Genomic DNA, 65243 nt, shown 5'->3' with positions numbered 1-65243 from the left:
CTTAACCAAAAGGTGAAATTTATTAGATTGTATTACTGAAAAAACTGGAAGTTTTAGATTAATGTGTTTATTGATTTAGGAGCTCAGACAATGTCTCCAGTATTCAAATTTTCTTCAGTTCTCATTTCTGCATTCCCCTTTCTTGGCTTCCTTTGTAGTTATAGAGTGGCTTCAAGCACGTGGCTGCACTCATCCTTTCAGCAAAAAGAGGTTCCTCCTCTTTCCCAACAATGAGCAAAAGTCTCATGGTGAAACATTGACTCTGAACATGTCATGTACCTTTCCTTAAATCAAACTCAGAAGTTATGATAGGCCTGGGTTTCATGTCTACTCTTAAGTTGGGCATGGTGTCAGCTCTACCCAAAGCGCTCAGTCTAAGAATGGAAGCGAGGATACCAGTGCCAAAGAAGCAGGATAAATGCTCAAGAAAAAACAGTTTTGGAAGATGAATCCTCCTGATTATGTTGAAATACATCATGCAATGCCTAAACTGAAATTGTTTGGATTCTGAAACAGACTGAGAGGAAATTATCTGACATTCTAGAGGGTGTCAGCCATTTGAATAGAAGCAATGTGGTTGAATGAAATAAGCACTGAAGTTAGGAGACTTGGGTTCTAGCTCAGCACTGAGGCTTACTAATTCTGTGACCTTCAGCAAATCACTTAACTTCTCTGGTCCCCAGTTGCCTCATGTGTAAGACAAAGAGGTTAATAATATGTGTACATATATTGGCTCAATTTTGCATTTGTCCTAACATGCTTAGGTTTGACAAGTGCCAAGGGTTAGTGCCTGAGGAGTCACAGCAAACATTTCTGTGGCCAAACTTGTTAGAAATGAAAGCACATTAGGGGGCATCTAATAATCTCTGACACGTGTGCCAGGTTGGCTCATGGAGGCACTCTTCTCTGACATAGGGAAAATGTCACCCCACACATACACCCTGCCCGTCAGGATCTGTTTTGGGGAGCTGTGGCATACTGGCATCATCTCCACAAATTTGGACCAGCACCTCAGGTCCCCACCAGCAAAGAGCACTTCTTTTCCTTTTTCCTCCTGAATTAGATTCACCATGAGTGAGAACTTGAGTTATACAGCAAGACTCCAGTGAAATCTTAGGTTCATTTTGTTTTGTTTGTTTTGTTCCTAGGAAGACTTGACAGAGCAACCTCTCCCTTCCTGTTGGCATGTAGTCAGACACTCGACATACAAATTCTAGCACCTCCTAAGGTTACCATGTACCCTTTTGAGTGCCCTCAGGCATTCCATTGCAAAGACAGACGTGAATTGGCAGTGAGTCCAGTTAGAATTCCTAGTGCCGAACTGTACAAAGTTTCTTTGCTGTAGAGGGTTAGAAATCTTGATTCCTATTTGATTATTAGATGGGGCTTTTAGGTAATGCACGTATGGGACAAAAGTCCGAGGATAGGAAGCAAGAGCCTACAGCTAGGGGGCAAGAGACCACCAAATCAATTCTAATCACTGTTTAGGTAAGGGATTGTATACACTTATTGTTAATATAATGGGTTCATTGGACAATTTTGTGAGAAGGAAACTCACACAGGTCTAAAGCCTTTAATGTGAACAAAAGAACTGAAGAAAACAAGGATTGTTCTGAGGGCAATAACCCTTAAGACACCAAAACGTAAATGATGGGAAAATATGTGAGTTGAGATTTCCAAGGACGTTCTGCTAAATTAGTCAGTACTTGGGGGTTGTTCCACATTTTGCTTTAAGCTGTTTTTTTGAGTTTCTCATGAAGTCAGGCACTTTAATGATTATCTTATTGTTTCTTTTCCATGTCACATAGCTTAAATTTATGACTCTTTTGATGGTATATTGTTTAAACTATTTTGAACCATGCATGCTTGGATGAAGATTGTTACATAGTCAATTCTTTATGTTCTTACTATGATTGATTAACTGTCTTTTTTTTTTTTTCCTGTAATTTCCTTGTCTTTACAATAAAAACTGAAGCAAAAACCAACTTGGGGCTGTACCCAGTTTCTCCTTCTAACAAAGGAGTTGCTGAGGTGCAGTCCCTTCGGGCTTCTCATAGCATTCATGTTGCTTTGAGTAATCTTTTTGTGTCTCTGTTACACAGTGAGAAGTGTAACACTGTGCATCTCTGTTACTTCTCCGTCTCTAAGATCTACCACACTTATAACATTTCACTGAAATAATCTAACACAACTCAAAATCTTTCTTACTTTCCCATCCCTGGCTCTATACTTCCAGTGGATTTCTGTGGTTTCTGGCAGCATGTGACATAGACAAGTCATCATAACCCCAACTTGATTGCCAGGCCTATAACAGCCATTTACCATCTAGGGAATCTTCTCCCAGCAGCTAATGTGTGATCTGGGGCTGTCATATTCTTCCTCTTCCCTCCCAGAAAAGACTATACTTTCTGAAAAAAATTGCATCTTTTAGGGCTGGTTTAAACACACCCAGATTTCAGGAGAGATTTTTAAAGATTTTCTCCCATATAACATGCCTCGATTTCCATCTGAAATATCCATTCTAGAACATACATTTCTCTCCAACCCACTGCACCCTCACCAAGCTCTAATGATGGTCTTCACTTGGCTTACAGTTTGTTTCAATGAAATAGTTCAAGAACCATCACATCTTCTACCAGATTGATATTGGCCCCTATACCCTAAGTCCATCAGTTTCGTGTCATTGTAAGGGTATACTTTTGGCTCATTTATAAGGTAGTCACTTGGTCCACATTGTTACCAGATACTACATGTTAGCTTGAGTATTTTGATCATTATTGCACCAAAAACCACCCAGATGGGGCAATCTAACCATACTCACATTAAGACCACACTCAGTACCATCTTCAAAAGAGATGGAAGTCCATGACAACAAATGGATGTTTCACTGAGATCTCCTGGAAATGGTGAAGAGGATGCACATCACACAACTTATTGTAACAAGATAATAAAATGACACAATTTCTGTTTCATTTCAGCTACAGTGCCAAGACAAGTATACCACATCCACATTCCAAAACAGGATTTTTAAAGCACATGGGCAAGGACATGTTTTGGGACCCTTGGCTGGCCTATAGCTAAGAGGCTGAGAGGATAAGAGAGAGAGTTAGAGATGAGAGGATTTATTTGGAGAGAGGTTTGCTGTGGGTCACACCACACTCCCATGAGAAAGAGAAGGGAGAAAGAGGTAGGGATAGGCTGGCCCGTGGCTCACTTGGTAGAATGCGGTGCTGATAACACCAAGGCCACGGGTTCGGATCCTATATAGGGATGGCCGGTTTGCTCACTGGCTGAGCGTGGTGCTGACAAGACCAAGCCAAGGGTTGAGATCCCCTTACCGGTCATCTTTAAAAAAAAAAAAAAAAAGAAAGAAAGAGGTAGGGATGATTTCCCCTGATCTCCGGGTTAGTGAGAAATCACTTTAAGAGCTTAGAGATCTACATACGGACACCACAATTTAGGGGACACAGTAGGTTGATCAGACTCATGCTTGAGATATGTAAAGGGCAATAAATTAACTGAAGCAGCCGATGGCAGCAGAGTAGTACTAGGTTTGGGAATGCCTTGTTTTCTTTCACTGAGAGCAGATTCAAGTTCTCCATGAAACAGATGGAAATGGAGAGAGAGAAAAGAAGAAGAAGAGGAAGAAGAAGAAGAAGAAGAAGAAGAAGAAGAAGAAGAAGAAGAAGAAGAAGAAGAAGAAGAGGAGGAGGAGGAGGAGGAGGAGGAGGAGGAGGAGGAGGAGGAGGAGGAGGAGGAGGAGGAGGAGGAGGAGGAGGAGGAGGAGGAGGAGGAGGAGGAGGAGGAGGAGGAGGAGGAAGTGGAAGAAGGTGGTGACATTATTTTAGATCCCACACAAGACAGCTGCTTGAAGGAGCAAGAAGACTTCACTAGAAACATTCTGAAAATAATCAGGGGTCAAGGAGGAAATGTTAAGTGACCAGGCAAGGATGTGCATTTGCCTACATCAAATGTGATATTGGTAGGAGGGGGAAGTCTCCAAAAAATTCTAGGAAGTGCCCATAAGACAGCCTTAAACACACCACAGTCAAAATAAATCAAGTTAGGTGAAAACCAGTCAAATAAGACCCTTGTTACTCCCTTATCTCTTCTCTCTCCCCCATTGCAACCCAGGAGGAGTCAAAGATAGCTTAGTGAATAGTAGATATAGAGTAGAAGTGGCAAATCAAGAACTACAACTCACAAGCCGAAGCTGGAGGGAGAGAAAAAATTTTAACTTTGAGCCAAATTTGAAATTTTAAAAAAATTTTGCACCAAACTCTGGATTGAAAATGTTTTTGTGATTGAATATGACTGGAATGAATTTGATGGTATATGAATTATATCTCAATAAAAAAGTCATCAGAAAACATTTTATTACTTGAGAGAAGCCAGAAAAGTCATGGAGCCTGCTCAAAATTTTATCTAGAGGCAAGAAAACAATGGTCCATTTAGATAGTACATTTGAACCAGCAGTTGGAGAAAATAATAAAGTTGTTTTATTTTACTACATTAGTCCCACTTACTTTGTAAACAGTTACATTCCTTATTAAACATCTGAATCCTCCCTCAAAGTTCCTCTCCCATGCCAGCTGCCTTATCCCCTTTTCATCTTCCCTGTCATACTGGCTCTAAAAAAAACAGTATCTACTGTCCTGAGCAATTCAGCTCTTCAAGAACACCAGAACTCTGATCACCTTATCTATTTTGTTGCCTCAGTAAATGAGTGTATCATGGGCCTATTGGGGGACATTAGGGTTGGGTGTGCAGATCTTATATGGTTAACCCACCTCATTATTACTCACTTCCTAAATCTTTAGATTAATTTCTCTATATTAAGTCAAAAAATGTTGGCATTTCCACTTCATTTGCTACAGTCCAATCCACAGCTAACATTTTTCTCAATGGGAAAAGAATGAATGTTTCCCCCTAAGAACACGAATAAGATAAGGATGTCTGCTTAAAACACTTCTATTCATCATCGTACTGGAAGTTCTATGCAGAGCAATTAGGCAATAGAAAGAAATAAAAGTCATCCAAATTGGAAAGGAACAAGTAAAAAAATTTTTATTTTCATGTGACATGATCCTAAATATAGAAAATCCTAAAGAATCCACAAAAAACTGTTAGAGCTAATAATCAAATAAAGTAAAAATGCAGAGTAGATCAACACATACAAATCCATTGTACTTCATATATACTTGCAATAAGCAATCTAAAAATGAAATTAAGAAAACAATTTTATTTACAATAACATTGAAAGAATACAGTACTTAGGAATAAATTGAACCAAGGACGTCAAAGACATGTACACTAAAAAATGGAAAACATTGCTAAAGAAATTTTAAAAGAACAAATAAATAGAAAGACATCCCATGTTCATGGATTGGAAGACTTAATATTGTTAAAATGGCAATACTACACAAAGTAATCTACAGATTTAGTGTAATCTCCATCAAAATTTCAGTGACCTTTTCTGCAGAAATGGAAAAGCTGATCATAAATTTCCTATGCAATTTCAAAGGACAAAGTTGAAAAAGAAAAATAAAGTGGGAAAACTCACACTTCTTAATTTCAAAACTTATTACAAAGCTATCATAATCAAACCAGTGTTGTACTGGCGTAAGGATAGACATATAGACCAATGGAATAGAATTGAAAGTCCAGCAATAAACCTTCACATTGACAGTCAATTGATTTTCTACCAGGGTGCCAAGACCATTCAAAGGGGAAAGAATATTCTTTTCAATAAATGGTGCCAAGACTATTGGGTATCCACACACAAAAGAATGAAATTGGACCCCTACATCACATAAAAATTAACTCAAGGTGGATCAAAGACTTAAATGTAAGAGCTAGATAAAACTGTTAGAAGAAAACATACAGGTAGACTCCATGAGCTTGGATTTGGCATTGGATTTTTAGGTATGACACCAAAAGCATCAAAAGCACAAGCAACAAAAGAGAAAAATAGATACATTTGACTTAATCAAAATTAAAAATTTTGTGCATCAAAGGACACTATCAAGAGAGTGAAAAAACAACCCATGGAATGGGAGACAAAAATTTGCAAATCATATCTTTGATAAGGGTATAGACCTAGAATACATAAAGAACTCTTACAACTCAACAACAAAATGTCAAACAACCCAATTGAAAAATGTGCAAGTGATTTGAATGGACATTTCTCCAAAAAAAGATATACAAATGACCAACTGCACCTGAAAAGATGGTCAATATCATTAGTCATTAGGAAAATGCAAATCAAATCACAATGAGATACCACTACACACCTATTAGAATGGTTATAACGACTAACCATATCAAGTGTCAGTGAAGATGTGGAGTCACTGGAACTTTTATACATTGCTGGTGGCAGTGTAAAATTATATACCCACATTGGAAAACAGGCAGTTTCTTAAAATGTTAATCATACACTTGCCATATGATCCAGCCATTCCACTCTTCACTATTTACCAAAAAGGAAAGGAAATACATGTTCATACAAAGCTTTGCACACAAATGTTCACAGCAGCTTTATTTGTTAAAGTTGAAAAGTGGGAAAAATCTCACCTGTCCATCAGTGGTGAATAGATTACCATATTGTGGTACGGTATGTTTATTTTTATTACTGAGTAATAGTCCATACAATGGAATGAATATTCAAACATTCAACAGCATGGATGAATCTCAAAATAATTATGCTGAGTGAAAGAAGTCAGACATAAGAAAGAATATACATGCTGGAGATAAAGTGATGAATAAGAAGGACATAGTCACTGCACCCAAGAAACTCATAATCCAGTGGGAAATCAAGACAGATAATCAGGTTCATAGAATTAAGAAGGATAAGTGCTGTGATGAGTGTAAGCCCAGAGAGAGGCACCAAATTCAATTTTAATGGGTCAAAGAAAGATTCTTTTGACAAAGAGTTGAAAGGTAAGTAAGAGTTGATCGGCCCATTCAAGAGTTGAAGGTAAAAGTTGAAACATGGGGGTTGAAGATAAAAAAGAGAACCCCAGGGGCTGAGCCCGTGGCGCACTCGGTAGCGTGCTGCGCTAGCAGCGCGGCGACGCTCCCACCGCCGCGGGTTCAGATCCTATATAAGGATGAGCGGTGCACTCCCCGGCTGAGCGCCGGTCACGAAAAAAAAAAAAAAAAAAGAGAAAAAAGTACAGAACGATTTAAAAAAAAAAACAAAAAAAAAGAGAACCCCACATTCCCAGGTAAAAGAAACAGCACACATGAAGGCCTACAGACAAAGAGAAACAAAGCCTGCAACCCTGGAGGAACCAGAAAATCTGTCTGGCTACAACAAAAAATGAGGGAAAGGCCAAGGGCCTGCTAGGTCATGTTGAAATTTATCCTATGAGCAATGAGAAGCTATTAGAGTTCGAAGGAAAGGTTGACATGATCATATTTACATATTACAAAAAGCAATATAGTCACATTATAAACAATGGATTTGAGCAAAATTAAGACTTAAGTCAGGGAGATTGTTTTACAGACCACTGAAGTAATAATATTGAGAGAAGATGGTAGTCTTGACCAGTGTAATTACAGCTTTCTGGCTTGGGCAACTGGGTGAGAGTGGAACCATCCACTGAGACAGAGAACAACAAAAGCATGGTCATATTTTTAGAAAAGACACTGAAGTCAGTTTTGGAAATATGGAGTTGGAGTTACCTGTAGAATATCTGTGTGGTGATATCCTGTGCAGTTGGAATGTGTGGCTCTGCCTATGGCCATACCACCCTGAACGCGCCCGATCTCATCTGGAATGTGTGGCTCTGTCCTAGCTCCATTACCCATCAATTGTGTGCTTTTGAGAAAATTTCTTAATATCCCTAAGCTTCAGTTTCCTCATCATTTAAATGGGTGGATAGTGAGTCCTTACATTAAAAAGTTACAAGGATTATAATTTGGCTGGTTAGCTCACTTGGTTAGAGTGTGGTGCTGATAACACCAAGGTTGAGGGTTCAGATTCCCTTACCAGCCAGCCACCAAAACAAAACCAAAAAACTGTAAGAAATAAATTTAATTAATTTTTTTAAAAGTTATGAGGATTAAATGAGATAACATATGTAAATGTGGTTAATAGAGGACTTAATATATAATAAATGCTCAATGAGAGCTTATTATTGCATTCAGGGTTCATTTTTTAATTTGGAAACTTGGAAGAGAAATATGAGCTGAAAAAAGGAAAAGATTACGACCAAAAAGAATCTAAAGAACATAAGAACAAAGAAGTCACTGGTGTCCTTGGAAAGAGTAATTTCAGAAGCCTAATGGCAGCACAAATCAGACTACAATACATAGATTGAAGAATGAATGGGATTCAAGGAAGAGGAGACAGTGCAGACCACCATGGCATAGATGGCTAATTCTTGACCCAATATTCATTCTTACCATCTGTCTTAATCCATTCAGGCTACTATAACAAAATAATGTAGACTGAGTATAAACAATAGAAACATTTCTCACAGTTCTGGAGGCTGGGAAGTCCAAGATCAAGACACCAGTAGATTCAGTGTCTGGTGAGGGCATAGAATGCTGTGGTCTGAACATCTGTCCCCCAAACATTCATATGTTGAATCTTAATCCCCAATGTTATAGTATTAAGAGATTGGGCCCTTAGGACATGATTAGGTCAAAAGGGCTTTGCCCTTATGAATGGGATTAGTGCCCTTTTAAAAGATGCATGAGGCAGCCCTTTGCCTCTCTGCTATGTGAGGATGCAGCAAGAAGGCCCATCTATGAGGAACAGGGCCTTTGCCAGACACTGAATCTGCTGGCATCTTGATTTTGGACTTTCTAGCCTCCAAAACTATGAGAAATGAATTTTCCAGTGTTTATAAATTTCCTAGTTTAAGGTAATTTGTTATATCATCCTGAATGGACTAAGACACCATCTCTCTCACTAACCAAGCCCCAATTTTGTTGAGGGAAGCAATGTACCCAACCAAAATCTACCTTCCCAGGGCCGAGCCCGTGGCACACTTGGGAGAGTGTGGTGCTGGTAACACCAAGGCCACAGGTTTGGATCCTATACAGGAATGGCCAGTGCACTCACTGGCTGAGTGCTGGTCACGAAAAAGACAAAAAAAAAAAAAAAAAATCTACCTTTCCAGGCCAGCCTGTGGCTCACTTGGGAGAGTGTGGTGCTGGTAACACCAAGCCAAGGGTTAAGATACCCTTACTGGTCATCTTTTAAAAAAAACAAACAAACTACCTTTCCCAAAGTCCCATAGGGGTGGTGTGGCCATGTGATGCAGTTCTATAAGTGAGATATAAACAGGTCACCCATTGAGTGGGTGTCTGAGACAGCTCCTTAAAGGGGAGAGCATCTCTGCCAGCACCTGCCCTTTTTGCCCCTTTCCTTTCCCCTTCCTATGTGCCTGAAATACAGTTGAAATGACTTAGGGAGTCATAAAAGCAACCACAACAGCCACACACTAAGCTGCAGAAAGAAATAGCCTGGGACATTGATAACATCCTTTAAGTTGCTGCCACAACCCTGGACTTCTTGCCTTCAGACTTTTTGTCAAATGAAAGAAAAACTCCTATCCTGATTAAATCCCATCTGTAAACTGTATTCAAGATATTTGGCTATGATGTGAAGGACAGACCAGTAACTACAGGAAGACATGAGATTATCGATAGCTTTGTAAAATAGAAAAGACTTGAACTTGTGTAATTTCTTATAATAAAGAGCTGGCAGGGGCAGGGGGAGTGAGAGAGAGAGAGATGAAGGCACCAGAGAATAGAAATGATTGATTAGCATTTAGTGGCTTCAGACAACACTTATTTATTATCTCTCCATTTCTGTGGGTCAGGACTCCAGACACAGCTGAGCTGGGTCCTCTGCTCAGAGTCTCACAAGGCTATAATCAAGGGGTTGGCCACGGTTACAGGCTAATCTGAGGTTCAGTGTCCTCTTCCAAACGCATATGATTGCAAAATTCATTTTCTTGCAGTTGTAGAACTTGGCACCTTACTTTTCAAGGGCAGCAGACAAAAGAATCTCTAACTTCTTTTGTCTCTGACCTCTGGATTCTCTTTTAAGGGGCTCGCCTAATTAGATCAGGCCTGCCTAGGATAATCTCCCTTTGATTAATCCTGAGTCAACTGATTAGGGGCCTTAATTACACCTGCAAAATTCCTTCACTTTTGCCATATAATGTAACATAATCACAGACGTGATATCCCATCATATTCACACATCCTGCCCACACCAAGGGAAGGAGATTATACAAGGTTGTGTACGTTAGGGGGATGAAACTTGAGGGGGGGCATTTTATAATTCTGCTTATCACAGGCTATGATTTTTGAAGATGTAGAACAAGACATTGCCTTCACCTCTGTTTTGGGTCTCATTCCCTCCTACCTCCTCAAGGACCATATCCTATCAGTCACACAAGTGTGCATACAGGTAAGTTTGGAAGTATACAACCAGGAGCATCTTCCATTTCTTTTTCAAGTTAAGTAAGTTGCCTTGCTTAAGAACTGATTTTAGCACATCCTTGCAATGTTTCACATGACTACTCCACACTTGTCTACTATGGGTACATTTAATTGTAAACAAGCTATTTGAGAATTAACAGGACAGGGTGTTTGCACAGATGTCAAGGTGGCCAAAAATATTTCTCTTTCCAACTACATGTGATCACAAAGCTGCATCTCTGCATGAAGATGATATAGAGAGAATTATATTGAAGTTCTAAGATAATTTTTATCTCAGTCATTATAGTTAGAACCCATGTGATAGTTTCTCTCCCTTCCTCCCTTTCTCCCTCCCTCCCTCCCTTTCTCTCTCTCTCTCTCTGTCATTCCTTCTTTCTGTTTGTCTGTCTTTCTGTCTTACATAAAGTACAGTCATCCCTTGGTAACCGTGGGGGATTGGTTACAGGACCCCGTGGATATCGAAATCCATGGATGCTCAAGTCCCTGATATAAAATGGTATAGTATTTGCATATAGCCTATTCACATCCTCCTGTAAACCTTAAATCATCTCTAGATTACTTATAATGCCTAACCCAACATAAGTGCTATGTAAAAAGTTGCTATACTGCATTGTTTAGGGAATAATGACAAGAAAAAAAAGTCCATACATGTTCAGTACAGATGCAATTTTTTCTTCTGAATATTTTCAATCCACAGTTAGCTATCCACAGATGTGGAACCCATGAATACAGAGGTTTGATGGTATGTCTCTGGCTTTCCTCTAGAGAAGGAGGAAAAGGAAGCATTAACTTTATGTTCCTCCAGTTGGGTTATAGTCTGTAAATTAATCCCCTCCACAGGAAGATATTCCCAAATGATTGCAGTTACCTTGAAGGAAGCAGGGCTAATTTACCTCCCTATTATGGATACGACTTGGGTGCCATACCCTGAACCTAATAAACACAAATTGATACTGATGGAAGCTTTAAGCAGATTTTACTCAAGACTCCAGAGATGAGTCTGAACAGCACAGACTGGGGGGTGGAGGGGACCTGGGGACCACAAACTCATCTGCCCCTTTGACCACTTCTTAAGCCTTCAAGGAGTTCAACTTGTTTCTTCCATAGGTCTCCACAAGGGGTCCCACATGTACATTTCTCATTTCCAACATGACTTCTTTTTGCCTTCCATATTTCAACTCCTCTCATCTTGAAGTCTCCAGCCTCTCAATTCCTTGGATAGAGTGCTCCTCTAAAAGAAATCAGTCAGTTGGAAATCAGATTGTTAGTGCTAAAGTTAGGGCTATTATTAATGCAATAAGTATTAGAACCGAGATTGGGGTCACAGTGGTTTATCAATATATAATGTCATGATATCTGTAATCTTTTATCACAATCCATATAGAACTATGATGTATTTTTTAATTGAATGTAACCTAAATTTTTTTTCGTTAAGTGTATGTCTTATGACTTTCAGTCTGGCATTCTCTGTAAGTATAAATCATTTTGTCCTCTGTCTGATTTCTGTTGCTCATTTGCCATAGATTTGAGGAGGAGAAGGATATACGATATATCCTATTACAGACAGAATTTTGCCATATCCAAAAATTAAAGAAAAAACAGAAACATTGCTAAGAGGTTTAATTCCTCCTAAAAACCCTCAGAGTTCACATAAAAGTTATGCTCTGATTTCATGTTTAGCTTACTGCATATACATGGATGGATGCAGAAACAATTACAGATATGTATGCACGAGGGGTCTTCAAAAAGTTCATAGAAAAATTTGTATTACCATTTTTCCATGAACTTTTTGAAGCACCCTCATATTTGTGGGTTAGTATGCATATACATATTATCTAGTTCTATTGACTGAGAGAGCCTAAATGCAATGACTCCCCAGTAGCTATGAGCACACCCAGTGCCCAGATCTTTGTTTCTAAATACGATTCCTCAATAAAAAGAATTGGGCCTCCTTGGAGAAATGGCTGATTTCTGGGCCTGGGACAAGAAAAATGTAAGATGAGCCTGGAGCGTCTTGTAGAGCCAGAAAGTAAAGAAGTGCTCAAAAAACAAAAGAATGGGGCATGTTAAAGACAGCCAATATGAAAAAGCTTTCAATGACCAAGACTGGAAGAATTTGAGAAACAAAATAAATGATGCAGTTTTGAATTATAATCCAACTATAAAATAAGTACACATGAGTCCATACTGATATAAATAAAAGATTGAGTAAATAAATAAATAGGGAAAAGAGACAAATATTCCTTACAGAAGAACTCCAGATATTTAGGCACTCCCACTTCCAGGAGGTGGAGCTTAATTTCTGCTACCTCTCTCTTGAGAGTGGGCTAGACCTATGACTCTTCCAAATGGTAACTTTACAGTAGAGAAACCCAGCAAACACTTTAGCCAAATGATGAAGGTTGACGTCCCCCGTTATGTCATGTGGCTTTTATGTACCTCAAATACAATATAAGAGCACTTCACTTATGTGGTATTCTTTCCAAAAACCCATAACCTCTCTAATCATGAGAAACACATCAGACAGACCCAGGCTGACAGGCATACTACAGGGTACCTGATTAGTTCTCTTCATGAATGTCAAGGTCATAAAAACAAGGAAAGACTGAGAAACTATCACAGACCAGAGGAGACTAGGGAGAGAAGACAACTAAATGCATTGTGAGACTCTGGATTAGATTCTAGAACCAAAAGAGGACGTTAATGGAAAAATTAGCAAAATCCAAATAAGTTGAGTTTAGTTCATAGTAATGCACCAATTTCTTAGTTTTGATAAATGTACCACAGTAATGTAAGATGTTAATAATGGAGATAACTAGTTGAGGGGTATATGGGAACTCTCTACTACCTTTGCAACTTTTTTGTAAATCTAAAATTATTCCAAAATTTAAAAAATATATTTATGTTTTAAAAATAGTTATACTCTAGACAAGGATGCCCACTCTCACCACTCCTATTCAACATAGTGTTGGAAGTACTAGCCAGAGCAATCAGAGAAGAGAAGGAAATAAAGGGCATCCAGATTGGAAAAGATGAAGTCAAACTGTCCCTGTTTGCAGATGACATGATCCGATATATCGAACAGCCTAAAACCTCTACAAAAAAACTCTTGGAATTGATAAATGATTTCAGCACAGTAGCAGGATACAAAATCAACACACAAAAATCAGTAGCATTTCTATTCTCCAATAGTGAACATGCAGAACGAGAAATCAAGAAAGCCTGCCCATTTACAATAGCCACCAAAAAAATAAAATACTTAGGAATTGAGTTAACCAAGGAGGTAAAAAATCTCTATAATGAGAACTACAAACCACTGCTGAGAGAAATTAGAGAGGATACAAGTAGATGGAAAGATATTCCATGCTCTTGGATTGGAAGAATCAACATAGTGAAAATGTCCATACTACCCAAAATGATATACAAATTCAATGCAATCCCCATCAAAATTCCAAAGACATTTTTCTCAGAAATGGAAAAAACTATCCAGTCATTTATATGGAACAATAAAAGACCATGCATAGCCAAAGCAATGCTGAGCAAAAAAAATAAAGCTGGAGGCATAACACTACCGGACTTTAAGCTATACTACAAAGCTATAATAACCAAAACAGTATGGTACTGGCATAAAAACAGACACACTGATCAATGGAATAGAATAGAGAATCCAGAAATCAACCCACACACTTACTGCCATCTGATCTTTGACAAAGGCACCAAGCCTATTCACTGGGGAAGGGACTGCCTCTTCAGCAAATGGTGCTGGGATAACTGGATATCCATATGCAGGAGAATGAAACTAGATCCATACCTCTCACCATATACTAAAATCAACTCAAAATGGATTAAGGATTTAAATATACACCCTGGAACAATAAAACTTCTTAAAGAAAACATAGGAGAAACACTTCAGGAAATAGGACTGGACACAGACTTCATGAACACGACCCCAAAAGCACAGGCAACCAAAGGAAAAATAAACAAATGGGATTATATCAAACTAAAAAGCTTCTGCACAGCAAAAGAAACAATTAACAGAGTTAAAAGACAACCAACAGAGTGGGAGAAAATATTTGCAAAATATACATCTGACAAAGGATTAATATCCAGAATATACAAGGAACTCAAACAACTTTACAAGAAGAAAACAAGCAACCCAATTAAAAAATGGGCAAAAGAGCTAAGTAGGCATTTCTCTAAGGAAGATATACAAATGGCCAACAGACATATGAAAAAATGCTCAACATCACTCAGAATCCGGGAAATGCAAATCAAAACCACACTGAGATACCACCTAACCCCAGTTAGGATGGCTAAAATCCAAAAGTCTCTGAACGATAAATGCTGGCGAGGTTGTGGAGAAAAAGGAACTCTCATACATTGTTGGTGGGACTGCAAAATGGTGCAGCCTCTATGGAAAATGGTATGGAGGTTCCTCAAACAACTGCAGATAGATCTACCATACGACCCAGCTATCCCACTGTTGGGAATATACCCAGAGGAATGGAAATCATCAAGTCGAAGGTATACCTGTTCCCCAATGTTCATCGCAGCACTCTTTACAATAGCCAAGAGTTGGAACCAGCCCAAATGTCCATCATCAGATGAGTGGATACGGAAAATGTGGTACATCTACACAATGGAATACTACTCAGCTATAAAAACGAATGAAATACTGCCATTTGCAACAACATGGATGGACCTTGAGAGAATTATATTAAGTGAAACAAGTCAGGCACAGAAAGAGAAATACCACATGTTCTCACTTATTGGTGGGAGCTAAAAATTAATAAATAAATTCACACACACACACACACAAACACACACACACACAACCGGGGGGGGAAGAAGATATAACAACCACAATTACTTGAAGTTGATACGACAAGCAAACAGAAAGGACATTGTTGGGGGGGAGGGGGGAGGGAGAAGGGAGGGAGGTTTTGGTGATGGGGAGCAATAATCAGCCACAATGTATATCGAGAAAATAAAATTTAAAAAATAAAATAAATAAATAAAAAAAAAAGAAAGAAAAAGGAACTCTCATACACTGTTGGTGGGACTGCAAAATGGTGCAGCCTCTATGGAAAATGGTATGGAGGTTCCTCAAACAATTGCAGATAGATCTACCATACGACCCAGCTATCCCACTGTTGGGAATATACCCAGAGGAATGGAAATCATCAAGTCGAAGGTATACCTGTTCCCCAATGTTCATCACAGCACTCTTTACAATAGCCAAGAGTTGGAACCAGCCCAAATGTCCATCATCAGATGAGTGGCTATGGAAAATGTGGTACATCTACACAATGGAATACTACTCAGCTATAAAAACGAATGAAATACTGCCATTTGCAACAACATGGATGGACCTTGAGAGAATTATATTAAATGAAACAAGTCAGGCACAGAAAGAGAAATACCACATGTTCTCACTTATTGGTGGGAGCTAAAAATTAATAAATAAATTCACACACACACACACACACACACACACACACACACAGAACGGGGGGGGGGGAAGAAGATATAACAACCACAATTACTTGAAGTTGATACGACAAGCAAACAGAAAGGACATTGTTGGGGGGAGGGGGGGAGGGAGAAGGGAGGGAGGTTTTGGTGATGGGGAGCAATAATCAGCCACAATGTATATCGACAAAATAAAATTAAAAAAAAAAAATAGTTATACTCTATCAGATCCCCATACCAGCTGGCCACCAAAAATAAAATAAAATAAAATAATAGTTGTACTCTAAAAGAGCATTTCTACCTTATCCCCAACCTTTGGTTTTATTACAAAGTCCTTTGACAATGAATAATGCCATACATACACAATTGCTTCTCACAGATTCTTTAGTTTCTCCCTCTATAACTTGGCATCTTTCTCAAGGAAATTCTCTGGACACACATCTCTCCCCTTCCTCCAAATTCTACCAGATACTACTACCCCAGTCGCAAAGAAAGTTTTCTATTGTTATTTTTTGGGGGTTTTTTTTGTTTTTTGTTTTTTTTTGGTGGCTGGCCAGTACAGGGATCAGAACCCTTGATCTTGGTGTTAACAGCACCACGCTCTAACCGAGTGAGCTAAGCAGACAGCTGCACTTTTTTTTTTTTTGCATAAAATTTCTAGTATATACAAATGTAAAGAGACTAATACAATGAATGTTCATATACCTGTCACTCAGCTACAACAATCTTGTTTCATCTCAACCCACATCCATGTCCCACTGGATTATTTTAAAGTATATCCCAGACATCATTTCATTAGTAAATACTTCAGTAATATCTCTAAAAGATAAATACCCTTTTAAGAAAAATAACCACAATACTATTATATAGTATTATCATAATAGTAACTCCTTAATTCCACCAGATATCTAGTCTGTCTTCGCATGTCCCTTATTGTCTCATGTAATTTTTTTTTCAGGTTGGTTTGTTTAAATCAGGATCCAAATATGAGTCATGCATTGCACTGACTGATCTCTCTATATACAGGTTCCCTTCCCTCTTTTTTTAATCTTTTGAAAATAGTTTATTGAATAAACCAGATTGTTTGACCTACAGAATTTTTCATATTCTGAATTTTTCTAATTACACATCCCCAAAGTGTTGCTAAACGGGTTTCTCTGCCTCTGGTATTTCTATAAAATGGTAGTTAGATCTAGTAGCTTGATCAAACTCAATTTTGGGGCAAGAACATTTCATAGATAATGTTGTATACTTCCTACATTATCCTTTCAGGATTCACTTAATTACTGGGTGACTATGTGCTATTGAAGTTTAGATTGATTAGGGAAATTGTCAGCTTGGTCCATCCATTATAAATTTCTTCATTAGCTTTTATGGTGCATATAGCTATTGATACTTATTGCCTACACCTATAATTATTTTAATAAAGATAACTAAATAGTGATATTCTACTTCTATTTCTACTCCATTTTGTTAGCTGAAATTCTTCTGTGCAGATGAACTTTCCCTCAGGGCTGTTTGGTTATCCTAAGATATGTGTGATACAGAAAGGCAGAAAAATGCTGGCTTCTTTCCCTTTATTTAGTACTCTTCAGACTATTGAATAGGTTTCCTATTATCCTACAAACGTGACCAAACTTCTCTCCAAAAGGTCTTACAAATCTTTATTTTTTAAAAAAGGGTTTATTCTTACATATCTCATATTTAGGTTGCTATTGTAAATGGTGTATACATGAAAATTTTGTTTTGAAACTTTCATCAGTGGCAAATATAATGCAGAAGACCTATTAGAAATGAGAAATTCTAAGTCAGTGCTTCACAAATTATCTGTATTAAAGGGCCTGTTTTTGAGGTTATTAATACTTCTAATCCATTGAGGACCAGTATTTATAAAATACATTAAAAATTAGTTACTGACTTATATGATTCCATATGGTACTTTGTTTACTAACACCAAGGAAGGTGGCTGGATTTGAGCTGTTTTGCAAATATCTCAGATAAGAGTTGGCCACAATTTTGGTTAACTATTGCTGCTTAAGAAACCATCCAAAATTTAGTAACTTAATTACAATTACCTCTCAGATTTTTGTAGGTTGAATGGGCTCAGCTGGGCAGTTCTTGCTTGGAGTCTCGTGTGGCTGCCGCCAAATGACAGCTGGGGCCAGAGTCACCTACAGGTTTTTTTTTTTTTTTTTTTTTTTGGTCTTTTTCATGACCGGCACTCAGCCAGTGAGTGCACCGGCCAGGTCTATATAGGATCCGGCCCGCGGCGGGAGCGTCGCAGCGCTCCCAGCGCTGGCCAGGTCTATATAGGATCCGGCCCGCGGCGGGAGCGTCGCAGCGCTCCCAGCGCCGCACTCTACGAAGTGCGCCACGGGCTCGGCCCCACCTACAGGTTTGATGGGGCTGAACATCTAAGAAGCTTTCTTTACTCCCATGTCTGAAGAAGTAAGATGTAGAGAGAAAACTGAGGGAGGTAATTAGAAGATATTGAGCAGAGTGGGTCTCTTAGAAACCATGCAGTGGGGTGGTTTGCAGACCCACCTACTCTACACCTATAACCCACTCCCTTCTTTTCCCCACTCCCACCTTGGAACTCATACATTCACCTCCAAGACTGCTAGCTTTTGTGCACCCTCCACAAAGATGACATTTTCAATGAAACTCCCAGGCCAACAATTCAAAACTCTGATGATCTCTCTCTCTCTAGTCTGTTTATGTAGGCTGGAGGAAGAAGAGGCAACTAGAGTGATGGCTTTGGGTGATGAGGCCAGCTCAGACATTTCTCAGTAAATTCTAGAGCTCTGTGTAGATCCCCAGCTTTTAGTACCTGCCACCTTTGTGCATGGATATAGAATGTATTCATCAATCCCAAAGCAAGAGGGAAAGCGCTACTCAACATCCTGTTGCTCTGAGCAAAGCCACAGCTACAGACGAGCTGTGTTTTTGTTCCTAGTAAATATTTTCTCCAAATTCCATCCTGTAAGGCATGTGACAATGAATTTCCTGTAAAATCAAAACACAATAATGTTTATGGGATTATTAGCAAAGTGACACAGGTGGGACAGCAGTAGAGCTTCATCAGTATTCGCATTTACAACATATTTTGTACAGTGTGCTCATGAAAATTTCACTAAAGCATCATTGCCGTCACAGATCTTGTTACAGCTCCTAGACAGTGAATGATATATTCCTCAAAGGTTTATAAGATTAAAGGTAAGATTCTTTTTATGGTTTAGCTTTCCATCCTGAAACAATGGTAACTAATAAAGTTCTTTTTACCTTTTTCTTTTAAGCTACTATATTAATAGTAGCTTGATACAAAACTTAAAAGGCATAAAAACATGATACAAAATTTTAAAAGTATAAAAGGGTATTTAGAGAAAAGCAAATTTCCCTCCTACTCTTCATATCCGGCAATCCATTTTCACTCTCCGGAGGCAACCACTAGTTTCAGTTTCTTTTGTATCTTCCTGGAGCTAATTATATTTTTTACAGGTGCATTTTCTGTATTTTAATATAATATACTTCAATTAAATATGGTATATTACATGAAATTTGTAGAGATGCATTCCTGTCTAAAACTCATCATCCTTTACATCTTAAAATGTTTTGTCCTTTCTTACTTTTAGTTATCTGTATATCTTTTCATGTGAGGTATGCCTTTATATTTAGTTTTCTGGTTAAAAAAAAAAAAAGACCTTTTTTACAGATTAAAAATTAATGAATGTTTATTGTGACAATTTAAAAAAAGGGAATTATAAGGAAAAAACCAAAAATCTCTTAATGGGTTTCTTAATTTTGAAGGTTAATTGAAAGAGCTGAAATCTATAACTAATTAAAAATATTCTGTATTAGTCTGTTTTTGTTGCTTACAATGGGGATACCTGAAACTGGGTAATTTAGAATTTATTGCTTACAGTTTCAGAGGCTGACAAGTCCAAAGTCCAGGCAACACATCTGGTGAGGGCCTTGTTTGTGGGTGGTGACTCTTCACAGCAATACAGGTTGTCACATGGCCAGTGGCTTGAACATAGAGAGAGACTAACTTCCTCACTCACTCTCCTTCTAAAGCCATCAGACCCATGCCCATAACCACCAATAAACCATCAGTCTGCTAAGATGGAGTCTTTTATAGCAAAGTGTAATCACAGGAGTGATGTCATCCCATCACCTTCACTATATTATATTGGATAGAAGTGAGTCACAGATCCCACCTGTACTCAAGGAGAAGGGCACCAGGAGGCAGAGATCATTGGGAGTCACCTTAGAGTCTACAACACATTCTGATTTCTCTATGAAATACAAATAACAGAGTTAGAGAAAAAAAGTGACAAAGGGCTTCATTAACATTTTATACCAAGCTATAAAGGCTGACTCCTTTGCTTTAGCTCTGTTGCTTTAAATATAGGCTTGATCAGAATTTTTTAAAAAATAAACATAGCATTTAAAAAAACACAGCAAGTATGTTGTTATAGCTTAAATATTCACGGAGATTGTAGTGGACTGAATTACACCCCCAAAAACTCCCTGAAGCTTGAATTGTGTTCCCCAAGTTTTATGTATTAGAAACTTAATCCCCACTGTAACTGTTGAGGGTGGGAAATCCTATTATAGTAATTGAAAGATGGTGCCTTGAAGAGGTGATTAGATTCTAGGTCCATGCCATGGTGAATGGATGAAAAATGGTGGTCACGGGCATGGTTCGGAGGGCTTTAAAAAGAGAGTGAAGGAGGAGGTTAGTTTGTTTCTGCTCTCTCGGCTCTGTCATTTCACAGTGTGATACCCTGTGTCACTGAAGTCACCACCAAGACCCTCACTTTGGATGTCCCAGCCTCTGAAACTTTAAGCAATACATTTCATTTTCTTTATAAATTACCCAGTTCCAGGTATTTTGTTATAAGCAACAGAAACAGACTAATACAGATATAATTTAAGCAAAAAATTGAAGTAAGTATTTCCTTTCTTTGTTTCTTTATCACAAAGCTAACAAGATTTTGTAATGTAGCATTGTAGTTACCAAAACAGGTTTTGGAGGCATCTAGTCTTTGGTTCAAATCCCAGCTCTGCCCACTCGTTTTCTATAGAAACTCATCTCACTTGCTTCCCTTCTATCTTCAGACTCTTGTGTATGCAGTTCCCTCCTCTCATAGAAACTCTTTACCTTCCTATCTTTTAACTAGGCATTTGCTCACGTCCCCTTCAGGAATTCTTCTCTGATCTCCCTTAGACTGTTGATTGCAGCTGTTAAGTTGCCCCATTGTATGCTTGACATAGACGTTTGCATTTTATAGGCTGTCCTGCATCTGAACTCTCATCTGTGTCTCAGGAACCCTTCCTATATGATTATTCCCCACTGCAGAAGCTGAAAATACCAGATACTTGTTTTCCTACTTTTACAGCAGGGAGGAAGCCGAGATATAACCTAGACTGCACTAGTCAGTTCCACTCACAACAGACTTCTTTTTTTTTTTTTTTTAAGATGACCGGTAAGGGGATCTTAACCTTTGGCTTGGTGTTGCCAGCACCACGCTCAGCCAGTGAGCAAACCGGCCATCCCTATATAGGATCTGAACCCCTGGGCTTGGTGTTATCAGCACCGCACTCTCCCGAGTGAGACACGGGCCGGCCCCACAACAGACTTTTAATGAAGAGACAGTGAAGCTAAGTGGCAGGGGTTACAAAGGAATCCATTGTAGCAAGGAGACAGAGGTGACAGCACCCCACTGCCAGAGGTAACAGTGTCAGGGTTCAGAGCAGAGCCCAGCCCCAGTGTGGCTGGTGTGGATGCCAAAAACCATCCAGTGGAGCCCAACAGGGGCAGGACCAGCTCCACAACTTTTAAAGGCATTGTTCCTAACTTCCAAGTCTGGTTCTCTGGCCCTTCTGGAGATATCATCAGCTACCAAATGCCATTTTAATAAATTTATTTTCTGCTTACAGTAAGCCAAATTGGTTTTTGCTGCTTGCTACTAAGGACCTGTGTTACTACTGCATCTGGTACCTCCCCTGTATTAGTCTGTTTTGTGTTGCTATAACAGAATACCTGAAACTGAGTAATTTATAAAGAACAGAGGTTTATTTGGCTCATGATTCTGGGACAGCTGCATCTGGCATGGGCCTCATGCTGCTTCTACTCATGGTGGAAAAGGTAGGCAGCCTGCAGGTACAAGCAGACCACCTGGAGAGGAAGAGAGGGAGAGAGCAAAAGAGGGAGAGAGGGAGAGAGGGGAGGGAGAGGGAGAGGGAGCGTGGCAGATGAGTTCGGAGTTGTTTTTGGCTCCCAGGTCAGCACACTTTCCACATGCCATGAAGTCTATGAAATACTGTTATGGACTTAATGTCTGTGGCATCCCCCATTCATACATTGAAGCCCTAATCCCCAATGTGATGGTACTAGGAAGTAGGGCCTTCAGGAGATAATTAGGTTTAGAAGAAGTTGTGAAGGTAGAGCCCCGGAAGACACACTCCAGAGCTTCCTCTCTCCACCATGGGAAGATACAGCAAAAACAAAGCCTTCTGCAAGGCAGGAAGAGGGCCTTTGTCAGAACCTCACCACACTGACATCCTGATCTTGGATTTCCAGCCTCCAGAACTATGAGAAATAAATGTCTGTTGTTTTAGCTATCCAGTCTATAGTATTTTGTTAAAGCAGCCCAAGTTAAGACAAATATTTTATTTTATAATATTTTCATTTTAAACTTAAGCAAAATGAAATATACACACATTACTGGTAGGCAGGGCAGAAGACAAGTGCAGGCATTACAAACTTTGTTGGCATGCAAGGTATGTAAGGTGTCAAGTAGGGCAACCAACATGTGCGTCTGTGTTGTGTGTGCTCAGGTGTGAGAAGTAGAGAGTGAGAATTACTTATGCTTAAGGAAATCTAGTAAATGCATTACTTCACTTAGTCCTCTCAGCAACTGTATAAAGTAGAAATTATTATTCTACAGATTTAAAAAAAGAAAAAAAAAAAACGCTAATTGAATTATTCCGAGTACCAGCAACCATCAAGTCGCAATAACCAGATTGAAGACAAACAAATTGCTCACTTATGGCCCCTCGCATTTCCCCATCACTAAGTTATATCATTAATTTATAATTCTGTGAATTTTTTCATAGTCTAGACAGGCCCCTACCTTTCTTTTGCCTAAGTCTTGCCATTCTTGCTAGCTCTTGGAGGGAGGTGTTCACAACAGATTGCTTACTATGATAATCGGTAAGTCTTCTAACCTTTTCAGCTGCCTCCTGCCAGCATGTCTTCTGACTTCTGTCATGTTGCCATAAAAACCTCAGAGAACCTACCTCATAATTTCTTGTCTGTACATGAGGTCATTGGTGTAAATTTCTATAAGTCTGTAAGTTCAAAATGAACTACGAATTGGCTTTTGACATTACTAAATCCCATTTCCTATTCTTGACCTTTTCATTCTCAGGAACCACTCTCATTTAAGTAAGTCACACTTACCCACTAAAAAGATTCACAGAGAGATTTAAAGTTATGTATGACTGTCCTCACTGTTATTAAACGTTCCTTCATAGAATGTTTCTTTGGATCGTCTTCGGGGGCTACACAAACTCCTGGGGGGCTGTAGGATTCTTTCACTCTGACATATCTTTGGCATTAAGTCCCCAAATCCTTAAATCCAAGGCACACTTCCGGGGCACCCTAAAGCGTGAGTTTTACCGAGATCCCCGGCCAAGCGGAATCGTTCAAGGTCACCGGGCAGGTGCGTGCCCCCGGGACCGAAGCAGCGCGGCCAGGCCGGTTTCGTTCCCCACTCACGCTCTCTCCCCACTCTTGGAGCCCACCCGGGCGGACGACACCTGGTCGGGAGTCCCCAGTCCGCCCGCCTTTTGGAACCGCGCCTCTGGAAGGTTCCTGAGTGGCGGGCGGTGGGGGCGGCTCCGGGAAGCCGGGGCGGAGCCGGCGGCGGCGGGCGGACCGGGCTACGCCTCCAGGGGCCGCTGGGCCGCGCCCGTCGGCGGAAGCGGCGCTCAGTCGCGCCGCGCTCTTCTAGTGGAGGGGCGGCGGCGCAGCGCCCGCCGTCGCCCGCTGTGGCCCGCGGCAGCCCGCCGTGGCCCGCCGGCCGGCTGGCTCGCCTCCCGCCGCAGGACCGGCGCGCCGGGCTCGGCCATGGACCTACGCATGCTCTCCCGGGAGCTCTCCCTCTACCTGGAGCACCAAGTGCCGGTGGGGTTCTTGGGCTCGGGAGTGGGCTTCTCGCTGATCCTGGGCTTCAGCGTCGCTTATGCCTGCTTCTACCTGAGCAGCATCGCCAAGGTGAGCCGGGGCGCGCAGGGGCACGGGGCCGCGGGCGGCGCGGCGGGGAGCGAGGCTGCCGCGAGCTGGCAGGGGCGGGTGCCGGCCGCCCCGGGACCGCGCGTGGGAGCGCCGGCCGGGGCCGCGGGCCGCAGCCCGGACCCTGCTGACCTCGGCGCGGCGGCGCTGCCCTGTCACCGTTCGCGAGCCCTGCAGGCTGCTTTTGAGAGTGACTTCTTTACCGCCACTCTTGCCTTTCCCTCGAGAGATTTGATCAAAAGTCCGTTGTGACTGAATTATTTGCGACAGTCTTCCTGAAGGAGATGTGATCGCGCGCGCGAGGGACAAGTCTGTGCTGGTTTCTGATTGACGGTTGGCAGAAACTTCGCAGTGTTCTGCACCCTTCACTGATAATGGCTTTCCCTTCAGAAACCCCGGTTAGTGACGGGGGGTGAGAGTTTCAGCCGCTTCCTTCAGGACCACTGTCCCGTGGTGACAGAAACGTACTACCCGACGGTCTGGTGCTGGGAGAGTCGGGGACAGACCCTGCTGAGACCGCTCATCACTTCCAAGCCCCTGGTGCAGTACAGGAAGTAAGTAAATTCCCATTTTCAGTCATTTCTTCAAAATTGCTGATTTTGTTGGTTTTCATACTCCTAGTTCCCGGTTAATAGAACTTTTGGTTTAGTAAGTCTATACTCGTAGAACAGAAAGAGGGAATGAAATGGAAGATGTGTTTCCCACTCCACTCCCAGCTGCTGGAAAATAGTCAGGTATTGGCCCTCCCACCACCCCTTTTTTGCACCCTGATGTAAATGGTTTATTTCAAAGAAGAGAGAAGTGTTTGGGGGTGTCTGTTTTCCAGTTTGTCATGCATCTGCCCCTGAGCATCGATATCCTTTGATGATATGCACCAATTCATTGATGTGTAGCAGATACTGGGGTAGGGGTGAGAAAGATGCCAATTAACTCTGGTTTTGTGTGATGGACTCTTGTAAAAGGGCTTCATATTGACAATTGACAAGCAAATGGTTTCTTGGTGATAATGTCCTTGAGGCGTTAAAGATACGGTCCAGAATATATCAATAACCAGGAGATTTAAATGGTGCCTATTATTAATTTCCCTGAGTCATCTAGTCCTTCTGGAGATCTTTTTGTTGTCTGAAACGTGCACTATTTGGGAAAATTCTGTAAGTTCATAGATGCTATGTGAGAAGTACTTTGAATTATTGAAGAAACAAAATTTGTAATATACTCTGTGGGGAGACTGCATTATTGAACCAAAAGAGCTAAAGCATTGATCAAATCAGCATTTCACTTATTCATTATTCCCTGTTCAGTTATTTGGGTGACCTCAATCAAATAAGGGTTAAACGCTGGGTATTTTACAGTAATGAGAAAATAATTAAGATGAATATTTGACATGCTTCAAAGTTCATTTTTATATGCTACCTTTTATTGGGGTTGCCGGAAATACTTTATAGTACAATCTTCATTGTACTATACATCCTTGTAGTGAAAGAAAGTGATACGTAGGTATAGATAGATATGTGTGTGTTAATGAATGCTGAAAAAGTTATTTTGAGATGACCAAATAAGGTCATATACTTATGAAATTAAAACACTTAAAATTAAAACAGGACTTGAAACACTTAATGAGTAATGTCTTTTGAATTATTCCTTTCAGTGAACTTATTAAAACTGCAGATGGAGGACAGATTTCACTGGACTGGTTTGATAATGATAACAGTACATGTTATATGGATACTAGCATCAGACCTACTATTTTATTATTGCCTGGCCTCACCGGAACAAGCAAGGAATCGTATATCCTTCATATGATCCATCTCAGTGAAGACTTAGGATACAGGTACCAGTGAAAGATTGCTTTCCATTTTTCACTTAATTCATCCTAAATGAAATACAAATATATTTACATGTTTTTTTCAGAAATACTTCTTATTTTTTGCATGGATTAGCAATCTCCTAAATTATTATTTTTCTCTGCCTCTTTTCCCTCTTTTTTCAGGAAGATGCATAACTGAATTATCTCAAAAGAAATGGAATTTAGCATAGTAGGCACTTGGCAGATTTAGGTTGAATAAATGAATGTTATTAGATCACCTGAGAGTTGACAGCTGCCCCAGGTCTGAGAAGCAGTAGACCCCACTGGAGATAGTGCTATGGAGAACAGCAATTACAAACCTCTGAGAGAGTACACAGTGGCCTTCAAGTCACACTCCATATTTGGGCCCTGGATTTACTAATCTTGTCTCCCTAACTCAGATCTCAAATATAAAAGATATTCAGAATCAGCTTGTAGGTCATCCTTGTTTTTCCAAAGATAGGTCCATTCCAAAGGTGGACAAGGATCCATTCCTCTCCCGTCCACCTGAATTTGTATGTGCACATGGCTAGTATGCAGCTGATAATGCCACGGCATTTTTGAATAACCATTATGTAGTTCAGTCACCAGGTGCAATTTAATTTTTTGCAAGTGACTTAGCAACTTTAAGTTTCAGATTCAGCTTTAGAATCTTAAAGCAAGGTTGTTGTGAAAGACAATGCTTTTTTGTGCCTAAATCTTTTTTAGCTAATGACAGCTATGTAATGGAACACTCTGTGAGTTGCGTTTAAAGCAGTTATATCTTTTGTTAAATTTGAAACACTTCTTTGAGTGAAAAACTGATGTTGAGTTTATGTTAATAAAAACATTTTGATGTAAAGGGGAAAGTGCTGTAATAGCTAATTCAATTTTATAGATATAGACATAGATACAGATAAAGCCTATTTTGTTTTTGAAATGACATTCTCTCAGAAACTATGATTAAGTGTTCCAGAATTATGGTGTTCTAGAATTATGGAATTGCGGTGTTCTAGAAATTTGCTAAGCAGTAACAGGAATTCATCATTATTCCTTCTTTAAACACCATCCAGTTAGATGTGAGGAATGATTCCAGTTTTTTAGCTACCACTTAGACATGCTCAGAAGGTATAGAAGAGCATAAAGCCTTTCGTACATATTTAAATTGCTGATTCTAGATTTGGCCTGACCTGTCCCCAAGACCTAGAAGCTGCTTTTTAAAACTATGTAGTTAAAACTAATGGACTGAGTTTCATAAGTCCTGGAGTTGCCAGTACTCATGGCTTTTGTCCATTGCTTGTAAAAATTGCCAAATTTTATTACCAAGGCTATCATTATACTATGCTTTGAAGCAGTTGGAAGGTTTTAGCTTCTGTAGGAGTTAAAATTGTCTCTCCTTTATTGATTCAGAAATTTTACTGAGGATGTATGATATAAGGAAGGCTTTGTGCTAGGTACTATGAGGGTATACAAAGAGTTGTGAGAAGCTGTTCTTGCCTCAAGGAGCATATGAAAGAGAAGTCTGGGCCAGTTCATTGTCAATTGCTTGAAGATACAGCCTGTTTAGGTTTAAGGAGCTCTAATAGACTGGCCTTGAAGGAAAGAGAAAGGATGAGTAAGCCATTGTCAGTAAACTTTTCAATGGTCTTTGAGCCTATTCCCATCTATTTTTAACTACAAGGAGTCTCTTTTTAAAAAAAGATGATCAGTAATGGGATCTTAACCCTTGACTTGGTGTTGTCAGCACCAGGCTCTCACAAGCAAGCAAACTAGCCATTCCTATATAGGGATCCAAACCCATGGCCTTGGTGTTATCAGCACCACACTCTCCCAAGTGAGCCACAGGCTGGCCCTAACTACAAGGAGTCTCTAAATCTAAGTCCAAAAGGCTGTATCTGTAACTTTTGCTGTATAGCAAGCTTCCCCAAAACTTACTGGCTTAAAACAACAACAATTCTACTCACAATTCTGTGGGCTGGCAATTTGGGCTGAGCTCAGCTGGGTGGTTCTTCTGGCTTTGGCTGGATCATTTGTGAATTTGTGGTCAGCAGCCAGGACAGCTATGTGCTTGGGGGCCCTTGGCTGAAAGGAGTCATCTCAGTTCTACGTGGTCTCTAATGCACAATCAGTCTCACCCCAGGCTTGTTCATTTGGTGGCAGAAGGTTCCAAGAGTGCAAAAGTAGAAGCTGCAAGGCCTTTTAAGGCTCAAGCTGAGAACTCCCACAGTTTTACTTCTGCCATGTTCTACTGGTCAGAGGAAGTCACATGGCCAGCCCAGAGTCAGAGAGTAGGGAAATAGACTCCACCTCTTGATAGGAAGAGCTGCAAAATATTTTTGCAGTCTACCACAGAGAGCCAAGTAGTTTCAAAGACCATTGAGGTAAAAAATAGATTTGGAAGTTGGGCAGAAGACTGGCTTGCATCCTTAGGTGACAAACAGATCTAAGTCATTGATCCCATAGCATGGGATCTAGCAGGTAAGCTTGTGGAAGGCTGTGTAATATGGTGAAATGTGCATGAGCCTGGATTGAGTCAGACCTGGATTTAAATATTGGAACTGTCATTTACTGAGTGACCCTGGGCAGTTAATATAACTTCCCCATCACGGTTTTCTCATCTACTTCAGAGGCTTTAGTTAGAATATGTAAAATTCTTTACTTTGATGCCCTGTACAAAGCAGGTCTTTAAAAAATGTTTATCTTAACGTCCATCATCTTCTATTTCCAGATCAGAGTAGAACATTTTTTATAATTTAGAAGAGTAAGTACAAACAAACCTACCTCTTAGGAAATATAAACATCTAGCTTCCTTTCAGGAATTCATGGATGTTATAATGTCTATTAGCAAGGGAGGTTTATAGACAATATGAACATCCCTGTAGCATGGGGGTGCTCTTGCCATCTGGCCCCAGTTACTATCTTGTGTAAAGACTGAGTGTTTAGGCTGGCTGATTAACTCAGTTGGTTAGAGCACAGCCTTATAATACCAAGGGCACAGGTTTGGATCCCTCTACCAGCCAGCCACCCCAAAATATAAAAAATAAATAATAATAATAATAATAAAAAGGTTGAGTGTATAGGGAGGGTTGTGAATTCTGTCAGGTCTCCTGGAAACTGTTGATGCTTTACTGGTGAGATATGATTTAGACATTAGAGAAAATCTCTTAGCGTAAAGACAGATGAAACGTAAGAGTTTATTGTTGATGTTAAACAATTTTTTTCTTGTACCTGAAAACTAACAAAAACATAGTACTTTTCTTTTGAGGTCCACTAATTCAAAATTAATAATGGATGGGATGGAAACCAGGCTAAAGTTTGTTTAAGATAATCATAAGCAAATGCTTTACTAAGTCAGTCAAAAGTAAATAGAATTGGATGGGGAACATTTGGCCTGCCTACACTGTCCATCTTCACTGGCAGATTGCCGTATGTACTGTGTTGGATAGACCTGCCCCCAAGAGGAGAAAATTGCCGAGTCAGACAAACGCTTACAAATTTTATCTACTAGTTAAGTCTTCCACCTCCTGGAGAGTGAATAAAGTAAGAAAAGCCAGGAGGCCAGGAATGTGTTCAGAGAGAAGCCCTCTTCATGGAAGCCAGAGGACTGGAGAAAAGGTAGCTCCCTCTGATAATTTACACCTATATGAGCAATAAAGTAGTTAAAAATCTTACCCATTCATTCAAGATTTCTTTTCTAAAAAATCTTCAGGTCTGGTTGGTTAGCTCAGTTGATTAGAGCGTGGTGCTGATAACACCAAAGTCCAGGCTTCGATCCCTGTACCGGCCAGGAGCCAAAAAAAAAATCTTCATTCAGTAGCATAGCCTAATAGGTATTATTTTATGTACCTGAATAATATCCTATTTTCTCCAATCTTTTCCCCATTCTCTGAATTGATTTCCAGTACTACAACAAAAACAGTAACTGTGGCAACGTCTGAATCATCTTTTACCTTGATCTTCTTTATTAAGAGTCTTTGTTTACCATTGTATTCCATCCCCAACTAAAATTAAAAAGAGTGACCCATCCAGAATTACATATTAGTAAATTCATTGAGATCTAGGTCAGTCATTATCAGAATTCCTAAGGAGCACACAATCTCATTGAAGTGACAAAGAGTATATAGTAGTAGAAAAGTATGCATTAGGAAGGACCAGGTTTGGTTGCAAGTGACACAGAACTCAAAATAACAGTGTCTTAAACAAGATAAAAGTTTATTTTTCTCTCATGTAAAAATCCAAAAAGGTTAGCCTGGCAAAGGCAAGGTGGGTAGAAAAAAAAGAAAGAAAAGTCCAAGAAGGTGGACCATGGCTTGATGCTTCAGCCCTATTGATTATATTTGCATTCTAACATCCAAGAAGGGTTTAAAAAAAGAGAATAGAAAGTTCCCCAGCTTCCTTTAAGGATGCCTCCTGCAGTTGTGTACACCACTTTTGCTTATATAACATTGGCCTGCTCTTAGCTGCAAGGGAAGCTTGAAAAATACATCTTTCTTTTGGGCAGCCAAGTACCAACTAAAATTGGGGTTCTGTTACTGAGGAAGAATGGAAGGATGGATATTAGGGGATAACTGGCAGCCTCTGCCACTGACTGTTCAAAGAGTTGGAAGTACCAGGACTCTAGAATATCAAAATTACCAGGAGGGACATTTTATGGAGGGAATGAGGAGGTCAGCAGTGTCAGATGCAACTGAAAGGGCAAGGAGAATGAGGACAGATAAAGCAAATTTGCAAAGATTACAGTAGGGCAATGAGAAAGGAAGCCACACCTCTGGGAGTTAAGTTGACCTCAGCAGATGGGAGCAGGAGGGATCCCACATTTGGTAAGTTTGACAGAGAAAGGAAAGAAACAAGAGAGCTGTTAGAAGAGGGCAGAAGGATCAATTGAGGGATTTTTTTCAAAATTGTAGACTTTTGTGTTTCAAGAAATTTCTTACCCTCTTGCCACAGTTTTTTTTTTTTTTTAACTTCTTAGGGAAAGCACTGATTTTTTAAGTGGTTTGGCAAGATCAAAATTCTTTATTCTTCACTGCAGAGCCCACCTATTGAGAGCAAAGATGCCATTATCCATTGTGTATCTTTTTGAGAGAGATTCAGAGTGGGAGATGATTTTAAAGTGGTTAAAATTTGACTGCTTTAAAATGTTTATGTACTTTAAATTTGGTGTTTGAGCCTAAGAATTTTTTACTTAGGGGAGGCAGCAGCAATGGATACTGTAGGTTTAGAAGACATTTAGCTTTTCCTGCAGCACTAGAGGTGCCCTAGGGAGTCATCTGCAGACTTCCTAAGGGAGAAAAGATGGGGGAGGCTGAACTAAGGCAAATAATTCAGTGAAACAAAAGGGTGAGTTCTGATTACCTCTCCCAATCTAAAGCAATTTAACTCATTTTTTTTGTTTTTAACATAACTTTTTAAAATTTGGGGAATAAAACAGTTAACTGATTATTCATGAGACTAGCTAGATAAAGTAATGCGTATTAGAAATCACTGAATGAAGGGTTTAGCTTATTTAATGGTATTCTGAAAAATGTTATGGTGGATACTGATAATTGGTCCCGTTCTCTAGGGAACTGTTAGATATTCTGCTATAAAATAATATCTTGATTAACAAACTTTCAGGGACAAAGCTCTTTTTATCAGAGTTGCATGCCCTCAAAGGGTACTCTATGTTCAGAGCACCCATCTTCTTTGGAAAGAGAGACTTGAATGTTACTAGCTTAGATAGCGCCAAGCAGCATAGTGAGATGGTTAAGTGGATTCCTGAGTCAGCTCTGCCTGGGTTCAGATTCCAGCTCTGTCACACACTACCTTTGTATCTACAGACAAATTATTTAATCTCTCTGCACCTCAGTTTTCTCATCTAATGATACCTACACCTCATAGGATTGTGAGGATTGCATGTAATGTATATAAAGATTGTTGACTAGTACCTGGCCCACAACAAACATTTAAAGAGTATTAGCTATGAAACCATAAGGGGTGAATCAGGGCCATTTTCTGACTTAGGGAATTAACCTCATTCTTCTAGTCTAGTCAGATGGAAATGAGGTACTTTACTGCCTAGGCCCTATTACCGGGAGGAAAAGAGAGCCCAGAGACAGCAGTGTGCCTGGCCAGGCAACGGGTGGTCCAGGGAAAAGGAAGGACATGCCTGTGAAGGTAGAGTGGCCACTGGAATCTACACCATCCTGTAATACTTGTACATGTCTCTGACTCTGTTTTAGGTAGTAAAGTTTTCAGCAGTGACCTATGACACTGGAACAACAGCTCCTGTTAGTTATGAGCACTATAAATGTACTTTTGTTATTAAATAGGGTTTTTTTTTTTTTTTTTTTTTTGTCTTTTTCGTGACCGGCACTCAGCCAGTGAGTGCACTGGCCATTCCTATATAGGATCCGAACCCGCGGCGGGAGAGTCGCCGCGCTCCCAGCGCCGCACTCTCCCGAGTGCACCATGGGCTCGGCCCTAAATAGGGGTTTTTGTCAACTAATTCAACCAGATATTTAGTTCACAAAATCTACGAAAATGCCAAAGAGACCCAGCTAGAATTCAAATGAGTAAAATAAAATATGAGAACATCAGAAAGCAGCTGAGTAAATTTTAGGATCAGAGCTAGTGGAGGGGAGGGGAAAGGATTCCAATAAAATAGTATAAGAGATCACTGAAAGAGAATTCTTGATACTAGTTGTATATTACGGTTTTCAGCTTCCTGACGTTAAGACTACCTTATCTCTTTTCCCTTGTGGCCACTGGTTTTGAAATATTGTGCCTGGGGCTTTGCCATTTAGCTCAGTTGGTTAGAGCACATCCTTGTAACACCACGGTCAGTCAGGGGTTCAGATGCATCTACTGGCCAGCTGCCCCCCAAAAAAGGCAATGAAATATTATACCTAAAAAAATAAACTGCATTAATTGAATATTAACTTGCTGGATTTTTTCTTTTTTTAATTAATAGGGTCACTTAGAACTTATGATCAGCAAGAGATAACCAGAATTGCCACTTAGTTTTTCTACAATTAAATTTAGCTTTGTTGAGTGCCTGCCACATGGTTATCCTCAAACTGGGTGCTGTACATAGGTTATTTTATGTAATATGTACCCAGTTCCAAGATACATATTATTAACGATTTTACCAACCAAAAAGCAGAACTACAGTGTTAGTAATTTGACCAAAATTAAACAGCTAGTGTGTGACAGGGTTAAGATTCAACTGTACAGCCTTACTGCAGATACATGAATGATTTCTGTTAGGCATTTTGAAATGTTGATAGTTCTTGAAGACCCTTCTTTACTACTGTTTTATACCCTTGGATGTCTCGGGCTCTTAGTTTGGGAACAACCCTCTCCTCAAATCCCATGATTGTTGACTACCAGGATAACATATATCTGTAGTATCACTGAGACTCAGTTTTATCAGGGAAATTCAAGACATGACAGGCAAACAAGTAATGTTTCCTACACATGGAATAGATTTTGTAGGGAAAGAGGTGAAACAAGAGATAATGAGATTCCTGAATTATGAATTGACTTTCACTGTTCTCCATTACCATGGGATAAGCATGAGTTGGGTATGTAATACAGTTGGTAATATACTCTTAATTATTGTGTTTGATTTCTGAAGCTTTACATTCTAGAAAAAGGTATGTGAATTATGTTAATTTGTTTTACTACCTTTATGACTAGTAAGGTTGGAAATATTCAGGTATTATCATTTCTTGAAAAGAATGTGTGTTCTGCTGTAGTTGGATGTAGTGTTAAATATATGTAAATTAGTATAGTTGATAGTGTTATTCAAACTATTTATAACTTTACTGATTTTTTTGTTTCATTGATAGAAGGGTGTTAAAATCAATATATACCGATTGTGGGTTTTCTATTTCTCCATTTAATTCTGTTAATTTTTGCTTCATGTATATGGAAGCTCTGTTATTAGTCACATACACATTTATGATAGTTAGCTTTCCTATTAATTAACACTTATCACTATGAAATGTCCTTCTTAATCTCTGGTCATGAAGTTTACTTTACCTAATATTATTGTAGCCACTCCAGCCTTCTTTTGCTTACTGTTTTCATGATATATCTTTTTTCATATTTTAACTTTCAACACATTTGTGTCTTTATATTTAAAGTGTATTTCCTGTAGATAGTATATAGTTGGGGCTTGCTTTTTTTTCCAGTCTGACAATCTCCACCTTTTAATTGGAGTTTTTAGTCCATTTACGTTTGATGTAATTATCAATATGATGGTTATAAAGTATACCATTCTATTACTTGTTTTCTGGGGTTTTTAGTCCTCTATTATGCTTCCCCCTTTCTTTCTCTTTAAAAAAAAAATTATATTTATTTTGGTTTTTTTGGTAGCTGGTCAGTACAGGGATTGAACCCTGGACTTTGGTGTTATCAATACCACATTCTACCCAACTGAGCTAACCAGCCAGCCCATCTTTTTCTATTTTTTTTTTCTTTTTTCTTTTTTTGGCTGCTGGCCAGTACAGGGGGTCAAGCCCTGGTCATTGGTGCTATCAGCACCTCTTTCTCTTTTGAATCATAAGTTTATGTCTTTTGTATCAAATTTGAAAATATTTGGCCATTATTTCTTTGAATATTTTTCCCAATTCTCTTTATCTTCTCCTTCTGGGACCATAATTACTTGTGTTTATATTTTTTGATATTGTTCCATAGATTACTGAGGTTTTTTTTTTTTTTTCTTTTTGACCTTTTTCTCCCTCTCTTATCCTTAGATGGGAGCTTCAATTTGCAAATCCAGTGCTTTTTTGTTTATTTCAGATATTGTATTTTTCTGTTTTAGAATTTCCATTTTTTAATAGGTTCTATTCTTCTGCTGAGATTTCCTACTTTTTTATTCTTTACAAGCTTTTTTCTTTTTCTTTATGTCCTTATAATAGCTGCTTTAAATCTTCATCTGCTAATTGTAACATCTGGACCATCTCAGGATCAGTTATGTTGTCTCTTGAGTATAGGTCATGTTTTCCTATTTCTTCATGGCCTAGTAATTTTTTATTATGATATGGACAGTTCAAATGACCTATTATAGAGACTGTGGATTCTGTTATATTTTTCCAAAGAGTATTGATTTTCATTTGTTTTATTACACAGATAACTTGACTAAACTCAAAGTCTGTCTTCTCTGTGGTAAATGGCAGTTGAAGTCTCTGTCTAGTTTTTTTAAGGCTTAAATGGGCTTTTTGGAATCTGTCTCACTTACATGTCTGTATAGATGAGGGGTCAGCCAGAGATTTGGGCCCAGTTTTTATCCAGAATTTAGGGCTCTTCCTCTGTGTCTCCTTTCTGAGATTTTCCCCCTTCATTTTCCAACTGCTACAGTTGCATCAAACTCTGTTTTATAGTTTTTTGAGCATTTCTATCTGACTTTTATCTATCATTGAATAATACCAACTATTACCTCTCCTCAGGCAAAAAAAAAAAAAAAAAAAAAAAAGGTGTAAAAATAGAAAACTTACCAAATGACATTTTCTCCTTCCTAGTGTCAAGTGTCAACTCTCGTTCAGTTTCTGCCTGCTATCTTTTTTTTTTTTGGTTGGTCTCTTATGTTTTGTTAAGAATTTATAGTTATTATTCAATTGAAGACTTGGCATGATAGGATCTCCCCTGACGTTACTGGAAACAGAACCTCTGTGTCGTCTTTTCTTAACCTGGCGTTCAGAACCTTAGGCCTGTTTTGGTCCTGAACTATTTTCCCATCCTTATTTTCCATTATCCTTCTCTATGTAACCATGTCTCAACTAAGGTGATTTAGAACGTTTTACATATTCATACCTTACCTCTTTGCTCTCATTGTTCTCCTCATAATATATCCCACACTTCCCGTCTGCTGAAATCTTTGCCACTTTTTGATGAAGGCTGTCCTAACCAATTTTGCCCATCCTGACCTAATAGGGATTTATTATCTATACCACTCATTGGATATCTAATCCTATACTGCCTTGTGATGTCATTTTTGTTGTAATCACTCAGCTGAAAATATGGTGCATATCATTTCCATCTAACTAGATTGGACTCTCCTTGAGGCCAGGAACCTTACATTGTTATTCTGTTTCTCTACTACAGGCTCTAACTCAATCTTTAGTTCAGTAAATATTTTGTTTAATGAGTTTGTGAATGAGTGAAGGAGTCATTGCAATGTTAATATTCATGTAAAGTGCTTAGAAAATGATCTGGCACCTATTAAACACTACTACATGTTTTCTGTTGTTATTATTATCTGAAATCAATCTAGTATGACTAGCTGATCCTGACTATTCCTCTCACTTCACCCTTTGATTATTGTTTTTATTCTTAGACTCAAAGACTTGAAGGATCTTAGAAGTGGAAAATATTTAAGGTTGTTTGATAAGACTTCTTTATCTTACAGATTTGTAAACTAAGCCTAGAGAGGTACTCTATTCCCATGCAATTCTTACTGCTTTTCTTAGGTGCCCAAGCTCAGAGTCTGTTCCTACTCATGTGGTAGGAAAGACCACAACCTGTGATCTGGTAGATCCCTGGGCTTGAGCAGATTCAAGGCTCTCTGGTCCATCTCACTGTAAGAGTGGTTCTTAACCAAGGGGCACTTTTTTCCCCCAGGAACATTTGACAATGTCTGGAGACATCACTTTTTTTTTTTTTTTTTTTGGTGGCTGGATGGTACAGAGATCTGAACCCTTGATCTTGGTATTACCAGCACCACACTCCACCAAGTGAGCTAACCTGCCGCCCATGGAGACATCTTTGATTGTCTTGGGCAGGTTGTATTGGCTTCTAGTCAGTAGAGGCCAGAGATGCTGCTGCTCATCTGATAATGCACAGGATAGCTGTAATGCAAAGAATTATTTGGTCTGAGATGTTCATAGTGCTAAAGATTGAGAAACCCTGTGCTATAGGTAGTCTCTGAATTTTATTTAACTTTCATTAAAGGAGATTCACCTGCTTCCCTGATTAACAGGTTCTGTTGTCACAGAAAAAGTTCTTATACTAGATTTATTCTCTTATATTTCTTCTCTTTATTTATATTTTCTTTGTTTGAAAAGAATTTTTTTTTTTTTTTTTCTTTTAAAGATGACCAGTAAGGGGATCTTAACCTTTGACTTGGTGTTATCAGCACCACACTCTCTCAAGTGAGCTACAGGCTGGCCCTGAAAAGAAAATTTAAATAGTTAAAATATGTAGGAAAAATAAGTTTTGCATAAATAACAGTTTTCCTCATATACACACCCTTTAAAATGGTTTGGGGTAAACTGCAAAAATTATTTGGAGAGAGTTATTACAGAAGTTAGCAAAGGCTTGGAATTGTAGTTGCACAACCAGCTCTTTCAGTTTTATATGTAAAGTTCCCTGATGACTGTCAAGGTAGAAAAGGGGTTAAATGAAAGAAGCTGGTTGCTTATCACAGCTGGAATGGGAGACAAGGGCAGAGTGGCAGCCCTCATTCCACCTTATCTATCTCTCTGCCCCAAGTCCAAGGCTACAAGTACACAAGGATGACTGCTCCTGGTCGAACATTGTCAGGAACAGAGGCTTATGGAGAAGTTCAGTGCAGTTCCTCCTCTAGCAAGAAATACCAGAGTATCCATGTTTCAAAGTTGCCTGAAGGAAAGTGCAAATGTCCCTGTCTGCAGTTTAGCAGAAAATCCCAGATGTATTGGCTGCTTTTTCATGAGTTTGCAGATCATCATTTTCTTTCTCCTTACTAGTTCTGTTGCCTTCTCTCAGTGGCAGTCACATGGTGACATCTTGCTCCAAAACTATTTTAATCCTTATTTAATGTTTATACTCTAAAAGTGGTTCTTTTTTGAATGACTAAGAGCTTCAAGGTTCAAGATCACAATCACCTTTAGCACCGACTCCTGTGTGACTTAGGTGCTTATGCAAATAAATACAAGTGGCCAACTTAAATTTTCTTTACATCTAGTCTGTCTTGCCATTCTTTTTAGCAAGAAAAGTAAGAGTAACTGAGCCTACTTTAACTTTTCTGCTTGTATTTGTAATGTATTTAAGATTTCTTTGTAACACCAAGGTCAAGGGTTTGGATCCCCTTACCAACCAGCTGCCAAAAAAAAAAAAAAAAAAAAATTTAAAAAAGGGAAAAAATAAAGGAAAAAAAAGTAAAGATTTTTCTTAGATGAGTCAATAGAAGTAGTATTTCTAGCTTTTTCTCAAATTGTGTAACCAAGATTTTCAAACATTTCTCATCTTTTAGTTGGGCCTAATAAAATTTTCTATATGACTTTTCAGATGCAAGAAAGAATTCTCTTGCCAAAACATATCCTGAATACCACATTGCATGGAGGTGGTGTGCCTTGAAATCTAGCCCATCTGAGAGAAGGGTTATAGTGTGTATTCTGTAGGGCAGTCAGTTCATTGTGCTTAGAACATGTTCAATGGTCAACAGTAACCTGAAAGAAGGGAAATCTTCAATGGCCTCCATTGATTGGATAAGTAAACAGACAAAATGAATTTTAATCGAGATGAAAATAGACTCAGTAAATGAATGAGAACCTCTGCAGACACAAGTCAGGATTTTGTCCTAGGAGGGCAAAAAATACACGTCTGGGGTTATGGCTGACAAAGTTAAATGAGAGTTAAATATTTTAAATACAGAATAACTTTTTAAAGCTAGCGTGACACTACCAACTACCACTGCTACTAATAGCTAACTTGCATTGAATACTTGCCTTGAACCAACATTGATCTAGGCCCTTTACATTACTCATTTACCCAGGAGATACAAACAGGATCATAGGAAACACAAGGTAGTCTTTCCTCCACGAGGTCAGCTGAACACCAGGCAGGAGTATAGTGTGGGACCCATCCTACCAGCTCAGGTGCCAGTCTCCTTGCAGCTTTACCTGTGGTAATGTTTTTACCTCTTGTAATATTCCAGTCTCAGTGTTTGCTGAGCCTTGAGGGAACAGGAGCTATTTCTTAGGATATAAATAGATACTTCTGGGCTGGCCGGTTAGGTGAGTTGGTTAGAGTACAGTGCTGATAACACCAAGGTCAAGGGTTCAGAACCCCATACCTGTCAGCCAACCCTCCCCCTCAAAAAGATACTTTTTAGTGTTACAAATACATACATTTTTTCCTTTATTTGAAGCAAAAACATTTAAACTAGAATTGTTTTAATAACACTTATTGGAGCCCACATATATGCATAGGAAAAAGTTACAAAACTGCTGCTCTTGGAGCCGGCCCGTGGCTCACTTGGGAGAGTGTGGTGCTGGTAACACCAAGGCCACGGGTTCGGATCCCTATATAGGGATGGCCGGTTAGCTCACTTGGGAGAGCGTGGTGCTGACAACACCAACTCAAGGGTTAAGATCACCTTACAGGTCATCTTTTAAAAAATAAAAAAATGCTGCTCTTTTGGCAGGAAAAATTAACATTATTTCAATGTACACTTTTCTAATTTGAACTCACATGTTGAATTAAGAGAACTGGAATTGTATTTTAGTGCATTTAGATGAAGTTGTCAAACATTGTCATGTCTGCAGAACAGATTTTTAAAATCTTTTAGTGCTCTAAATCAGTGTCAGTAAGATAATTTTAATATTGTATCGTGAGCAAAAAATCATGTGTACAAATAACAAAAATTATTTTCCTGGTTTTTAGATGTGTGGTTTTTAACAACAGAGGAGTGGCAGGGGAGAATCTCTTGGTAAGTAAATTTAAATGTCAATGGTCTTAATTTTTAAAAGAATCACTTCCAGTTTTATAACAAAAACAAGCATATTCTTTTTATTTAAAAAACTTTTGTTTATGTAAGCAATACAAGTTTATTGTAGAAAAATACAGATAAGCAAATAAAAAAGGAAATTTACAAGACCCATAATTACACAGCCAGGGAAATCCCCTTAGTCTATGTTCATTCAGATCTTATATGTAAATAAAATATGTGTAATATATTTCTATTTTTACAATAATTAAGATTCTATTTTGTAAGTTAACTTACTTATATTTTATTTATAATAAATATATTTTAACATCAATATACTTACCTATCTCATTTTTCCTTATGACTTTTTTTGGTGGCTGGCCAGTACAGGGATTGAACCCTATACCTTGGTGTTATCAGCACCGTGCTCTAACCAACTGGCCTAACTGGCCAGCCCTAGTCTACGTCATTTTTAATGCACATTTTCTTTAAAAGTTAACTAGTACAGGGCCAACCCCGTGGCGCACTTGGGAGGGCGCACTTGGGAGAGTGCAGCACTGGGAGCGCAGCGACGCTCCTGCCGCGGGTTCGGATCCAATATAGGAATGGCCGGTGCGCTCACTGGCTGAGCGCGGTGCGAGGCAATCCCCTTACCAGTCACAAAAAAGACAAAAAAAAATAAAAAAATAAAAAAGTTAACTAGTACAAAACAAATTAACTAGTCCAGTGATGTTTTTTTTTTTTCACTTATGAAAAGAAATTTACTTTTATCTCGAAACAGATTAACTGTGTGTACGTTTTATGCTTATTTGCCTGCCAAAGTTTACATAGAGGAAATGTTATTTAAACCTTTTTTATTTAAATTGGGGTTCTTTTTTTTTTAACTCCTAGCTTTTGCTAGGATAGAAGTTCTTCCATCTCTTAGAAAATCATCATTCCATCTGATGTTTAAACCTGTGAACTGGAATAAGAAATACTACAAATGCTGAAATTTCCTTGAAGCTTTTTAACTTTTAGTCCTTCACCATTTCAACAGGTCAAAGGCAATTCTACCAGAATTGAAGAAAACTTTTTTTTTGAGTGACTGATAGAGAATGACATTAAGATTATACATAATTATGTCATGCTGGAAATAAAAATTTATAGTCATGTCACAAATGTCAGCACTTTATGAGAACTTGGGAATAAAGGAGCTCTTGCTCTTGCTTTACAGTGACTTAGGCCGTGGAAGGAGTCAAAATCAATATGATTTCAAAAGCAAAAGTTATAAAATGTTTATGGCTTTACTCAAATGCCTCATAATAAATAGTTATATATGGAAGTTCACTTTTCCTTGTTTATTCCAGCCCTTTAGGAATCTTGTTGACAGATAGTAGTCTAAAGGGAAAGACTTGAATTTGTCACTGTGGCCTGGGCCCAAGGAAGTCATTTTGAGCAGCTCTTGTCTGCTGTGCATTCTTCTAGGTGCTTCCAGGACACAAAGATGGGAAAGACATGGTCTGAGGCTCTCAAGGAAATATTAGGCTGCAAAGCAGAGTTTGTTAGGTCTCATAAAGTGAGGAACAGAGATCTGTTCATTCAGCAAAGCTGTGGTTGTGCCTATTATATCAGCCCTGTGCAAGGCAATAGGGCAGGTTGTCTACACATTAATGAGAAACAACCCTAGTCCTTAGGAGGTCAAACTTGAGTTGTGGGAGAGAGTACATAAAAATGCACCCAATACAGTGCTAAGTGTAACCATAGAAAGATTTCTTAAGGTTATAGAGCACAAAGGGCAGGAGTAACTAACTGTGTGGGGCAGGTGGGAGAACTTCATAGCGGAAGTAACATTTAGTTGGATCTTGAAGGATGTGGTTTTGGACCTCCAGAAAAGGAGATAGAAGGGCTCTCTCAGCCTAAAGAGCAAGGTATTAGAGAGCGTGGAATAACAACTACTTACATGTGGCTAGATAATGGTGATGATAATTTTATATTTATTGAGTACTTACAACGTATCAGTTGTGTCTTTTCATACTTAATGCTAAGCAATAGAGACAACTAAATGATTTAGGTAAATTTAGCCACCATCATCCCCATTTTCATGAGAGACAAGTAAGAACTTACCCCAGCCAAGAAATGGCTGATTTAGACCACTCGGGTGGTCTGACTGTGTAATTGTGTCCTTGACCATTATGCTATATGCCCTCTTACCATTCAGGAAGTTCTAGAGGGCTAGATTTCTTCCAAAAGGGTAGGGACAGATTTTGAAGAATTGTGTAGAATCCTGAGAAACCTATTATCGAGCCACTGACATTTTGAAGCAGGGGCATAATTTGATCATGTTTATGTTTTAGAAAGAGAACATGGCAGTGGTGTGCAGAAAAGAGTTGGAGAGAGAGGAAGCTGGAGGCTGGAGACCAGTTAGAAAGTGATTACTACAGACCTACCCAGAGTTTGGAGTTTGAAAGCAGATGTAGCGGGGATAAAGAACAGAGAATAAAAATCAGTGGTAGTCATGGGGCAGAAAGAATAGTGTATTGTAAGAAGTGAAGAGAGGGGAGTCAAGTAACATTTGTAACTAGGCTGGCTCATAAAAGGTGGTAATATTTGCTGAAATAGGAAATTTAGGAGAATTTACAAGATTTTGGTGCGATAAAGATAAATTCTGTTTTAGATGTTTAGGGTGTTTAAGATTTTCCAGGTGGAAATTTCCAGTAAACAGTTGGATATACTGGACTGGCCTCAGGTGAGAGGTGCAGGCTATAGAGAGAGACTAGAGTTATCAGTGCACAGGTAGAAGTGGGCACCCAGGAGTGGCTGAGATTACTTAGGGAGAATTTGTAGAGTAAAAGGGGAGAGGTCTACGGATAGAAATTTAGAAAACAACAAACAGGAAGGAAGAGAGAAAAGGAGGAGGATACTTAAAAAACAGTCTATCCTTAGCATTTGAAGTTGATTGGAAATTTACTTTGAAAGAATACAGCAATCCAGTAATTTTCAGCCATACACTTTAATTGGATTTTTGAAAAATCTCCAAGAACACTCTGAATGCTTATGAAGGGATAGTATATAACCTTTCTCTTTTCTTTTTTGTTTTCTTTCTTTCTTTTTTTTTTTTTTAAGAATTCACTGAATTCTATGCAAAAGGATAGAATAGCTTGGTGTCTGCATTGTTTTACAGTGTGTGGGTTAAATTCTGATGAACTGGTACCCCCATCTCATCTATATCAAAAAGGCTACTGCAAACTAGGCTGTTGAGCTCCAGTCTGGCAAGCAGCTTGGGTGTCTGTAGCAGAAAGTAGCTTGGATTCAGTAGGAAGCCCAAAATTCAACCAGCCAAGTGACAGAGGACAAGTCAGATAACCTTTCTGTGTCTCATTTTCTTATCTGGAAAATGATAATCATGTACACATGCCACCTCACAAGGATGTTTGAAGTTCATATGGAATAATGAATATGAAAATATCTTGTAAAATAAAGCTTTTTATAATCCAAGGCATAATTGCTACTATATTAGCTCATTAGAACAAGAGTATAAGAAGTATATTTTTACTTATAATTAGTTTACTCTAAAATTTTTTAAAAAATAGTTGTTATAAAAGTATATAATTATAATTACATTTTGGCCATTATACATCCTTCTTTTTTTCTTAAGTTGGATCACAAAAATTAGATGCCAATATTGATTAGAGCTAACATTGATATTTTGTTCCCACGATAATTCTTCTTTCTGTCTTAGAACTATGAACAATTACTGTTTCAGACTAGAGGAAGTCTTATGTGTGTTTATACCTCACCTTGTTCCAGAAAGGATTTAATGTGACTCCGACCCAGAGTAAATAAGACCTTAGGGTTGGCATAAAAAAGAACAAAAGATGAATCAGCAAAGATCAGACAGGAAGGAACTGTCTCTATCTGAAATTAACCTAAAAGAGCTAGCAAAGGTGAAATGGGGGCCGGCCTGTGGCTCACTTGGGAGAGTTTGGTGTTGATAACACCAAGACCATGGGTTTGGATCCCTATATAGGGATGGCCGGTTAGGTCACTCGGGAGAGCGTGGTGCTGACAACACCAAGTCAAGGGTTAAAATCCCCTTACCAGTCATCTTTTTTTTTTTTTTTTTTTAAGGTGAAATGGAATTTAGGGTAAGCAATTCTAGGAGTGGAAGAAATGCAAAAGTAGAGGGTTTGCTGAAATAAGTTGGAGATGTACTTAGAATTTATAGGGATTACTATGGCTCCTGCAAAGGAGAATAAGGGAGTAGAAATTTTTTACCATCATATTGTCCTCATTTCTAATTAGTCATTGCAGGATTGAGGGAGAGCCAAAGGCCTTTCTCACTAGGACATAAGAAAGCCCGAACCTTGGCTTCCCGGGGCTATTTGCTGTAGGAGACAGGTAGCCCCACCCTCTGTAGACTGAACCTCAGATATTCCTGCAGGGTTCTGAGAGCCCTCAGAGTAGATGGGATCTTTTCTTATGCCTAAAGATTGGTTTTCAAGTATAGGAATCCAGAATCCAAGTTATCCACAAACTCCCTAATATTATTCATTACTTCATAAACTTAGTTTAGGAATGATAATTTACAAAGAACTCAGCTAAAATTGAGTTTGTTGAAAGCTACATTATTTTTGGTTATAAGGTCATACCGATTTCTGTGTTCCTAGGCTCAACAAGAAAAATCTCTTAGCCACTTTAGAAAACAGTCTGGCAGTTCCTCAAAAAGTTAAATATAGAGTTACTATGTAACCCAGCAATCCACTGTAAGAGAAATTAAAATAAAAGTTCTCACAAATACTTGTACACAAATATTTATAGCAGCATTATTTATAATGGCCCAGACATCGATGAACAGATGAATGGATAAACAAAATGGGGTATGTCCATAGTCACAGACTATTCCACATTAAAAAGGAATGCAGTCTTGATGCATGCTGAAACATGGATGAACCTTAAAAGCATTATACCAAGTGAAAGAAGACACTCACAGTAGATCGTGTATTGTATGATTCCATTTATATGAAATATTCAGCATAGGCAAATCTACAGAAACAGAAAGTAGATTAGTGGTTGCCTATGGCTGGAGTCTGGGTGACTGCTAATGGTAGGGGGTTTCTTTTGGGATGATGAATATGTTCTAAAATTATGGTGGTGGTGGCCACACAGCTCTGAATGTACTAAAAACTGTCAACTTGCATATTTTAAGTGGGTGAATTGTATGTATGTGAATTATATCTCATAAAGCTGTTAAAAAAGAAAAGCCTCCCTCAGGCACTCTCTAGTTCAGATTAGAGCTGGTTCAGCAGGTAAGGGAAGGCTGAAGCAGCACTGCTCCAAGTGTGGACTGCGGACAGCTTCCACTCCTCACACCATCTGATACCAGTCCCTGGCAGAAGGAGGGGCTGTGATAGAGTGTAAACCAGCGAATGAACTATAGAAACAGACAGGCGAATGGCGACTAGCAGAGGCTAGAGTGGGTGGTGTAGGGAGATGTTGGTCAAAGGATACAAAATTTCAGCTACATACAAGGAATAAGTTCAAGAGGTCTATTGTACAACATGGTGACTATAGTTAGTAACAATGAATCGCATACTTGAAAATCGTTAGAGGAGTAGATTTTAAGTGTTCTTGCCATCAAAAATAAGTATATGAGGTAATACATATCTTCAAGAGTTCTATTTAGCCATTCTACAATATATACATATTTCAAAACATCATATTGCACTTGATAAATATATACAATTTTTGTCAATTTAAAAAATTAATTTTAAGGGCTTTCGGTCAAGATGGTGGAATAGACGGTCCCCATCATCACTCTCTGCCACAAATCAACCAATTTACAACTGTTAAAAAGCAAACACAGCCAAGATGGGGCCACTAGAGCTCAGGCGAAGAGAAGGAAAGACCTACGGAGTTATGAAGGCAGGAGAAGCCACAATGAGAGAAAGAAAGGATTGCTCCCATCATTTCTAGCCCCAGCCTCTTCAAGACTGGATCTGATGAGCACACGGAGCAAGAGCTGGCAAAAGCCACAGCTGTGCCCTTGGGATGAAGTTGTTTGGAGGTGGCAGGGGAGAAGAGGGCCTTTGTGGCCTTCGGGCCAGCAAGACCAGTAACAGGGTTCCCAGGGACCCACACAGGAGCGAGGAGCCAGAACAACTGAGAAAAGAAGCCACTCAGAGGCCAGTGAGTCATTGCAAGGGATCAGTGCATGGCCCATCCCATAGGAAGTGTTTGGAATATGGATGGTGGGGTAGACAGCCCACCAGGGGAACATTGGGGCATAGCATGGACCGTTGATTTGCTCCCCAATCAGCACAGGACCACTCAGAGGAAACTGGTCAGGAACACAGGTCTGCAGGTGGTGCAGTTTGCTGAAAAGTCTCAGGCCCAGACCAGAGTTTCTGCACAGCCCAGGTGCGCCAGACCTCAAAAGACCTGGAAGTACATACAAGGTGAACAATTAAAGCCTGAGCTGCACAAAAAGCCTTCCCCAGGGAATCAGCAGCAGAGTAGAAATTTAGCTTAACTACAGGGCTCAAGTGCTTGCCCATAAGAAGTTCCCCCATTTTAGAAGTAAGCAAAGGACAAATTAGTTCAAGTGCAGAGTTTAAGTGGTGGGAACAGCAAATAATCCAACATAGATCTGAAAGAAAAAAAAATACCCACATACCAAAGACAAAGTTTGATATTAACTAGTAAAGGTCTCATATCACCAAGGAACACCTATAAAACCTAGAAGGACCAGAATTCCCCTGGGCTCCCAAGCCAGGGAAGGGGGAAGGCTGGGGGCCTGAGCCATGCCCCCCTGACATCTGCAACCAGCCCAGCCATGACCACTAAACCACCACATGAAGTGCCCCGGGCTCCTGAGCCAGGGTGGTGGGGGACCAAGGTCCTCAGCCACGACCCCCCAACACCCACAACCAGCCCAGTGATGAATGCCAAGCTGCCACCAGAAACACCCTGGGCTCCCGAGCTGGGGTGGTGGGAGGTGAAGGGCTTCAGCCACACCACCCTAACATCTGCAACCAGGCCAGTGATGACTGCTGAGCCACCACTGGAATCTCCCTCAGTCTCCCAAGCTGGGGCGGTAAAGAACCAAGGGCTTCAACCACACCCCCTTGATATCTGCATCCAGCCCAGCGATAATCGAGCCACTGCAGGAAGCGCCCTGGTCTCCCCTGCAGGAATGAGGGGAGTGCCACAGGCTTCCACCGTGCCCCCTCCTTCCTCCTCCCACCATATTTCTTTTCCCCTTCTCTTCTCCCTCTCCCCCTCAACTGCTCTGCAACAACATCTTAGAATGTAAAAAAATATATTAATAATAAACTTTTTTTAAAAATTAAAAAAAAAAATATATATATATATATATATATTTTTTAAAGAAGACCAGGGGGCCGAGCCCGTGGCGCACTCGGTAGAGTGCTGCGCTGGGAGCGCGGCGACACTCCCGCCGCGGGTTCGGATCCTATATAAGAATGACCAGTGCACTCACTGGCTGAGTGCCGGTCACGGGAAAAAAAAAAAAAAGAAGACCAGGAAGGGGATCTCAACCCTCGACTTGGTGGTGTCAGCACCACGCTCAACCAGTGATCTAACCAGCCATCCCTGTATAGTATCTGAACCTGTGGCCTTGGTGTTATCAGCACCGCACTCTCCCGAGTGAGCCACAGGCCGGCTCTAAAAAATAATTTTTTAAAAAGAATGGTTAGTATTTTAAAAAAAAGTATGTCAGGGGTTCTGATCCCCATTGCAGCCAACCACTCACCCAAAATAAATAAGTGGATACATTAAAATACTTAAAAAAAAAACCCAAAACAATAACAAAAAACAACTTCAGTTCCCCACACTGCTTGGCAAAGCTGGCCGCTTTTGTCCTCGTCAGCAATACTCATGTTAGAAGCAGCATGCCGACTTACGCTCTGAAGCCAGCACCTTATCTCATCCTGGACTTGCACTGTGCATGGCTCTGCCTCAGAGGTCCTCAAATCCTAAAACTTTGTTTTATAGATGAGGACACCTGGCAATGTGGGGTGATTGACCTGAGGTCAGAAAGCTGTTTAATGGCCTTAGGGCAAGAGTTCAGGCTCTCCAGTCTAGTGTCCTAACCTTTCAATATTGGCTTTCCCTCAAGTCAGGCGGAAAATTGGAGGGGGAGGCGGGGTAGAGGTAAAGAGTGTGTTCAGAGAGAGGGTTCTCCTCTCAATCTCAGATTTTTTGGGGGGTGGTTAAGAACTCAGAAAAAAAAGAAGAAAAAGACTCAGATCTAAAGAAAGCTGCTTTTGTTTCCTACTAATCTTCTTCACCTTAGCTTTTCCAGGGAAGCTAACACGGTAGGAGGGACTTAGAGCTTTCTCCCTAATGAGCTGTTTTCTGAAGGAGGCATTCAGAAAGGATTAAGGGACCTCCCTCATGGCCTGAGGGAGGAGGAGGACAGAAGGCAGGGCCAGCCAGGGCACAATTCAGCTGCCAAACTTGTGCCTTCAGGTACTCCCTTTCCCACATCCATTACCTCCCTGCTTAACACCATTGTGCCCCACCCACTCTGCCCTTTCCAAAGTGCTCCTGAAATAACCTTTCCCTCTTCCCATTACCTCCATCTGAACCACCCTGGAAGGTTGATCTCAGCCAGATATGGGTGTGAATGCATTTAATACTGGAAAATTTTCTCCTAACGTTGGCAAGTCCAGTTCAGTAATATCAACTGTTATAAGTGGTGGGTACACAAATGATTGTACAATGGCTATATTTTAAATTTTTTCAAAATAAAAGAAAAAGAATGTTTAATTAATTGAAGAGTTTTATAAATAATAATTTAATAGCTAGCTACTATTTATTGAATGTTTAATATGTGACAAGAGATCCTATAAGGTATGAGATGTTTGGGCATATTTCCCCATACACTGCAAGGAATCCAAAGGATTCGGACCCTTGCAGAACTAGATTTCCCTTCTCCTAAGTCAGTCTAGATAGGTTTTTTCATTCTTGTCATCTCAGCCTCCTCCTCTCTTGGCTCAGCTCTCACCCTGTTTCTTTGTTCTCTTAGAACAGTGGCTCTCAACCCTGGCTGAACATTAGAATCCTCTAGAAAACTTTGAAAAATACTGATCCCTAAACTCCATCCCCCAGAGATTCTGATTTTTTTGGTCTTAAGTAGAGTCCAGGTGTCTAATTTTTTTAAAACCCTCTTGGGTGAGTTTAATATGCAGATGGCCAAAAATCCCTGCAGGCTGATGAATCATCTTGCATGTGGCAGCCTCCCTGACCCAGGCGAGCCACATCCAGCCCCAAACCCAGCCCCAAACCCAGCCAGGGAATAGCATGAGATTTGCCTCTTAGAAGCCTGGACTGACTTCTGTCTGCCTGGCTGACCTGCTCTAAGCCACGAGCAAAAACTCATTGGGCCGAGCCCGTGGCGCACTCGGTAGAGTGCTGCGCTGGGAACGCGGCGACCCTCCCGCCGTGGGTTCGGATCCTATATAAGAATGACCAGTGCACTCACTGGCTGAGTGCCAGTCATGAAAAAACGACAAAAAAAAAAAAAAAAACTCATTTATTTGTGTAGCTTGTATGGCATGACTGCATGAGTATATGCCGTGGTCATCTGGAACACTAGTCTGCTAGACCACCTTGGCCTCAGAGTTGGCCAGGATATTTCATGGGGCCCTTTGTTGTGTGGTTAGTTATTTTTTAAAAATTAAGGACTGGCTGGTTAGTTCGGTTGGTTAGAGTGTGGTGTTACAACACCAAGGTCAAGGTTTCTGATCCCCATACTGGCCAGCTGCCAAAAAAAAAAAATTAGCATACTCCCAGGCATATTTGGACACAGTAATTTTATATGTCTATTAGTGACTAGGTGAAATGACTGTTCATTAAATTGCTGGTTTATTTATATGCACATACTTCTTTTCTCTGACTTCTTGTTTAATGAACTTTATTCCAAATGAATTTATATTCCAAAAACAAGGTCAACTTGGGCAGTTCACTAAGTACTGGACAGGGGATGGGTAGAATGAAAAGAAACAAATCACACTGTAGAGATCAATTAAAGAGCATAATTAGTCCTATTAAAGGATTACTCCTTTTGGGGGAGAGGGGCACATCCATACAAGAATCACAAAGTTCATTTAAATAGCATCTAATCAAATATTTGAGCACAGATCATTAAATACTTGAGAGAGGAAGACTGTGAGATGAAATGTTCTAAACTCCTGATGATTATCAGACATTACAATAAAGTAAATGTGAAATTTAAATAATTTTTAAAAAGGCATTTGTGTATCTTTTTCAGTTTTCATTTTGCTGGACAGAAAACTAAAATCCTAGATGGCCTGGTTTTGTATTGAATGTTTGGTAACCCAGCCCTGGGAGAGAGAAGGATTCTCAGTTATGGCTTCTCCTGCAGATTAGCAAATTAATCTCCTCCCAGAATAGCGAGGGAGAGTCAGACTACCTGATTAACAGGGTGAATTATAAAATCGGTTTCTAGACCAAAAAAATTTTTTTAATTACATAAACCTTTTTAATTAATTCAAAAAAAGGGTCTTCTAAACACAGGGCAAGAAAATTCTCTTTCAGATTAGGAAGAAATCAGTTTGTCTACTTTTTAGAAGCCTTTAGTTGATTAAGAAGGGTAAATTAGATGAGTCCATAGGTAAATATAAAATATGTATTTCATTCTTTTCCTATTATATATGAATAATTAGGAATTAATTATACATCATCATTTTCTTCAATGTTTTTTTGAAAACTAGCCTCTAGCAGCCGTCAAACAAATTACTGTCTTTGTTCTCTGACCATAGTTGCCATTGAACAATTTGAACAATCTTGGTTTGTAATTATTGTCAAATTATTCTATCTAACTTATATTTATGTCCAAATATCTGCTGGAAGTTTATCTATCTTTGGGATTTTCCACATTTTTGGAGAATACCTTTCTCATCCTCCCCTAGGAGTTTTCACCACCCAGCTGTGTCCTGGAAGCATGGAAAAAAATAGGAATTACTGCAATAGAATAGTTGTAGATGGTTGTGTTAGTAGCCCTAATAACTAAAAATTAACTAAAGTCTCTTGCCTAAAAAACTGCTAGTTATATCCTCAGGCCTGAAGACAGTTTTTGTAAAGCCTACCAATTCAATATGTTGCCCCAAAGTCCCTTTCTTTAAAGGGACGCAAGTTCTGTAGACCCTGCTTGTTTCCTGTGGAGGTTCATCAAGTAGCGAGAAGTTGTGTGGTGGAACCACATAGTTTTGCGCATCAGAATTTATTAATCAGATCTTCTTACTTTCAGTCCTGTGGGTCTCAGTTCAATTTGACAAGTGTTTATTGACTGTCAGAGAGGTAAGTAACATAGTAGTAGAAAGAGACTCACATGGGATAGTGAGGGAAAGGAGGCTGGGCCAGGTACTTAGGGACAGAATTGTGAAAGGCCATGAAGTCTTTGGCCATGAAAGGCCATGAAAGGAGCCAAGTATTACCTTTTGTTTCAAGGCACAATTTCTTTCTTTCTTTTTTTTTTTTTTGTGACCAGTAAAAGGATCGCAACCCTTGGCTCGGTGTGGTCCGCACCAGCCATCCCTACGTAGGATCCGAACCCGTGGCCTCGGCGCTACCAGCGCTGCACTCTCCCAAGTGAGCCACAGGGCCGGCCCTTCAAGGCACAATTTCAACAGGCAAAGTTGACAGCGAAGAGTACCTGTCAGGCAAGAGAATAGACTGCATTGGTGGCCTGGCATGAAAGAGAACAGCGATACTACATTGGTCTGAATCTGTACATATGGAGAAATAGTGAATACAGAGCTGGAAAGGTTGATCAGCATCATATTGATTATGAGGAAAACCTGGGAGTTAAGCAGTTAAGAGGTTTTTGCAGCAGTCCAGGTGAAAGATAATAAGGCCTTGTAGCAGAGACAGTGCCATTCCTTACCCACTTGGCACTTGCATACGGGCCTACCTGAGTGCTACCAACTACAAGCGCCTGCCTCTCTGACTGAGGGCCTTCCCTAGGCACTGGAGCCTGCTGGACCTGTGCTCAGGGCAGACCAGAAGTGCAGGGGAGTTAAGGTCCTCCAGGAGCAGCCTTCAACCAGTGGTTTAAGGAAATTAGTGGGTAAATAACCCAGCTCACTTGTCACTTGGGTTGGGATCATTTTAAGCCATGTTCGAACGTCTCCTAGAGTGCCCCAAGAGGATGGAGTGCCAGTTGCCCACAGCTTTAAACTGCTTGACAACATTTTCTTCATTGAATTGCTGCCTTTCCTGATTCACTTTGCTACTCCCCTGCTGGTGCTTCCTGGTCTCATCTTCCAAGTGAACCAGTCCTTTACTAGAGTGGAAAGAAGAAGTTTCCTGTGTTTCCCACAAGAGGTACTGAGGAGGAAGCAGCTACAGGACTTGGCAGTTTATCAGCTATGTGGATAAGAGAGAGGGAGAAGGAATTGTTACCTACAGCTCCTACGAGGAAAATATAGGTGCCATTTATAGAAAAATGAGAAGTTAGGAGAAGCATTGGGAGCTTTCATAAAGAGAAAAAAGGGTTTATTTGGGGGCATTTTGAGTTTGAAGTACTGGTAGAACATTACGGTGAAGCTGCCTGCTAATACTTGGAAATGTAGATCTGGAGCTCAGGATGAAAGTAAGAGAGTGGAAGTTTAGGTTTGATCATTGTATGCAGGTGGTTGATGAAGCTATGGAGGTAGGTAAGACCTCTAAGAAGTGGGTATTGACTAGAGATTGACCAGATGCCGGCCTAAGACAAAACTTTGGGGAATGAATACCCACATTTGGGGTTGTGGAAAGAATGACAGGAACTGGGTCAGAAATGGAAAGCCAGCAGCTGGAGAAGAACCAGCATGGTGCCATCATGGAAGCCAGGGAAGGAGCCAGCAGGAGGCAGGCCATGTGGGAAAGGCTGTAGATTTGCTGAGTTTCTAAGTTTGGCAACTTTTGATCCACACTAGTGGATTGTTGTGTAATGAGGCATAATCAGCTTTACATATTTCAACATTTTAAAATTGAGTGTGGTAGAAGATACTGTTCTATTTAGAGTTTACATTGAATTTGTGCCCCTCAAGTGCATTTCATCACAAAGGTTTTGTTGTTGTTGTTTAAGTATCTCAGCTTAATCACTTATTAACTGTTAAGATGTTACAGGAGTCATTTAATCTCTCCAAATTCAGTTTCCTAATTTATAAAATAGATATAATAATAGGATCTTCCTGGGCCGAGCCCGTGGCACACTCGGTAGAGTGCTGCGCTGGGAGCGCGGCGACGCTCCCGCCGCGGGTTCGGATCCTATATAGGAATGACCAGTGCACTCACTGGCTGAGTGCCGGTCACGAAAAAATGACAAAATAAATAAATAAATAAATAAATAAAAAATAATAATAGGATCTTCCTGAGGGTGTTGTGGACACAAATTTAATGATTCTATAAATGTTAGCCATTGTAAATACTGTCAGATTAACATTTGTCTTTTGGGGCTTTCCATATTTGCAGATCTCAAAAAGATGATAGTAGGCAGTAGGCAGTGTTTTAGGGATGAGTTTAATGGAGGGATCGTTGAAAATTGTAATTTTCTGTGATGACTCATTAGTGGTTGAATGGTGGGTGATACGTAACCTTCCTGGAATGATCATGGTTTATTGGAATGTTAAAATTGGGATGGTAGAGATAACTAGCTTTAGTGTTTTTATTAGAGTAGTGTTACCAGATTCCTCTCCTTGTTAGTAGATTTCAGGTTCTTTTTATCACACATACTTTATTCATATACGAATCCGCACAGGTATTCTGCAGAGAGGATTGCTCCCTCCTCCCAGACCTCAAATAAAGCATCTGTGGAGCTTTTATAGTTATAAACAGCCCTTATTGATGAAGTTCACATGAAAATCATTTGTTTTAATGCATTATGTATTGAAGCATAATCAGCTTTACATATTTTAACATTTGAAGTGTTTACTGTCGTGAAGCGCAGCTGGGGCTAAGTAGACATACTATTGTAAAAAAAAAAAAATTAATAAATCAGATTGTGTATCACTTTATTGGGAGTGAAGGTAGTGCCTGGGAGCTACACTCCTTCATTGGCAGACAGCAGTCAGGGTGGAGAAAACAGTTCCGCATTTAGAAACGAGCCACGGTTCAAGCTTTTTGCAGCACTATTGGAAAGCCTTTTTTGCTTGCTTTCTTGCTTCCTTGTTTTTTCATGAAGAATTATTTTTGCTTTTTGTGGGCATAATGATTTTTTTCTATAGAAAAATGTAATTCTGTGCTTTTTCTTCCTAAATTGACCTTTCTTGTTACGTTGGAGACACATTTGAGTATGGCACTTTGTATCTGTTTCATTGGAGGTATTTATGTTGGTCTTGCCCCACTCATGTCAAGCCTTCCTTGCATGTTCAAAGTCTGTCAGTGCTGAGCTTCTGGTCAAGATGGCAGAATAGATGGTTCCCAGTGTCACTCTCTCCCACAAATCAACCAATTTACAACTGTTAAAAAGCAATGACAACCAAGCTGGGGCCGCTAGAGCTCAGGGGAAGAGGAGGAGAGACCCAGAGTGCATGAAGGCAGGAGAAGCCACGATGCGAGAAAGGATTGTTCCCACCATTTTGAATCCTGGTCCCTTCAAGCCTGGCTCTAGTGAGCTCCCGGAGCAAGAGCTGCCAAAAGCTGCAGCTGTGCCCTTTGGATGAAGTTGCTTGGAGGCAGCAGGGGAGACAAAGGCCTTGGAGGGCCTCAGGCCAGCAGGACCACTAACAGGATTCCTGTGGACCCACAGAAGAGTGAGGAGCCACAACAACTGAGAAAAGGAGCCACTCAGAGGCCAGTGAGTCATCGCAAGGGACCAGTGCACAGCCTGTCCCATGGGAAGTGTTTGGAGTACACAAGTGGGGGCGACGGGCCCACCACGGGAACCCTGGGGCACAGCATGGACAGCTGATCTGCCCCCCAATCAGCACAGGACCACTCAGTGGAGACTGGTCAAGGAACACAGATCTGCAGCAGATGCAGTTTGCTGAAAAGTCTCAGGCCCCGACCAGAGTTTCCACACAATCTGGATGTCTCAGAACTCACAACCGAAGTCAACCATTAAAACCTGAGTTGCACAAAAAGCCCTCCCCAAGGAATCAGCAGCAAAGCAGCAATTTAGCTCAACTACTGGGCTCAAGTGCTAGTCCCCACAGGAAGTTCCCCCATTTTAGAAGTAAGCAATGTTCCAGTGCAGAGTTTAAGTGGTGGGAACAGCAAATAATCCAACACAGAACTGAAAGAAAAAAACAAAATATCCACAAATCAGAGACAAAGTTTGATATTAACTAGTAAAGGTCTCACATCACCTATAAAACGTAGAAGGACTGGAAGCCCCATGGGCTCTCAAGCCAGGGAGCAGGGAGGGATGGGGGCCTCAGCCATGCCCACCCAACACCTACAACCAGCCCAGAAACAACCACAGAGCCCTCACTGGAAGCCCCCTGGTCTCCTGAGCCGGGGCTGTAGGGGCCACCACTGGAAGCCCCCTTTGTCTCCCCTGCAGGAATGAGGGGGGTTCCATGGGCCTCAACCATGCTCCCCCCCGCCTCCTTCTCCCACTGTATTTCCTTCCCACTGCCTCTACCCCCAAACTGCTCTGCAACATCTTAAATTGTAAAAAATAATATTAATAAATAAATAAACTTATAAAAAACAAAAGTCTGTCAGTGCCAACTTGAATCGTGTTGATTTTAAATGGCATATATGTAGACTGCAAGATATGGAAACGATCAATTATTATTGCTAACAGTATGTACAAACAGATTATTTTTTCTTATTTATAACTTCTTGACCTTTTTTACATTTCTGCATTATACAAAACATTAACCTCACATTTTAATTTTTGTGTTTTACTTGTCACTGTTTCCAGACTCCAAGGACTTACTGTTGTGCTAACACTGAAGACTTGGAGACAGTTATCCACCATGTACACAGCCTGTACCCTTCTGCTCCTTTTCTGGCAGCGGGGGTTTCAATGGGAGGGTAAGGTTTTCCTTTTCTAAAATATCTGAGAGGCAAGTGATCTTACTGGTTGTCCCTTTCAGAGGGCTATAAACTAGCTACATGTACATTTTAAAATAAATGTTTATTTTTATCATATTTATCACATATGGTGGAAGGAAGGAAGGAAGAAAGGAAGAAAAGAAGGAAGGAAAAAGGAAGGAATTTAGGGAAACTTTAATATTTTCCTCGACTACCAGTCTCTGTGGTGAAAAGGATACGAGTGCCCTCTTGGGGTACTCAAGGTTCTGCGAGCCTGAAGCTTGTCTGAAATCCATGAAGTTGATTTGCATCATTCGATGGCTGCCATGTTGACTTTCTGATCCCTTGATGCACTGCTGGCCATGTCTGTAACTGAGTTCTCCTTGACCACTTGGGAAGCTGAACATGTACATGGCTTTCAACACTCCAGTCACAGAAATAATCACTTATTTACTCTCTCCAACTGCAGTGGAGAGAAATTATTTTTCCCCAGGTGGTATTTTGTTTTGTTTTGTTTGTTTTGTTGCTGAGCAAATGGATCTACCATGGAGTGCTTGCCTAGAAACTATGAAATTTTATTGTTAACCCGCTACTTCAGCTGCTATTTTAAGCATATGAATATTATAATTTGTGCTGCTTGCCATTACGTTGGGACTTATTTAGGACTTTTATTTGCCATGTTTATATTTAGGCTTATTTCTATTGGTAATTGTTTAAATATGTTTGTTCTAGTGACAGCTTAAGGAAATCCAAAATTTGTATCTGGCATTTTACTATGCTTTATATTCCTTAAACTATTGTCCAAAACTACTTTTTAAATCAGCAAACACATGAGATAGAAAATGATATTTTCTCTTAATCTTATAATTGATATATCTGTCATTTCAGTTTTCAGAATATCTTTGGAGTATATTTGCTTGAAACTGAATAGCCCTTACAAATGATAGGCTTTGAAAAATAGGCTTTAACCACGGCTCTTTAGATTCTAATAAACATAAAACTAAAAAGAAAAGAATACATTTCTTACATTAGCATGGAAGGTCTGACTTGACCTACTAAAGGAGGAAATCCGAATCAATGCAGAAAACTCAGGCAGAATCTCTGAATTGTACTTAATGGACAGAATTTACCTTCTCTTTCCTTTGCCCCTTAATGTTTTTTTGTTTGTTTGTTTTTGCTTTTTTCATAATGTGAATCTTTAAAGCACAGGAGGAGGGCTTAAATTTTTTCCCTTAGTTATATAAATTCTTGACTCTTTTAAAGGCCAGAACTTACAGAAACAGGACCAGATTCTCTATTCAGAAGCTCCTGGGAAATGCCTATTCATGTAGTTTTACAGCCTCAGTGCCTGAAGGCAGAACGCGACCCTTAGCCTTTACAGCTGGTTGAAGATTAATGTCTTGTGAATTGTTTGAAGGAAGCACCCTTTCTAGTTGCCTAGCACTGTGACATATTCCCAAGTGGGTCTACCCACTTCTTTCCTTGATTTATGGATTGACACATTTTATCTTTTGAAGATGCAACAGGCAATAGCACAGTCTGTAGAAGATCCTTATGACCAGTGCCCCATGTACTAAGATAATCTCCAAGCCTGCGATGCCTGGGGCCAAGTACAGTTAGCCCTGTGTATCTGTGGGTTCTGCATCCTTGGATTCAACCAACCTTAGATTGAAATATTAGAGAAAAATAAGAATAATGATATAGGAATAAAATTAATATAAATAAAAAACAATACATTATAACAGCTATTTACATAGCACTTTTTTACATTGTATTAGGTATTATAAGTAATCTAGAGATGATTTAAAGTATATAGAAAGATGTGTGTAAATTATATGCAAATACTACACCATTTTATATATGGGTCTTGAGCATCTGTGGACTTTGGTATCCACAGGGTGTCCTGCAACCAATCCCTCCGTGAATACTGAGGGATGACTGTCCAGGCTTTGAGCTACAACTGAGTCTAGTCAAGGAACTCACACCACTTTCAACCTAGGTCAATCCCAGTCTCCCAATGAGTTGGTAACAAGCTTTAAAAATGTATAGAAAATTCCACATACATGCATAAGTAAATGCAAGAGCATCCCCCATAAACTCATCACCCAGCTTCATAATTATCAACTCATGGATAATCTTGTTTTATCCATATCACCTCCTCCCACTGTTCCCTCCCAAATGATTATTATGAACTAAATCTCAGACATCATTTATAAATATTTCAGTTGATGTCTCCAAAAGATGGAGTTTCTCTTAAAAAAACAAACAAAATAACAAAAATCTCCATACTGTTATCATACCTAAACAAAATTAACAATAATCCCTAGGTATCATCAAACATTCAGTCAGTGTTCACATTCCCCAATTGTCCATTTGATTGTTTATTTGGTTTTACACTTTGAGTCAGGAGACAGGGAAGGCCCACACATTGGAATTAGTTTGCCTCTTAAGTCTCTTAATCTATGGGCTCTTTCTCCATCTCTCCTTTTCTTTCCTTGTAGTTTTCTTCTTTACGTGAGAAAATAGGGTTCTTTTCCTATGAAGAAAAACAACCTTGTTTGGGAGTAACATTTTGACATTATTTTGCTCCTGAGTAATAACCAAGAACTATTCCCACCTAACTTGGTTCTGTCTACTCCTAGATCTTCCTACTTCTGAGTTTCTCTTCCGACACTTCCAGTTTGTGCATTTTAACAGCCTCCCGGCAATATCTGACCTCCAGCCAAAGAGTAGGGCCATCAAAACTAGCACCCTAGAATGAACCCTTTGCAGGAGAGTAAGGCTTAGTGAACCACAGTACTGTGTACAAGTAGTAGAGTTGTTCTGAAGAGTTGTTTTCAAAAAGTAAATGCCCACTCATTAAATTTAGATTTCTGACATTGTTATTAGCTTAAACTCAATTCTTGACCCTCTTACCAAAATAGAACTAGGAAGGAATCGAGAAAATGGGTAGCACAAAAGGAAAAGAAAGAAATGTATGATAGGAGATAAGGACAAACAACAGGAAGGAGCAGAAACAAGTTACTTTGGGGGCCAGTTGCTCTGCCACAACTCAGAAAGTCTAACTCTAGACTAGGGAGCCTTTTAGAGACTTGCGATAGGGTGCAAGGATCCTTGGCAACTAGCATGGCCACCCAGACCAATCAACTCAGAATCTCTGGGGGGTGAGACACAGACATAAGTAGTACAAGGAATCTTCAAAAAGTTCATGGAGTAGTTCATGTTATCTTTTAATTCCATTTTTCCATGAACTTTTTGAAGTACTCTCGTAGGTTTGAAAACTTCTCAGGTGATTCCAACATGCAGCCACATTTGCAAAGCACTTTTAAGGTGGATTTCTCTCATGTTTTACTTCCTAGAAGGATACATATATAAAGATTAACTGTAGGCTTTGTCCCATTCACAGTATAGCTGACTGCCAGATAAATAAGTATATGTATGTAAGGAAAGAATGAAGATACTTAGATGCTTTTCCAAGATAACATACTGAAACTCTGGTTTATATTTTTCTTTTCCACTGTTCATGTGAAATCCATAGTTAGAAATGGGATGTCTTGAGAGAATTAACAAATTAATCACCAAGTTTCCTGTTTCTTCTCATTTTAGAATGCTGCTTCTAAATTACCTGGGCAAAATTGGGCCCAAAACTCCTTTGATGGCAGCTGCAACTTTTTCAGTTGGTTGGAATACTTTTGCTTGCTCAGAGTCGCTGGAGAAACCACTGAACTGGCTGCTTTTTAATTACTATTTGACAACCTGCCTCCAGTCTTCAGTTAATAAGTGAGTCATCCTTAAATCCCCCAAAGATTTTAGATTACATGCCCCAACAGTAAAAAGTTATAAAGCATAACACTGCCAATATATGTATATCTATTTATATATTATATGCATTTACTACTGTACTAAAATATTCTCTATTTTGTAGACATATAATAAAAAATTTTTAAGTATAAGCTGAAAATACAGATAAAAGTAGTAATGCTTTCTTTCTGTACCCCAGTTGTCTTGTAAAACTCTAAGGTATGTGCCCTCACTTTGAAGATAACTGTTCTAAATCACTGTTCTAAGTTATTCTGAGATTTAAAACTTTAATAAGGAATGGGGTAAGTAATATTATGGACTATTTCTCTGGATTTTCTACTTACTGCTAATCTTATCAATACCTAACTCTTTCCTAGGTGGTAAGTAATATATTGTTTTCATTGCTGAATAATATGCTCTTTAAGCATGTGCTTATGAGCATAGTATGTTTTAGAAACTTAGGACAATGTTAAGTTGGATATTCTAAGCCCCCACAGTTCTTATATTACCAAAATACTGTCTTGGCATTAGTTTTTCTGGAATTGTTTTTCTTCTAATAGTTAAATTGGTATGGCAGCAAGAACATTTTTGATATGTCACCATGTATTTTTAAGTGAATCGATAAATTTAAATATAAACTCAAAAAAATACAGTTAATTTGTACATGACTTATTGAAAACTATAATTATCTAGAAAGTTGACACTAAACATTGGTTCAAACTTAACCTGTTTGTTAAATAACAGATATTGATTATAAATATTGCTAAAAATACTAAAGAATCATTAATTAGTCAAGTGGTCACTGAAATGGAAGATAGTAGCAAGAAAAATGAAGAGTGATTTGATTTAAAATACCATTTGTACAAGAAAAATGACCAACATTTAAAAAATAAGTATGCAAAAATATAAATTCTTTCTTCTTTTTGACGGCTGGCTGGTAAAACACCATGCTTTAACCAACTGAGCTAACCGGCCAGCCCTAAATTCTAATTTTTAGTATAGCAATTTTAAAAATAATGTCTTCAAGTAATTTATCCAATTGAAATTTTCTGACTTAAATAAGGCCTTTGTGACCAAATTGGTTTATTAGCAGCAGTGGATAGGTACAATTTATTGTGAAACAACATTTATTATTACAGACTGTTTCATTCTTCCTCAATTAAAAAAATTACCTTAAAAAAGCCTTTGGAACAAATATCAGTGTACTACTTCTGCTATATCTGATTAAGCAAATGTTTATTGAGTACCAACTTTGAGCCTTGTGCTATGCTGTATCGTTATTTGTTATTATGTATTTTAGGTATGATTGATGTAGGAATGACCTTAATTTTTACTTTTGAAATTCTTTTGTTCCAGGCACCGGCATATGTTTGTAAAACAAGTTGACATGGATCATGTCATGAAGGTAGGAGAGAAACTTTATGTAATGCAGTACTTTTATTTCCTCTTTTGATTCCAAGAATAGATATAATTTGTTTGTGTTTTACAGGCTAAATCCATCAGAGAATTTGATAAGCGATTCACTTCAGTCATGTTTGGATACCGAACAATTGACGATTATTACACTGACGCCAGTCCCAATCGCAGGCTGAAGTCAGTAGGAATTCCAGTGTTATGTCTGAATTCTGTGGATGATGTTTTCTCACCCAGTCATGGTAAAATTTACATCATTGCATATATTTTGACATTAATTAACTTTTAAAATATATGTTCTTTTTAAGAAAAGGCAGTAATAAATAAGGTGTCAGTCATCTGTTTTCCAGTGTGATAAACGAAAAAATAACTAAATACTCATAACTTAGTATCTAAATGTCTGACATTATTTCTTAAACCTTTTCACAGACTCTTAGCAAGTCCATTGTGAGAGCCTCAGAACAAATTATGGCCCTCAATATTTTGCTTTTTCTCACTTTCATAATCTTTTCTTCTTATCAAAAACACATTGTTCTTTGGGCAGATTATATTACAGTATCTTTGCCTCAAGAGAACATTGTCATCACTTGCCTCTTCTTCCTGAGGTTCCTAAACAGAAGAATTTGAAGGTTTTCTTCCCTTTTTACCTGGAAGAGAACTTGAGACTTTATAAGCACAGTGGCCTTGAATATCTCAATGAGTAGAGTATATTTAGACTAGAAGGTCATTTATGAAGGGAAACATCCTCTGTTTTTCTCCTGGATACTGTATAAAAGAAAATTATTCCATAATTAATTTTCCTCCTCTCTTAATTCAAGAAATATGGAATTTGGTAACAAAGATATCTGTGTGTTCATACACTGAAGTATAAGATGACTAAAAGTAACCATACTAACTTTAAGGGTCAGTAGACTTAACCTTTAATTTTTTTCTAATGAAGTTTCACAAAGCATTGTATAAAACTTTTTCTCCTCATTTCCCCCCCTCCAGATACTTTTAAAATATTTTCCCCAAGTACTTCATCCAAAAAAAAAAATTCTTACTACAACCATAGCATATATATATATTGTGAAAATTTCAGAAAATCCTCAAAGTATGCATTTTTAAAATCACCTCTCATGTCTCTAGGGAATCCCATTTTATCGTGCGATTTACAACTAATTACAGTTAATTTTAGGTAGCTGAAACTTTTGGCCTTTGACCACAAATTAGATAATGAAACTGAATTGCATGGTGATTGTTTAGTGTATTTTTGTTGGATTAAAGAAGTCTAGTATTTCTTCACTCATTTTTATATTTCACTGACCTTTTACCAACAAAATTTCCCAACATTTAATCTGACCCACTTGGGTGAAATTTAAACTCATTATTTCCTATTTTTTTCCCAAGCCCTTGCCACAGTGAAATATAGTGGACAATTGTCTGCAGTCTGAGAGAACAGGCAGCCAGCATCTTTCACATGACTCAAATGTGGCATGGCCTTTTGTTCTGATATGACTGTAACTACCAGGGTTAGAAATTTCTGAGTTTATCCAGAGTGTGAAATTGGGGCTCTTAATAATTCCATTCGAGGCAAATGAAGCACTCTAAATGTATGGTGAAAAGGAAAAGCAAAAATAGTTATTCAGTCATCTTCCTACCCCCTTAGGTCCCTCCCAGGATAGGAGGTGTTCGATTTTAGGTGTTCTTTCTTGGGACGGGTGTGGCTAGCTAAGGATGTGAGTTCAGGACCCCTTTTGGGTAAGAACTTGGCTTGCCTGGCCTTCCTTTAGGGTCTCTCACTTGATTCTTCAGAGTGTTGTGAGAGGTCATTTAAACAGGCAATCTGTGCATGGCAGTAGCACTATCTTGGAAGTTCTCTAATGGCAACAGCTTCCTTTCTCCTTAGGAGGGGATGGGTAGGGAGATTTTACCTTTAATTAATTCATTTACCCCTAAAACACAGTCCAAGAAGTAAAGGTCTAATTATTGCATCAACATGTTATCTTACTTAAGGAGATAAGATTTAACAGTATATGAAATCAAAAGACTTCTCATGCCAGGTTGTGATCCACTGTAGATCTTAAATCAAAACATTTTTACGGTCTGAACTCTAAACATGGGAGGAAAAAAACAATTTCAATTCATATGTTTGAAAGTTTATACTCAGGGTAAGTTTGTAAAGTATATGAAAAGACTCATTACTGTTGAATTATATTAAACATAGCAGCTATATTTTCAAAATAAAGTTTGTCTTTCTCTTGACTATCAATAGAAATTCAGAGAAGGAAGAAAAGGAAAAAAATAATCACCCAGTTTTGGCATCCAAAGATAAACACTGTTACCATTTGGGAGAATTTTATTCCTTTTTTTTTTTTTTTTTTTTTGCTATCTATATATGTTTTTACTATATAAATAATATTTATAATTTTGAATCCTTAATATAGCCACCAGTTGGCCTCAGGAACCTAATTTTATGCAAAGTTAATACATAATAAATGTATAAATATCACAAAGGTAATTAGATTAGTTTTTTTCCCTGGGTTACCTCCTAAGTGGGGATCTTATAGCATAATGTAAGTATTCACCACTCATTGAATTATCTTACTTTAAATTCTCAAAACAAGACTCAGCCTGTACTTTTGTGGTGATTAAATCTTGGATCAGTTTTTCCAAAAATGATGGTTTAATACATAATCGTAAACATGAACTGTTATAAGAATATAGATGGTTGACATAAATTAGACTCATTCCATTTAGCCATGCTCATTACAAATATTTGTTTAATGGTGTTTTGGTTTATATTGTTTATAAGTGATGAAGGTAGGGCCGAGCCCGTGGCGCACTGGGGAGAGTGCTGCGCTGGCAGCGCGGCGACGCTCCCGCCGCGGGTTCGGATCCTGTATAGGACTGACCAGTGCACTCACTGGCTGAGTGCCGGTCACGAAAAAACGACAAAAAAAAAAAAAAAAAGAAGTGATGAAGGTATATACTTTTCCTAATAAAAACTGGTAATGATTATATATTTTTTCTCTCTCTTTCCTCCCTCTTACTGCCACCCTTTTTTCTTCTCAAGCTATTCCAGTAGAAACTGCTAAGCAAAACCCTAATGTTGCTTTGGTACTTACTTCTTACGGAGGCCATATTGGTTTTCTGGAGGGAATCTGGCCAAGACAATCCACTTACATGGATCGCGTCTTCAAGCAGTTTGTAAAGGCTGTGGTTGAGCATGGACATGAACTCTCTAACATGTAGTTCTTCAGGTGAATTTTGTCTGAACCACCATTGTAGAGGCAGCTCAGCGATGCACAGATTTTTAACTACTGTATATAAAGCAAATAAGCCAGCAGATGGGTGAAGATGTCCAGAATGACACACAGAAAACTACTTTTAAGGAAAACAAACACCTTTATAGCAAGAAATTAAATATAGCATTAATTGTTACTTATGTAGATTTTATTTTTACTATGCCTTACCAAATATGACCTTAAATAAAGTAGTACATACATGGAATTGCACTTAACCAGAATTGTTGTGTAAAATGATTTTAATTCCTCAGGGTTTTAATTTCAGTTAGCATTTTTTAGATTACTGATTTTAGGTGATTTAATGGTACTTTAATAACTGTACAGAGATTTTGGCTATTTGAATGTAAGTTATAAGTTGGCAAATCCCTAAGGGTGTTTATACTTAATGATGATAACATGAAAACTAAAATAAGATAAAATACAATGCTTTACATCTTCTGTGTATTCTAACTTTAAAAGGCAAGTGTAACAATGTTAGACTGACTTCTAATACATGCTCTTTTACTCTGGTAATATTAATTAGGGCTTATTTATGTTTTATAATGATTATAATTTACATGCTTATTTTTAAAATAGTATATGTGTACACATATATATCGTAATAATATTAAAATAAATTCTACCATTTTAAATTTTGTTTGTGTGTTTTTATCTACAAAAAGGGCCCAGAAAGTAATCCCTAGAAGGCAATTTATGAAAATTTCATGAATGCATTAGTAAGAAACATTAAAATGATTTTGCTTTACTCTTTCTAGAATATTGGACTCACACCATTTTTACCAATTGAGAATATTTTCAGCTACAGAAAACCTAACAGTGCCATAAGGAATAATGTTATTTAATTATCTTGTATCATAAGAAGTCTCCTGGTAGCCAGGCCAGGGCTGGTGCAGGGGCTTACCAGTGTCATCAAGGACCCGGTCTCTGTTTCCACTCCATCCTTAGCAGGGTGACTGATTATGTCCTAGACACTGGGTGGCTGCTACAGCTCCAGACATCACATTTGTGCTCAGAGAA

At 39.1% G+C, this 65243-nt stretch overlaps 1 protein-coding gene across 2 annotated transcripts; it reads left to right on the top strand.

The window, feature by feature from the left end:
• Nucleotides 1–23997: 23997 nt before the first annotated feature.
• ABHD3 (abhydrolase domain containing 3, phospholipase) lies at nucleotides 23998–64748 on the top strand. Of its 2 annotated transcripts, XM_063077121.1 has the most exons (9): nucleotides 23998–24220; nucleotides 24629–24792; nucleotides 25887–26069; nucleotides 39693–39738; nucleotides 55613–55725; nucleotides 59332–59505; nucleotides 60883–60931; nucleotides 61016–61181; nucleotides 63995–64748. In XM_063077121.1, the coding sequence occupies exons 1-9, from the start codon at nucleotides 24074–24076 to the stop codon at nucleotides 64171–64173; spliced, it is 1221 nt and encodes a 406-aa protein (XP_062933191.1). In that variant the 5' UTR covers nucleotides 23998–24073; the 3' UTR covers nucleotides 64174–64748. The 2 variants fall into 2 exon arrangements, with proteins under 2 accessions (XP_062933191.1, XP_062933192.1); XM_063077122.1 differs by lacking the exons at nucleotides 39693–39738; nucleotides 55613–55725.
• Nucleotides 64749–65243: the final 495 nt, after the last annotated feature.

Source organism: Cynocephalus volans, chromosome 13, assembly GCF_027409185.1.
Source record: "Cynocephalus volans isolate mCynVol1 chromosome 13, mCynVol1.pri, whole genome shotgun sequence".
Lineage (NCBI taxonomy): Eukaryota > Metazoa > Chordata > Mammalia > Dermoptera > Cynocephalidae > Cynocephalus > Cynocephalus volans.
The sequence above is the reverse complement of the archived record's forward strand: the minus strand, read 5'-3'. Positions and strand labels throughout refer to the sequence as shown.

Coding starts and splice junctions, on each gene's coding strand:
- ABHD3 (XM_063077121.1), top strand. CDS start 24,074: ATGGACCTACGCATGCTCTCCCGGGAGCTCTCCCTCTACCTGGAGCAC. Junction 26,070..39,692: donor AGTGAAGACTTAGGATACAG/GTACCAGTGAAA, acceptor CCTGGTTTTTAG/ATGTGTGGTTTTTAACAACA. Junction 61,182..63,994: donor TGTTTTCTCACCCAGTCATG/GTAAAATTTACA, acceptor TTTCTTCTCAAG/CTATTCCAGTAGAAACTGCT.